Raw genomic sequence first — 70,335 nt, 5'->3', positions numbered from 1 at the left:
GATGGCATCCAGGTGTCGTCAGCTCCCCCCAAATGTCATTTTGTCGTAATCTGACAGTGCAAACAAACACAAGGCCGGCTGGCTCTGCGGACACGCAGGGCTGAGGGTGCTCGGTGTCGTGACGCCCAACATCTGCGGTTATCGCTGTTTTCGGCAAAAGTGAGGAACAGGCAGCACCTCACAGCGTCAGGCCTTGCTCAAAAGCAGTGTCTGGCTGATACGGTGCCTGGCCCGCGCTCTGTTGCCCTTGGCTGCCAGATAACTCGTGTTCAGGTGCTGTTCTGAGCTTAAAACGTAACTGGAAAAATGACAGCTTGTCCCAAAACCAGATACAGAAGTTGCAGTGTCTGATCAGTGGTAGTTTGTGCCTCAAACTCCAGCAGAGTTAAGTTTTTAGGGGGACTTGTGCAAGTGAAGGGTGTTCTTTGGTGTGAATTTGATAGAAGTATCTGTTGAAATGGCCTTCAATCCAAAACAAGACTAGTACTGACAACCCTCAGAATTAAAAACTTATTCCATTTTTAAAAACACAATATGCTTAAGCTACTTGTTTGCTTTATCACTTCTAGGCCCATGACATCCACAATTTCAGGCTTTTGCCAGTGATCACAAGGGGTTAATTTAAAAATGAACACAGAAACTAGCAAAATGGCAAACATCATAAAACTTGCAAAAATAAAAAATAAAAAGTAAAGCTACTTGGCAAGTGACGGACACAGGAATTTACCAGCTGTTTCAAAGCTGTCTTTAACACAGAACGTAACAGTTGCAAAAGCTTAAGGCAGGAAGTGAAGAAAATGTTTTGAAACTTCTTAGATAATTTCTAGGTAGGCAAAATCTTGTATCCCCCCCTCGCTGGAAAATAGCCAGGGTGCCAGGGCTAGCAAGCCTGCTCTTGCAACAACTGTGGTAAAATCTCTGGTGACCACAGGTGCTTCTGCCTTTGTTTTGCTATCACAGCAGAGACACAGAGTTCCAGCGCAGGGCAAAGGAGGAAGTTGATATGAATGCTGTTCAATTGTTCTGTACTGCGTGTGCTTATTTGTTATTTCACGTGCTGATGGCTGTGAAAAAAATGTGCACCCTAAATAGGTTTTGATTAAACCTGGGTTCTAAGGTAGCTTTTTGCATGCAGTTGCCTGCTTTGTGGGCAGCAAAGTCAGCCTCTTCTCCACTGACGTTTATTTTTCTTTTAAGCAAAGTGGATTTGTTTATAAGCAGGCCTGAAGGCTCAGTGTATAACTTTCTAGTGGAAAAAGTGAAACTTCAAAGCAGCACAAAAAATTTGAAGGTACTCAGCGATCGCTACAAGGATCAGGACCAAGTTGTACTGGATGCCCTGTGCACACCTGAGGCACTACACGATCTTTGTACTGACAGCTTAACATTTGTAGCAATTAAATGGCTCAAATGCGTCTTCCAAAAATAGGCTAGTGAAAAGATTTCATCAAATTTCCACAGAGATTTTAAAACTTCCCAAGGACAACTAATAAAATGTAATGCCACTTGACAGCAAATACAGTTCTGAGATGTTTGGAGTGCAGTCTGCAGACACATGGTATTAGCAAAACATTTGTTCATGATGGAACAAAGAAGTCTGAAAAGATTCTTAATTGGAATTGGTAGCCTTTTTTTTCTTTTTTTCCCTGTGGTTTGCTGATTAAATACTTATGCTCTATCAATTCCTCCCCGATGTCCAGAATTGTGAGAGATGGTATTCAGGCCAGCATCCAACACATGTAAATTCTGCTCTCCTCTCATAGTCTCCCACTTGTTAATGATGTAAGTACTACCACCAACAGTTATTCAACTGCTTCTCAGATGGAGGCATTCATCTTTGAGGGGACAGAATATATAGTTCAATTTACTAATGCATGGCTGGGGGAAAATCTGCTGTGATTTATGATGGATGGAGAACTGTACAAGCATACACCCAGCTGTGGGAAACCTTCGAATATTTTCTTGAAATTCTTTTGCAAGTTAGTGCAACTTCATACCTTTTTGTCATTCACATGTGAAGACAAGCAGTGAGATAACTGACATCCTGGTGATTCAAATGATACTCTTTTCCAATATGATGTTTTAATTAGCAGTCATAAATATGTCCATTTCTATCTACAGGAATCCAAGAGTGCCATCCTCACCTCAGTGCTGCAGAGGTACCATGTAATTATCCATGACACAATTCTATACTGTGGAATTGGCTAAAGCAACAGGATTATGAAGGAATTATGTAAGAACAAATAAACACAGAATAAAAATTTAGAACAAAGGGTAAAGATTTCCATCTAGGGATAATTGTTCTCATCATAGTCCAACCAAAGGAATAAATTACCTATATACCCAACCAGTGCAGCTCAAGGTGTGAATGAAGCTCATGTAGGTACAGCTACGCTATTTTAAAACCAGCTAACTCTTCTACCAGTAACCTGGAGCAGCATAGACTTTGTCCTGGACTGCAAATCCCACCTTAGAAGCTGGGTGGATTCTATGGAGGGCTAGCACACACCCAGCTTCTTGCTGCTGTGTGTACTTTGCTGTAGGTACCAGAGCTTACATGGAAGATGTATTCGTTAGACTGTTTCTTCTAGGACAAGTAACATTTTACACTTGCTGCTATATAGCAAAGACCTGCATTCACATCTCAGAGAACCTGTGCCAGATACATGACATGCTTCTCGATGCTTCTGCATGGGCCAGACGGCTGTCTTTCCCAAGATCCTAGTGTTTTTGCTTTTCTAGTTCAGTAACTCCATCCCAGTGTTCCCCACAGTGTCTGATGAGAGACCAGAAGCGTCACAGGAATAAACCACCATATCTGGAAGGTGTGGGGGAATCCTTGGCTGGATACGATCATAAAGAACAGGTTATTTAAATCACTGTATAACTCTGCTTTGAAATCAAAGTTCTGCGACACACAGAGGGAATTTCCAGGGCACTCCTCTGTAGTATTTTTTTTTTTTACAGCAACTGCCTCACAGAGATGATAAGGACCCAGGAAAACATATCCGTGTTTTTGGAGGAAGGGAAATGCCAAACTATCAGGCTTGGGCACATGAGCAAGATGTGACTGCACATAGACCAAGCCTGTTAATTGGCCACACATCTCCTCACATGAAATGAAAGCTTAAGCCTTAAGATGAGCTTTAGCACGAGCTGTGGTACAGTCATCGGTGGACACAGAGGTAGTGCTGCTGCTGGGTAATTCATTGAAAACTTTTCTTGGTATTTCATAGCCAAAAGAGATGGACAACATAGCACAAGAGGATTGATCAGGTATGGATTAGTTTCAGAGTTTTTCTGAATGAAAAGCAGACCCTATTTGTGTAAATTCAAATTTGAATTAAAATTTGGACACGTTAAAACCAGATACACATCTCCTTTCCACAAACTGCCTAATAGCTGAGCATAACCAGAAGTATCTGGACAGAGCCAACGCTAAGCTGAATGCTGGAATTTTTACCGGATTCATCAGGAAGGAGTAAAGGAGATGAATATCCAGTACTTGACTGGAAATCACTTTGGTGGAAGGAAAACACCTACGTACACCAATATCTGTAAATGGTAAAAGCAAATATTAGCTTAGCATTAATGGAATACAAGACAAGCTGCAGGACTGAATTAAAATTACATCTTTTATTCTCACTTCTTTCAGCTGTCTGTCAGTAGTTTAGATTCTGGCTCAGCTACAGGAAGGGTAAAGCACAGACCTCAGTGGAATTTTAGTGGGAAAAGATGTGTGCTTTGAACACAGCCATGTCGCGTTACCTTCCTGGAGAGGCTGAACGAGTAAATTTATCTGGCGTCCTGAAAACATATGTAAATTTACAGCAGTGGTGTAAGCTATGTTAAGAGTATTTGTTCATACCTCACACAGGATCTGCAGGAACAGCATTCCGACTGGTGAAGTACTCTTATCTGAGAGAGGGAACGATCCCCCCCTCACGGCGTCAGCTTTTGGTGATGGAAACTGAATTAAACGATGGAGTTCAGAAACCACTCCCCACTGCTCACAGCCAGCTGCTCCCCCCTCGCACACATAGCTGAATCAAAGACATTTAGGTGACATCTAAACATGGGCCAACACGGCTGGAAAGGCTGAATGTTTGAACTCAGCTGCAAGGAACTCAGAATATGGAGTGCACTCAGATGCCAGTTGCTCTAGCAGTATGGCACCTCGCGTCATATGCAGGAGAGGAAGAATCACTTTCCATGCACTTCCCCAGCCCTGTCATATTACATTCTGGATTTATTTACACTGTGGGCCCCTTTATTGATTAATGCTGTTGAGAGATTTAACCAGCCACTCAATTATCCTGGCAGGCCAGGTCTGAGATGTTTTATTACCCCCCTCCCCACACATAGACTCCAGCTCACTGAACAGATTTCATGAATTATTGAAGGCAGTGTTTTAATGTACTCAGCAAGGTGCTCTGGCAAGGGGCTTCATAGGTTCCCTTACATTTTAATATCAGATGCATTTCAGCTGCTGGCAGAGGGCTCTGGGGGCTGTACTCAGTGTTCAAATCTGTTAGTGCCCACATCAAGGACCATTACCTAACCTGCCTGTCAAACAACTGATTATATTAAATTGCGATTTGCCAATAAATAAGAGAGAGTCTGCAAATCTTCCACTCGGAGGAGTCTGTTTTCAGGCTAATTGGAAGCTATCGCTTGCCAAAACACACACTGCTTGTCCGTAAGTCAGCAGGTATCATCGTGCAGTTCCTTACAAGACGTGGGCTCCCTCCGGGGTATGAACAACTCAGTCCCCACCACCTTCATCCTCCTCACCCAGGTCCATGACATCCATGGGGCCCCTCAGGCCCCTCCTGGGGAAGCCAAGGGACATGGGCCTTGACTCAGCCTGCAGCCTGCTCCTCTGGGACCTGCTCCAAAACCCTCTCAAGTCAACAACATCCTCTCCAGCAGCCCCAATACGCTTCAGCACCACCCCTCGCTTTGGTGACCTCTGTGTTAAAAATAATCTCTCACCTCACGGTAGGAGGAGAAGGAGGAGGAGGATTGTCGTGTCCCTTATAGTTCAAATCTACAGAGTCGTACATTTCAGAGAATGTCTACTCAGCCTTTAGGCTTGGCTTCTCTCCAGATACAGCACGGCCAACATGGAGAGGCTGCCCGGGCAGCAGAGCACCGTCACTGTGGGGGCATTTTTGGAGCAGTTCGGGCAAACATCTGGCAGGAACAACACAGGCAGGGTCAAAGCGTGGCCTTGGACAAGCAGGCTGCATAATGCTCAGCTCTCTCCTGCTTTCTGTGATTTGTCTTCAGTGTACTAATTTGGGGCAGAAGCTGAGAACGTCTCTCCTAAATCCCCAAGATGAGCAGTTAGGAGTAACTCAGACCTTGGATGTTATCATCCTTTTCCAGCTCCTACAGACACAAAGAAAGAGCGCTTGGGAAAAAACCTTTTTCACCTGACTGCCTCACAGAAATATAAAATTAGGCGCAGATGAACATTGTAGTGAGTTTCGACACTGCTGTTTGCAATGGCAAGAAGCTGGGATCAGCACACCCATTGCAATCCTCCAAAGCAATGATCCCTTGTCCTTGCACGTTTCTAGGAAACCAGAGAGGGACAGTACTTCAACACTGACACCTGAAGCAACGAGGGGAGAAAAGGTTTTCAGCACAGCATCAGAAAAGTTTTAGTGCTGAATGCCTCTGGGATCATTTTATACATTAAAAAAAAAAAAAGAAAAAAAAAGGACAAGAACAAGAACAACAAAACCAAGCAAATGAAAAACACACACAAAAAACAAAACACAACAAAACAAACAATAAACCAACAACAAGAACAACAAAACTACACTAGATTTCCTAAGATGTCCCACCTGCCCGTATCTGTACCCCAGCACTTATGCCTCACAGCAGAGGAAGATTGAAGCACAGGAAGCAATAAAATAAGAGTGCTTTTTTCATTTTGTTTTAATTTATTTTCTTTTTTTTTTTTTTTTTTTTCAAATATCTGAGCTTTTTGCTCTAGGAAAACAGAAGGCAACTACCCAGAAATGCAGTTTTGCTGAAGCACTTGACTGGGCTTGAAGTTCTCTAGTTGCTGACTTCTTGCCTCACAAATGAGAGGTGCATTTCTGAAAGGTATTTAGTTACTTAACTCCTCTCGATGCCTGCCTTTTCCTCTCATCTGTGTAAATGGCAAGGTCTTTGAAGACTTAATTTTTCATAATTATTTCTGTACTACTTTGATTTCAGAAGCAACTATAATACAGTAATTGCTACATCCAATTAAAGATCAGAAATGTATGTGTCTCAGCAAGCAGCCCTGTTGTCATTTGCCCTTTGTCAGGTAAAACAGGGTACAGTCACTAGTAAAAAAAAATAATAAAAGCTGAATGAAAATAGGAGAAAAAAGGCTAACCATGATTTAGGAATTCTCTGTCCACAGTTAATGCTCCCCTTGGGTAGGTGCAAGCTGGGAGAGCTGTTCAGCTAATAAGCCAGGATAACCCTAATGTTTCCCAGCAGGGTATTTTGTTTTTATTGACACTATAAAGTGTTACAGGATGCAATCACGGCACATCCAGGCATTGGGAAGGCACTCGACCTGGCAGTACTGGACAAGATCATTCAAAGCTATGAAGACTACAGAGGTTTTCCATGACTCATGAAATTTAGTCAAATGTTCCATGACTCATGGATTAACCTAACAAAACCCAGAGGGAAGGAAAGCTATTGGGCTGTTGGTTGACAAGAGCACGTTTAAAATTAACATACCATAACAAGCAGGACACCAACATCATCTTTTCGGCTCTTGAGAAACTTTTAAGGAAGAGTTGTACCCACCCTCTTATTAATAGGGGACCTGAGCTGAAGTTGTGTCATTAGGATGGGACACTTTTTGCAGCTCCGAGGCTTGAATAGCAGCATTAATATAATCCAATTACAGAAAGCATAACCAAATGCAACAAACTATTAATACTAGCTTGTACTGAAAAACAGTTCCATTTTATTCTACTGCAAATAAACAACGTTAGGTGAAAAGACAGAAACCAGAAAGTAGCCTTAAATGAACCACTTGATAAAAATACTGTAACCACTATTAACTGGTCCCCCTTCTACGAAAAGGTTATACGCTTGCTTAACTCTAACAGGAACACTATGCTGTGTAGCTGACCCTGTGGACAGGGCAGTGAAGTCTGACTGCACCCAGGACTTTGGAAACGTGGCCTCAAGCTCCCCTGTTTTGCCATGAACTGCCTAGGAAGCTCTGCGCAGGGTGCTTCCAGCTCTGCAGCTACAAGAGTATGACATACTGGCTAACTAAATAGTGTAGATGAACCTCTCTATGCCCCTGTTCTCTCTGTAAAATGAGGAGGGTGGGATTGCAGAGCAGAGCCGATGAAATACGTTAAATACTGGGGGGCACTGCTTGACTGCAGTAGCAGAGGCCATAAAAGCACCTGGGATGCTTCTTCTTAAACAGGCATAAATCCAGAGGAGCACAAGGGGATTGGCAGAAGAGAGCTTGTCCACTGGGGGACTTGCAGGGGATGGAAAATGCTCCATTATTTTTAATTTGGTATTCAGTCTCAACCTGACACTTAACATATCTGACATCCCGGTGGCCTGTTTGAATTACCTTCTATAACCATAATAATACAGACCTAAGCCCAGGGAGCAATGCAATGCATTTTGCATGTAAAACATCACAGCCAGTCTGGTTTAATTTACATCATTTCAACAATTCTGGTTAGATGTTAATAGGGATTTTATTCTCCAGAATCGACATATGGATAAAGGGGAAAAACAGGCAAAAGAATGCAATTTAAGTGGCATCAAGGGGAAAGAGGGGAACACTTCAACTGTTTGTTTTAAAATAACTTATTTTCTTGATGATGAAATTATCTTCTGGTTTATAAGACTAAGATTTGTGTGGCATAACTTCCTCCAGATCTCATGGTTTATATTGAAAACCAGATTTTTCTGTCAACAGACAAACTTCTAAACTAACATGAAATGAATTCCAAGCACTTCACAGACTTCAGGTCACAAGTTTTAAGACCAGACTAACAGTCTGATCTCGCAGCCTACCCTCCTGAGAGCAAAAGCCAGAGAATTTAACATCTTGCTCATATCCAAACCTAGAGTCTCAGTCAGAAGCAGCAAACCTGACTTCATTGACCTGCACCAGCAGAGGATCAGGTTAATGCCAGCCAGCATACTTAGGAACAGAATCAACTTGAAAGATATGTAACCCCTGTGGCATCAGTTTAATGTGTCATGGGACACCAAATTAGGCCATGATAAAAAATCTGCTGCTAGATGTATGGGTGCAGATGTTGCATAAGGCCCAGAGCACTATCCCTATGATGCTGACACAAAACGAGCCATTATACCTGAGCAGGAAGGACAGCCATAGCAAGGTGCACGCTCATTTTCTCTCCTGTGTGCAAGTCTCATGCTGATCATTGCATATGAATGAGAGCTAGGGGGATTACTCACATCTTTGTAGATGTGAGGTTTAATTTTACTTACAGTGAGCTTCAGAGGAAGGGTCCCTCTATAGGCAAATAGGACACCCCAACAGCATTCAAAGAAATACAGAATATATATATACATACATATATACCAGAAACAACCAAAATACAGCCATTATCAGCCACTGAAAGTCAGCCCTGTCACGAAGAATGAGTTGCAGTCCGCAGACCCACTCATGTCAAACCAGCCTAATTTGATTAGAGAAATTCTTTGTGGTTGGATTCAGTTAGAAAGACCATAGACAAATAGGCCCTGAAGCAAACGGTACCATTTTAACAACGTAAGTATGTTCTTATCTGAGTCATAGAGATCTGCTGTTGCATAACGAATCAGATGCCCTCCCTATAATCAGTTAGCCACTTCTTTCATGATACAGAAGAGGCACATGCCCGTCTGCATCACGCAGGAAACATCCCAGCTCTCCCTCAAACAGCACAGCATCACCCGCATAAAGACAGCACTATGCATGGCAGCAGCAGTGAATTATTCAGCATCCCTGCCAATAGGTCCTGAATAGCACACCATATTCTGGATTTAGGCTAGCCGTTCATTGCTTTTCTTTAGCAAAGCTCTTGCCAGCCCTTCGGCTTTTAACAGACTTGCCAATATTAGACTATTTTGATGGTGGGAATGAAGACTACAAGGCTGCTGGAATACCTGCCCGATTACCTCTGGCAGGGGAGAAGAGGTGAAAAACTTCAGGAGAACATAAGTAATGAGGATGTTCCAGGTTCACGGAGTGCAATGATTAAAGACGGCATTAAACCTATTTTGTAACTGCACATAATGACCGGCTTATGCACTGCTGACTTACATAACGCCTGCTCTTTTTTTGGTTTTGTTGTCATTGCTGTTATCCGAGAAACCAAGGCCTCTTAATTGTTTACACGTTAACTTCATTAAAGTGTAATGCCTCTTATCAACCAGCTCGCTGTAACAGGTTGGCTGTGTACATGTGTTTTCCAGGAAGTTTCCAACAGTACTGCTTGTGCTGATTGCAGGAGCAGTTATCAATCAACTGGTTTTACCTAGACAATGATATATGCATAACCTGTGCAAAGGGATTGTTTTCAACCTAAGTTCTATACGTGCTGAGAAAGAAAAGCTGCTTGGCAAAGTTTTCTCCCTGCACCCTCGTGTCTTTGACCTTAACCCCCTGCCAGTGCTAGGGACCCAGGAAGGTAAAGGACTTAGCCCTCTGCTACCCAGCGCCTCAAATGTCAGCAAATGTCGGGGTCAGGCCATGCCGATAAACTGAATTTAAGCATTTCTAAGGTGGGCCACAAAGAGGCTACCCACCTTTTGCACTCTGCCTGGAACACCTACATTTTCATATTTACTTTTCTTACATCCCCGCTAGGCATGATTTTCAAGTGTCAGATGGAGCCTGGAAGGAGAGCACGACAGAGCACTTGGGGACACAGGCTACTGGGAGATTCCTCAGCTCTTACACGGCCTCAGAAGTGACCTCAGTAAGAAGCAGGGAGCTAGAGGTGCCTGCCAAAATTGATCCTTTTTGGAAATGCAGACAGCAGCTGAAGCAGACAAACAGTGCTTCTTGTCTCTGTTGCCTGTTATGAGTACGACAAAAAAGCAAGCCAGGAAAAGCTCGTCTCTGACACTATTTTTTTTTCCTGAAGTTCTTCAAAATTTTAATTTTTTTTTCAGTTAGCTCAGGTAGAGATGATTTAACTTTATGTTATAGCATAGAAATCAGGGGAATACTGCACACTGTGTAAAATGAAACACTAGAGATATCTTCCAAAGGACAGCACAAAGAGGAGGTAATTATAAAAGGTATTTAAGCCTGAAGACTCAGTCCTTTACATTTCAGGGCTAACGAATTCCTGATAAGAAATTTCTGAGCCAAAAAAAAAAAACACCTCACAGTGGGACTAATGGAAAAATCCCAAATTAACTTGAGAAAGCAATCAGAATTTGTTAAGCAAAAGAGATTACCCAGCCCAGGCTGATGCTAGGAAAGGCTGGCAGGACTGGGATGCTCTGGGCACGATCCAGAGCCAGCTGGGGTACCCATGGCAGAAATATCCACTGTCCATCCCTCTGCTACAGACTCCTGCTCCAGAAACAACCCAACCAGCTGTGTGGTGACAAGGAGAGCCCCCAGGACAAGGCAGAAAGCCCCCCCTGGGCTTGCTTGGGCCTCTTCAAACTCCTGGCCTGGCAGGCTGGCCTGTGAAATCCCACACAAGTGGATATGCCTTTCCCACCTTTATCCCCCAGCTTTCAAGAGGCCCAGTGACACCAGTGCAGCTCCATTTCTGAGTTCATACTTGAACATTTCACTGTCCCGTTCCTGGCTTTACCAAGTGCTGAAGCATAGCAGCTTCCCAGGGACCAAGAAGCAGAGATCTGCAGCTCACAAATTAATTACTTAGCAAGTCTCTTTGGCTCCTTCGTCAGCTCAGCCAAACAAAAATAAGAGCTCCAGTCCCAGAGAAACGGAGGCCTCCACGTGGCTTTGAGCTTGGGACTTTCCAACAAAAGGCTTTTTTTTTTTTTTTTCATGCACTCTGAAGTATTTGCATGCAGGCTGACAGCTTGCATCCCAGGCAGTGGGGCAGAAATCAGTAACAGAGCTCCGAAATTCATGGTGAAAATGCTCTTCTGCAGGAAACCATGCACAAAGAGCAGACACTTTCCATTTGACACAGGAAAAGTCTGAGGACTTTTTGCAAAGGCCGCATTTCAATCACACTCAGTAATTTCCCCCAACTTAGAACCCAATTGTTACTTGTAGGTGTTTCAGCTTGGTGAGACTGCAAAGCCAGAGCCAGCACGGTGGAAATCCTGCACCAGCAGGCTCTGCAGAAGCTTGTCATGTATTGCCTGAATGGAAAGAGTAACAACCGAACACAAATATTTGAGTTCCTCTTTGTTCCTGGCAGGGCTCTTGCAGCATACATGCGAGCAGATTGCATTTGTTTTTGCTGGGATGGGAGAAGCAATAGAGACAGCCGGGTACGAGCCGAATCCAGCCCGCAGCAGAGGCAAATGTAGCTCCCAGTGCCGTGCCCACAAGTGCAGGGCTGTGTACTGGCACAGTTACTTTTATCAAGCCAGGACGAGTTGCTTCCCGGAGCCTTATCGGGCTGAAGATCAAGGATGGTTGTTTATCGGGAAGAGCAGCACAGGGCAGAAGCTCCAGCGGGTAAATCCTCAGCCTGTGGGTGTGCGCAGAGCCGAACCAAAAGGCCCCAGCTCCAAGTAAACGTTCAGGAGGTCCAGACTTGGATGTACCTTAAAACTGCTCCAGCTTGGCCACGTGCCTCTTGACCACAGCAAAGCACTAGCCAAACAGTGGCACGCTCCAGAATAATGGCACATTCCTGTCCTTATTTCAGAGCAGGGACACCGGAGAGCTCAGTGACCCCAGCTGCGCGATCACACGTTTACCCCATTCATCTGCAAGTCCAAATACACAGCACTGCTGTTGCTTATACGGCTAATTTATCTGTAGGAGCAGTTACAGTGTGGTCACCTTGTACTTGGCACTGTGGAAACCTGTGCAAATGTTCGCCCATCCCAAGAAGCCCAGGAGCAGCAGCTGAGGCCCCTGCCATCTGCAGAACCCGAGGCCATGAGCAGGCTCGGTTTCGCTAATAGTCCTGGTGCAATTCAAACAGGCTGTGGAAAAACAAACCCAGCCCATCGGTCAATACGTCTGATTCCCTGGCTGGTGGCCCAAGGAGAGAAGCTGGAGAGCAGAGCAAAGTGTGCAGAGGAAAGCCCTCGAGGCAGACACTGCTGCAGAGCTTCAGCTCCCCAGCTGGCTGCTGCTCCCCTCATCCTCCCATCACAGGACAGCAGTGACCAGAAGGGGCTGCTCATCACCAGCTTAGAGTACAAGTCCTTAGCGACATAATTTGCAATAGATATAAGAGGCGAGATTAGAGTTAATTTCTTATATAAATATATATATATATATTTTTTCTATTGCTCACCTTGCCTGAATTGTGGTTGGCTAATGACTGCATAGGTTTTTGTTCTGCCATTTAAAAAAAACCTACACTCCTGACTGCAAGAGGAAACAAGCGGAGGAGGAAGCCCAGCAGCAGCACTGTCTTTGTTGCTCTGCCCATAAAGATGGGCCCAGCCAGACACAGCAGCTGCACCAGTTGGTCTTCTGCAGCAGCTGAGCTTTTTCAGCACTGGGAAGAGCAACCCAAAGTGTCCACCTCCAAAAGCTCAGTGTTATGACGGATATTCATTGCTACTGAATTATTATTCCGTAGCATTTGTCAGAGCGCTTCACACCCAGCTATACCTGCCTGCTTCAGAAGCTGGGTTCAGGTGAGGCCAGCGCCCTGACGCAGCTGCAGAACAATGCTGTGCTTTCTTCCTGCTATCTGCACCGCGGTCACACCCCCGGCAGCCCAGCTGCCCGCACCTGCCGAGTCCAGCCAAGCCCAAACAAAGCTGGAGATAGCGATACGCACGCCACAAGGACGGGCAGCCAGACAGTTCTGCCACTTGGAGCCCGTTTGCAGGTGTTTGCTCACGCTTCGCAATATGGAAAAGCAAGTAGGAAGCAGGCTTGAATTAAAACTGAAAGCCACAATTGTGTTTGCGTGGCTCAGGTGGAGCTGGAGAGCACTCCCAGGAGCACTGCGTGTGGCCCCTTTGGATATTTGTCATGCCCATTTCTCCTGGCGGCCTCCTGCCGGGACCCAAGGAGCCAGGAATTGCAAAGGGATCAACGTCTCCTGGTGAGCACTGGCCGAGCCAGCCCATATCAGTCATTCCCCAGCTACTTATGGAAGGAGGGACCGTACCCTTGAATGGCATTGCCCAAGGTCCGTGGAGGTGCCAGCAAGCACAGCTGCAGTCCCCACGTCCCACAACGAGGGGACAGGCAGGACAGGGCCGAGCGTGGAGCCCTGCACCTACAGAGGCACGGGAGGCGAGGAAACCTGACCTAGCTGCACACAACAATCAGATCACAACGTGCTGAAGAACGTTTCACTTTGCTAATGAGAAGCTGCTCATCCCCCAGGGGCACAGCAGCACTGGGGCCGTCACCCTTTGCTGCAGAGAGCCCAATGCAGGTCTGGATGCAGCTGATGGATGAGCTGCACTTCACAGCCCCAGTGACAGCACACGTGGGACTACGGTACCAAGCTTTTCCATTGCATCACTGCTACCCTGCTTGACCCAAGGGTTAAGAATAGCAGTCGGGCTCCACCACCCCACGCTGCCAGAACGAAGCTATTTCGGGGCAGCAGCGGGCTGGCTCCCCTGGCAGGGCTGTCCCGTGGTGGGGCCCAGCAGCACCCCAAGGAGCTGGAGGCCGATGGGGACATGACTTCATTCCTACAGCACGGGATGTGCCAAGTGGTTGGCACGTGCTTTGCAGGGGAGGGGTAGCAAAGACCTTGCAAAACTCCGCCTGCCTGAGCATGGCTTTTGCTTAGAAGGGTGCTGGTCTCACTTGTTTATCCTTGTTGTGCGTTTTCATGAAAGCCTTCCAGAGCCAGCAGAGATGAAGAAAGTGCGTTCCTGACAAGCTGCTCTCAGCCCCTTCTCTTTCAACTCAAGACTCAGCAGCATACACAAGGCATTGTGTTTCTCATGAGACCAGAATAGGATCCATGTGCAGTTTCTTCTTTGAAGCTATCCTGAGGGCCCAGACACGGTGCTTGCTACCGATAGAGCAGCTCTGAGCTGTTTCACAAGCTCTCGTTGTAACACCCGGCCCCCGCACAGGCTCGGCACTGCCCACATCCCATGCGGGCTGAGGTAACAGAGGAAGCCACAGAGCAGCGGTGAAGTCAGGCCCAGGACCCAGCAAGAAGCCTCATTCACCAACACAGTCAGCTCCTGCCTGCTGCAGGCCCAGGGCTGGGCCTCTCACTTGTGTTCGGTGTGGTGCTAGTCCCCCTGCCCGCCACACTCACGTGCTGAGGGAACCTCAACGTCCCCCTCACATCTTCCTCATCGGAAAAGGAAGGGAGATGGATGAGGGAGATAGACACTGTGGTGCTGTGCAAGCATTGCTGAGCACTAGAAATGCTCTGAGGAGAGACATCTGCACCCCTCTGAGGCCCAGGGTGAGGAAAAGCAGGAATTCCCCAGGTACGTGGGTACCTCAGGAGGAAGAGACAGCTAAGCAACCAATATCATTGCGAAGTTGCTCCACTCTGCTTGTTTCCTTACACCCACATTCACTGCAGCCTGGGAACACTGTTGTGGCCCAGTAGCACTCTGGTCCCGCTCACTCCTGGCCTCCTGTTCCCAAGCTGGGCCATCAGAGGGTTGCTACAAGTGATGTGGGACTTGAGATCCTCATGAGCCCGGGCTGAGAGCCTGCTGTCCTCTCCTGGGTGGTGCTCACCCATTACACAGAGGAACGGGGAGCTCTCTAACCACAGGTGTCTGCAGAGCTCTGGGATCTTTCCTAACAGGCCATCGACTCCAGCTTGAGCTGTGCACATTCGTGATGGGGGGCAGGACTTCATGGCAAACGAGGAAAAAAAGGGCATATGAACACAGCGGTGGAAAAAGGGACTGTTAAAGCAGGTAGTTGCTGCAAAACACCTTTACTTTTATGTGCTCAGAAAAATAGAGCAGTTACAAGCCTGGGCTGAGCATAATGATGACATTTCAGATAAGTTCAAGCACAGCGATGCAAATAAGTGGGACAAAGAGCTACCAGTGCTTCTGGGGAAATCCCTCCCCACGAGCTCTGTTTGAAGGCAGGGTTTCAAGGCACCAGCATAATTTCATGACCACAAGCCTTCATTGGCCACAGTTACCCCATTACTTGGCAACTTCAGAAACAAACAAACCCGTCCTATGGCTCTGCCTCCTCGCCGATGCACAGGAGCCGACGTGTGCAGCATGTAGCTGCCTCCCCACCTACCTGGAGCAGGAGGCTGGGTCCCCAGGAGCAGAGGAGCCGCAGGATGCAAGATGCTTTTACACAGCTGGTAATGAACAGGCTCCACATGAAGACCACCCAGCACCATAAATTCACATTCGCCAGACAAAAACAGCCCCAGATCCCCAATAGCCATCAGTTTCTCCAAACTGGCTGGAGATGGGAGGGAGCCATTGTCACCGAGTTGCCCTGTTATCACCAAGCTCCCTGTCCTGCTCCGCAGGTGAAGCATGTCACTGGTCAGAGAACACTGGTTTGTGCAGCACAGCTGAGTGGCAATAGGGCACTTCCACCCTCCGAAGCTCAAAGGAGGGGCTCTGCATACAGACAGGCTTCTGCAGGCATCACAGGTGCTCCCACCCTCAAATCACCTCTTGTTCTGAGGGACAGGAACACGCTGAATGTCTGAGCCCAAGTGAGACCCTCTCACTCCCGAGGTTTCCAGCTGCAAACACACTGGCTGGGTTTGGCTTTTCAGATGTGGGGTGGGAAGGCCTCTCCCCAGGAAGCGTGTTTCCTCATGTCAAGTCCAAAGAAGCCACCACAAGCCAAGCAGCAGAACCCATAAATCTTGACGCAGTTCCTTGCGGAGCCTATGAAGTCTGGTCCCCACTGCAACAGAGTGGCCTTGTTGTCGATGCAGAGGGCCAGCAATTCCTCTGCCAAGCTGTGCTTGCTGAAAGCTGCTTGGAGCAGACAGATCACTACTCCAGCGAAAGCCAGGACTGGGCTTCATTTTATTTATTTATTTATTTATTGACTGTTTTGGGTGTGCAGTCAAGCTCAAAGCTCCTTAAAACACACACACATAAACAAAAAATCCCACATCCCAGATCCCTTCTATATTATTGAAGAAGAAGTCCACCAGAGCTGGCAACCCAACATCAGGTTAGGGTTTCACTGCTGACAGGATAATAAATCTTGCCAGAGGTTTGGGATTTTGTTTTATTATTACTTTTTTTTTTTTTTTTCCCAAACCAAACCCCAGAAATTTGGGTGGAGGACAGGGAACTGCTCTGGCAGCTCTTGTAATAATCTTGTTGGTACCACGAGGCCAGTAATAACTTGTACTGCAGGAGGCTGCTTCCCAGTTTACAGCCCCAGCACATGCCTACAGAAATCCTCCACATACCATCCAGCTTTAATAGCCTCTCCTATTCTTAGCACAAACTTGCCTTCTTAGAGACTGTTGCAGTGCCATGTACTCCCTGCTTTGGCTGTCCTAAATCCCTTCCTGGCCTGTTACAGCCCCACGAGGGCCAGCCAACTCCCCCTGTCTAGAAATTTCAGGGAAAAGCAAGGAAGTGATCCACAGCACTGAGCTTACCAGGAACTGCTGGAACATGGAGAGCCAGGACGAGTCCTCTCGCCCTGACAAGGCATCCCCCGGGCTTGTTGTTCCAGCAGCTCTGGGTTCAGCCTGGCTCGTGCACCACATCCACCTGGCAGAGGAGATGGAAAAAGCAAGGTGGCTGGGCTCGAGGCAGCTCTGGGATTTGTCCTCTCCTAGCCTGCCATCTGAGAAGCAAAAGGCAGCTCCAGGGGCTGTGGCAAGGCAAGAAGAAGCTAGGAGCACCTGCCCGCCTCCTGGTAGAGAGCATCGGCTGGAGTAGCTCCACCTGAGCTAAGGGGCTGATCCCCAGGGCCTGCTCTCTTGGCCCACAGCTGTGCAGGGACATTGCTGATTAAACTTTGGGGTTGAGGAGAGAAATTTCTTTATTAATAAATCAGAAAGTTGCATTAGAGAAAAGCCCTCAGGGATAAGGGTTGAGTCTTCCCCTCAGCTATTCTGGGGCTGTGCGAGGCAGCGGCCTTCTGTTACACACAAGTTTGATGTATGATTTGAATCAGCAAGTAAAGAGGAGTCCCTTCTCAACAGCTTTATTGTGTTTCTCGAGCTGTTAAACAGCGGGGCTTGTCTGAGATAAATTATTCTTAACGTTATTCCCATTTTTCAAATCTAGGCATGGCCATGGCTTTAGCATTCAAAAACTGCTCCTGCCCAACTTAGTTTTTCATTTTCTTTCCTAAATCTTTCTCTTATTTTCTTTTTCTTTTCTTTCTCTCTTTCTCTTTCTTTTATTCTTTTTCTTCTCCTTTTTACTTTTTCTTTTCATTTTTTACTTTTCATTTTTCCTTTTCTCTTTTTACTTCTCTCTCTCTCTCTCTCTCTTTTTTTTTTTTTTTTAATTTATTTTCTCTTCATTTCCTTTCCCTCTTTTCTCTTCCTCCTCTATTTGTTTTTCCTTGCCCCCCGCTATCCCCCCCACCCTCCGTGGCGGCCGGGCCGCGGCCGGGGCTCTGCTGCCCTCCGGCGGCCGCGCCGGGGCCTCCCGCTGGCGGCGAGGCCGGGCCAGGCCGGCTTCAGGCCGCACCCGAGGCCGAGCTCTGGTTTGGGTTAAAACCTGCCGTGCCCAGTGGTCTTGGCCCGGTGGTTTTGACCTCTGGCACGCTGGGGGCCCTCAGCCCCACCGGGCGGGACCGCAGCAGCCCCATGGGGGTGCCGAACCCGCTGTTTTTAGGGGGCTCTGCCCAGCGCCACGGTGGCCCCATCCACGTCCACACCTCCACGGGTTTGGCCTGGGCACCTCCGCGTCCTCCTGGGGCTGGAGGAGCCATTCAGCCACCCTGCCCTCCACCCGCGCTGGAGGGAATGCTCCGGCACAGCCCAAACCCTCGGCTCCTTTTCTGCCCGCTGCCGAGGGCTCTCGATACAGTGGTGTCTTTGTGCCGGGGACATCTGCTCGCATCGCCCCAGCCCTCCGGCAGCGACCCGCGGGTGGCAGTGACCCCTGTGGCCCCACAGTGAACCAGTGACCTCCCGGGGAAACTCTCCAGCTGCCATTTCCGTCCTAGGATGCGATCAGCCATGGGGCGGCTTTGCCAGCGGCTGCTCGGGGCCTGCACTGGAGGCAGAGCCATGATGGCAGCACAGTGAACGTTCTCCTCAGCTTTCATCCCGTCACTTTGGGTACCGGCACCACTGCGAGCACGCTGGTGGGACAGCGGGTTTTACTGGCAGCACAGGAGGACATCCTCGATGCCAGCAGGAACAGAGAGGGGACAAGGGGGGCCTGGAGTGAACGTCACCTAGCACAGTTACACACTGCAGTTGGCAAAGTGACTGTGCACCACTTGGGGTGGATTTCAACTGCTTCACATGCTGAATTCACAGAGACATTCAACATGGCCTTTATCCTCTGCGCAGCACAGAGCTATCCAGGGGCCTGCCAGACCTCGGTGCAGGGGGAGGCTTTGTCCTTCAGCTCACGGCTGCTGAGTCCCCCGTCCATTCCAACAGACACGAGACACAACAGCAATATTTCGTACCTGTGTTCTTCAAGGAAGCATTGAAAGCCACTGAAATATTATTTATTTTCTGCAGGCGGAGTCAGGGGGCAATGGTGCGCTCCTCCTGCACTGACAGATGTCCAAAGGGGCCTCTGAAAGGGCCTGATCCAAAATTGCATCAGGCCTCAGAAGAGAAACAGGAGCCATGGTCTGAGCAGGCTGGGATGTGCCAGTGCAGCGAAGGCCTTGGGACAAGAGGCTGCCCCAGGGCTCACCATGGGCTCGCTGTAGGCCAAGTAAAGGTCCAGGACCATCCTAATGCACTTCTTGACCTTACTTCTGTTGCTCTGAACCCTTGGCTGAGGCACTGGGAAGAGCACGTCCCCCCTTCCCCACCTTGGCCCACCCTCTGTGGTGCAGCCAGGTGTGACAGCACCACAACTGAACTCCGTACATCTCAATCCCTCCCGAAATGTAAAACAACATGGTAACAGAAGCTCCAAGAGCAGAGGAGCTCCTGTGCAGGGATTAGGCTGGTGGGATGGCCGTAGTCGCATCTCATCTGTAAGGCTGCGCTCAGCAAGTTGCTGCTTGCGTGGTGGTAAGGCTGCGCCTGAGCCTGAACAGTCAGCACCTTACTGAAGGTGGCAGGCTTGATCTGGCAGAGGAGCGGGAGAGCTGTGTGTAGGCAGCCAAGGTTTATTAGATAAATCGTTAAATTCAAATGACCTGGACACAAAGATAAGTTGCACTGCCTTCTGAAAGGCAAAGGTGTTTTTGACCTGTAGAAACTGATACAGGTTACCAAGACATCAGTTACCACAGCGGATTTGACAGTAAAAAGATCACCTTGCAGTTAATCTTAGTGGAATCAAGGTTTCTCTCTACCTAGTACATCCAATGGGATGTGCATGTTATGTCAGCGCAGCTACCGCGCCGCTCCCACAGCCCTGCTGCCTTCCTGCCGGGGTGCTGCCGCCTCTGCTGTCCTCATCTGATCACAGCAGCTCTCCCCTCCCTTGTTTGTGGTGTTCGAACATCCAAAGCAACACATCTCTATGGGACATTTCTAAATTCAACGTTAGGCTGCTCTCATCTTTAGCTGGATGGGGGAATAAGAAGGTGCAGAACTCAAAATCTGTTATTAGACCTTTAAACTAAAATTAGGAAGAAAAGAAGAAGAAAAAAAAAACAACCACGGTTCACTTCTCATGGAGAATTCAAAACCTTCACTGGCGTGTTCCTAGGAATGTTTTTCTGCTTGCAACAGTTAGCGGCGTGGGACCGCATCCACCTCCAGTCCCTGGAGCACCATGGCGCTGTCTTCCCCGCGGGGTGAGATGTCATAGGGCTGCACGCACCAGTGCTGCTGTCCACACGCTCGCCAGCATGAGGCTGGCGGACAGTCTGAGCACGGGGCAGGCCCGCAGGGACTCGGAGGACGAGGTGCAGGAGCAGACCTCGTAGCCGTTCTCCGAGCGGCTCTCGTCGTGCTGCCCGGGCTTGGAGCGCGCCCCAGTCCTGCTGCTGCCGGCCGCTTCTGGGGAGTCAGCCTGCATGTCGCTGCACACCAGCCAGTCCCGGGCGATGGACTGCGGATAGCCAGCCTCGGCCTCCAGCTCACTGTCCAGCACCCGCCAGTACTCCTTGCCCCTGAAGAAGTAACTTGCACCTGGGAAGAGACCAAAGCCCAGAGGTGAGATGAGCAGGGACAGGCAGTGGCCCAAGAGGATGGCACAGAGCACCGGGAGCAGCAAAGGAGCGCTCCCACCCCATGGAGCCGTGAGCCGCCAGACTGGGGTGAGATGCTGCCTTCTGCATCAGGTCCTAGGGCAGGCGCATCCCCTGGTACTGCAGGAGTGCAGGGTTAAAAGCCCACAGCCATACACGCCACACACATCCCGGTCTTGTAACAGGGCGTGGTGAGGCTGCAGGTGATAAACAACCTGAGCCTGACTCATCCTCCCTGCATGGGTGGCCGGTTGTGCCCAACAGCATCCGAAATTTGGAAAGCCTCTGGAAACGTCCCTCCCGCGCCTGGTTTAGTGGCTGCAGTTACACTGCTAGGCCACCAGTAAATAAAACATGGAAGTGCCACTTTATTGTGAGCGAATGACTGCTTTTAAACACCTCCCATGACAATTTTTTTTGTGGTCTTTGCAGAGGGAAGGGGCCACTGAGAAATTTCATCCCTGGGAAACAAGTGCTAGGTCTGGGCAAAACACTTCCTTTAAAAATATTGTTGTCCACAATCTCGTGTATCTAGGTAAAAAATCCAACAACAAAAAATTCAGTGAAGAGCAAACCAGCAGGTATTAAGATAAAATCGCGACAAAACAGCATCAACTGTGCTCTTTTAGTAAAATCAAATTATTAGGCACCCAGGATATTTCTGTTACCTGCTTGAATTTACAATGCCTTTTAGTGAGCAGGGGGAGCTCTGGCTCAAAGCCTCCCTCCCTCTCTGCAGCTTTTAGACAGGGAAAGTGCCGGCAGATCTGGGGCTTAGCGGTGCAGGCTCCGCAGACGGGGCTGTATCTCAAGTGCAAATGAAGCATTGCTTTTTTTCTCTCTTTTTCGAACCAGCGTACAGACTCACCGTCTGACCACCTCATGGCATCATCTAAAGGGCTCGGAATTCCCTTCCACAGAACGGTCTCCGAGGGGTACCCGGGGTCCATCCTCCGCTCGTGGTCATCGTAGCGCCAGTAGAGGTTGTCCTTAAAGAAATAAGTCTTGTCGTTGTGGGCCCAGGAGAAGGCGGCGTCGATCCCTCCTGGCGGCAGCCCGAAGTCCGAGATGGGCCGCGGGTATCCTTCCTCCACATTGTTGTCCTTGAACACCCAGTACCTGTCTCCTGAGGAAAGAAGCACGGAGCACGAGTGCGTTAGTTTCACAGCCGAGGCCAGCCTTCCCCGCAGACGAACTGATGCTTCGTTATCTCTTGTGATGATCCTCAGGGTGAGCTCTTGGCATGGAAGGACGGGTCGGAGGGGAGCAGCCCATCGGGGAACCTCTGCCCTGGAACAGCTGCTGGGTTTGTGCCAGGCTGCTTGAGCTGAAGGTCCCCGTGGTCACACAGGGAGAACGAGCCCACATCTCTCATTTCCCACTTCATGCTCTGCCATGGGGGCGGGCTTTCTGCTCGCACGAGGTCTCCCTGGGGACCTGCTACCTGGCAGCCTCTCTGCAGCACCCTGTGGGTCTCACCCGACCTACTTTAAATGTCAGGCTTTTTCCTCGGTTTTCTAGAAAACGCGAAGAGGCGCTTAAACACATGCCCAAGCATCAGCAGCAGGAACTCAGAGGATGGGGTAATTTGTGTGCTTTGGTTTGTGTCCAGGGATCAATGAAACAGCACTGGAGAGCCAGAATGAGACAATATTTTATAGCTGGAAAGTAAACCTCTCATTTCATCTTAGCAGGCAGGCAGGGCTAAATAACACATCACCAGTGGCCGCAGAGGGCTGCGCAGGAGGGCAAGGCAGCTGCCAGCCCTGGATCTGGACAGGCTGGGCGATGAGAGCAGGGGAAGGCACGTCCTCATCGTGCTGCTTGCAGGGCGAGCCCATGGCCAGGCGCTGCTCTGTGCACACGTGGCTCTGGAGGACTCGGGGCCCCCATGTGCCTGGGCATCATCTGGGCTTGGAAACGCTTCCCCGAGCACACAGGCGGTGTGGGATCCGCTACTGAGACCCAGCCCGTGCCTGCAGCCTGCCTCTCATGATTCAGCACTTCTGAAATCAATAATTCACCCGCGTTTGCAGCCGAGTGGCAGACAAAAAGCAATTTCCAGCTGGGACGAGCTCAGTGTCACCGACTCCTCCTACACAGCTGCTGCCTGCCTGCGGGGCCCCGCGGCGGGCACGGGAGGGGACGGGGGCGACACGGGGACCTGGTGGGGGCAGCACAGGGACTTGGTGGGGCAACGGCACCAAGGGGGTTTAGCCAACGTCATGGCACACGTGGGATGCTCAGCGGACATTCGTTTAGGAACCAGGAGCTGATCTCTTTCTTCCAACTCTTGTGGAAGAAACTGGAGAGCTGCTTATTTAAATAAAGAGAGGATTATATCATGTATTTTAAGAAAAAAAATTAAAGTAGCAGCATTAGTAAAACCAAGCTCTTCAGGTTTTCATTCTTGTCCCCCCTGGCTTCTTTTCTAAAAAAAAAAAAAACAAAAGGCAGGAAGAAAACCCCAACTCTGTAAAGTACGTGAATGGCAGTTTCTGCTTTTATTTTGTTCTTGGAAAGCAGAGATTTCAATTAGGTTTGGCTGCAGTTTACCCTAAGTGAAACTTCCCCCATTTTCTGCAGAACGTGATCCCTACGTTCCGCTTGCCCTCCCCAAGGTGTCTCCTGGCCTGAGGTGTGGACAGCTCTCGGAGCTGCCCTGGGAGGAGGCGGGCACCGGCGTCCCCTCTGCAGGAGGGCTCAGAGCCCAGGGGGCTCGAGGCATGGGGCTGCACGCCGGGGCGCCCGCGCTGTTCTCACCTTTGAAGAACACGATCTTGTGGTCGCTGGTCCTCTCGTAGACTGCGTCCACGCTGTCCAGGTTCAGGGGCAAGCCCCGCCAGAACCGGTGGATCTGAGCCGGCTGGAGGGAGACCAAGTGCTTATTGCGGGTCAGTCTCCAGAAGTACTTGCCTGGAGGGACAGACCGGGCATTACTGACCCACCCCGCTGCCCGCCTGCGCCGCGGGAGAAGCCGGCGCCGCGGCACGCGTCGGCAGTGGGAAGCCAGGCAGAAGGTGAGAGCTACAGGCTTCCCAGCAGCAGCTGCTGGCGCTTGCTATTCCTGGCAGCCGTTGGAAGAAATCCCCTTTTTGGGAATCCAAACAATCCTCCAGCCACCTCACTGCCTGGGACTGCCAGCCGGACTTTTTCGTCCTCCCCGGGGAGATCCACAAGGCGAGATCCCGGTCAGAACAAGACGTCTGAGAGCGAACCCCCAACTTTGTCTCACGTTTGTAATTGCCCATTAGAAATCATTGCGTGTTATTTACATCTGCTCTCGCCTGAGTTCCCAAGGGAAACGAGCAACAGAAACCAAAGATGCGCCTTTGGATTTGCATTCAAGGCATTCAGCCCTTTCCCCAGAGCTGGCAGATTGTGACACCGTCTTTCAAAATTTTATGGAAATTGGATCTTAGCCTAATAATGCAGGAGGCAAAACTCTAACACTTAAACATCTGTAGAGAGGGGGTTTATTATAATTATAAGGATTTATATCATTCTTGTTCCTCTGCTCCAGTTTGCGTATTTGCTCTATCTGACTGAGACCTACAAATGAATAATGTATTCAGATGTGGTAGGAATTGCTATAATTACAGATTCTTTTTAAGAATGTTATAAAGAATAGAATTCAAATCTGGTGGCCATTGTATATCTATGGAAACACATGTAATTAAATAAAGATGATCTCTGCATCTCTAATTAGAGAGGCACTAGACAAAGACACATTTTCACTTTTTTTCACAAGAAATACATCCCAACATAATTCCTTTCCTAGTAGGTGTGTATCTGAGCTCCTGAGGGCTGGGTGCTCGTTGGCACAGCAGAGGAAACCCCAGCTGCTTTTGACTTTTTAGCTCTCTCCCAGCGATGGGCTTGGCGGGTGTGCAGCTGCAGCCGGCAAGCCTTACATCGACATCTAAAGGCAGGCATACTCCGGGTCATCAGTTAGCTTTGTTGAAAACTATCAGATAAAAAACACCCAAAAGGTAGCGACTGAGGTAGCAATGAATTGTTAACGTGATAGCCCCGCTCTGCCCGTGCTCGTGTCTTGTCACAGCTAAGCCTGCTTGCCCAAGTGCTGCGGCTGCTTGGACAGTAGCTGCCTGAGCCAGCCACGGGGGAACTGCTGCCATCAGCATGCAGAAATACAATAAAATAAAAACTCCCAAACCCCGTGTTTGTTTAAAGAGCTTGATTTAAAACCGTCTTCCAAGCTGGCAGATGGAGAAGGATGAAAGCCAAGTGTGAACTCCTGCCACCCCGAGCGTCTCATTTTACATGGATGATGGGCTGAGGCAATTGCTTTCCTTAATACCAGGTGATTTCGATTCCAGCTGTGCACCATGCCGTCAGTACTTCGGATGCCTCTGGCAAGATTGCTGTCTGCAAACACCCACACGGGCCAAAGTTGCTCCAAAACTTCAGAAGTCTGCAGCAAGGCACCCAAATCGAAGCAAGCAGGGTTTCAGAAGCGCAGGAAACTCACCACTGCCTTCAACAGGGCAAGTCCCTAGGGAGCTCGGGTGGCTGCATTGGGGGGCAGTGGGTGACACTTCTCTCCAGCTGGGCCAGCTCAGAACAAAACAAAATGTCCATCGACAGAGGGAGCTCAGCCCTGGAGCTCTGTAGATCCCTGCCCAGTGGTGATGTCCCCGCTCCCTGGCCTTGGCTGCCGGGCTCTGGAGGCAGCCGTGCAGCTGGCACGCGCTGACACTCTGCTCTCCGAATTTGCATTTTGGCCCACAATAAATATATCCAAAAATAGACACCGCGATGGATTTCTCTTTAGTTTTCATCATTTTCTTTTTTTTTTTTTTTATCCCCTCTGCAAGACAGACAGCCATTTATCCCGGACACCAGTTCTTGTCTCTCTTTTTCCCTTCTTCACTGAGGCTTTTTGGAGCCAGCATCTGTACAAATGCCACGGGGGAACAGCCGCCGTTTTGTGCTCCCTCGGGGGCACAGACAATACTGAGTTCTCTGGAGCTCTTGCGGGTTACACTTGCCTGGAGGCTGCTCCTCGCCCCTGCAGAGACGCTTTTGCTTCCCTGCTGGATGGCTTTGGGGTCACCAAGAGGTGGCCAGGGATGGAAAGCACTGCCCACTGGGCACTTTTCCATCAAGGGAAGATGGAAAAGAAAGCCTGGGGAGACCAGCATAGACGGTCTCTGTGCAGCTGAGGAGGCGCTGATGGGATCCTTGTCGGCAGCCGGGCACCCCAGGGACTCGCTGCCAGCAAGTGTTTGCTAACACGGAACCAGATGGCTCTGTAATTGTGTGCGTGTTGTCTTTGAGCGACGCACAGCAAGCGGCATTAAAGAAGATGAAGCGTGGGAGAAGAGTTGAAGGCATCCAGGAAAAAAGCAAGGGACAGCTCCTGTTGCTCCCTGGTTCAGCCCATACTTTGGGTCTGATGGTGCACATCGCAGGGAGGGGTCACCTGCCCCAGTGCAGCTGCAGGCGCCTCTGCTCTCTCCATCCCCAGCACCTGCCAGCCCCCCAGTCTGCTCTTGGTCACAGGCCCCAAAGGTCAAAGAAAATCCATTTGTTCTGGGTGAAAAAATATCCATTTTCATCATTTGAAAATAAATTGTTTCAGTTTCACTGAATTTCTCTTCTTTTTGGATTAAAAAAAATCACTCGGTTTACTGCTCAGCTTTTTGGGTAGCCCTACCACATCCCTCTCCTCCTCCTCCTCCTCCCTCGCAGTCCCCACTTAGCTGTGGTCTCTGCCCATCCCCTCACAGTGCCACTGTGTGTCCCCGGCCACCAGCCTCTTGTCACCCCTGTCACTGCGCTGTGCCTGGCAGGACGGAGCCGGGCTGTGGGATTTGCATAGACATTGATACATCCCCATCAGCCGTTCTCAGCCATGGTGGATTGATTAAAGGTCTCAGACCTTTTATTTGAGTCAGATAGAGCCAGCAGCACGTGGGCCACCTTCCTGGGTCTGCGGGTCCCGCAGGACCCACAGCGCTCTGCAGTCTGCAAACTCGGAGCCAATTTGTTCGTACTGTCCGATACTGCCTCTGCAGTGCTGTCACACGAACGTCACCGCAGGGCTGCGGGCACACTGGGGCTTACCTTTGAAGAAGAAAGCCTCTCCCCTGATCTGAGCCACGGCATCGAAGTGAGTGTTGCATCTGTTCGGCACGTCCCGCCGCAGCCTGCATAGAGACAGCTGGGTGAGAGGGGGCTGTGTCCCCAGGGTCCCCGTCCTGCAGCCCCCTCCCTGCCCCAAGCCGCGGGGTGAAGCACAGGGGAGCAGAAGACCACAAGCTGTGTCCGTCTGGCGTTCCTCCTGCCCGAGCCCAGCCACGTGTGTGTGGATTTCCAAGGTGGGCACGGGCAAACACCAGCCTGCAGGTGGCTCTGCGGAAGATGCGCTCCCTGGGCCACCGGTGACTGTCACTGGGAGTAGAGCAGGGACACGCTCTTTGTCCACCAGCTCTACACGGTGGGGGCAGAGGTGGCTCACCGCTCCCTGGTGGCACAGTGTGGTGTGGCCAGCTGTCCCCAGGCAGCAGGACGTGTGACGGGTGAGAGCCCCCAGCATGTCACTCCGGCACCTGGGGACGTTGGTGCTCCGAGGCCGAGCTCAGACAGCAGTTAGAGGTGCCAGAGCTGCGACGCAGAAAGCAGCCGAGACCAACCAGAGGGACGTAGAGGCGAGGTGATGCAGCATGGTGCATGGGCAAAGCCACCTGGCAAGCATCACGCTGAGCTGCTTTTAACAAGGTGGGTGGGAAAGGCGCAGGGTATGAAGGGCCTAAGAGCTACGAAGCCCATGTGAGAAATGATGATTGATAGAGAACAAGGAGAGGATGCTGGGAACCTGCAGAGAAAAGCTGCGGTGGGTGTCAGGGAAACATAAATCTAATTTGCTGATGGAAGATTCGCGCTGGGCTGCCAGCACCAGCTCAGGCACAAAGTGAGAGACGTGGCGGTGAACGCCCTTCACCCTCGCAGTCACATGTGGGGTGGGAAGAAGAGGCCACCACAAAGAAGTTTCCTGCTGCTGTCACCAGACCACGGCCTCCTGCACCACAGGAGAGCTGCCCTTCTCTCTCTGGGTCCCTGCCCAGCACCCAGAGGCTCCAGCCAAAATCTGGCCACGCAGAGCCACGTGGACAAGCTCCCGTAGAAGCTACACAGCAAGACAGGTCACAAGTGGCACTGCAAATTCACCCGGCTACTTAAACTGGACATGCACTAGACTGGGAGAGATGGAGGCTCCAGACTAAGGCGAAGTATCCCTGACCTCGAGGAGCCCAGCTTGGTGGCAGCACCCTCGTGTGGAGCAGTACACAGCAAGCACCACGTCATAACGCCACCAAAGTCCCACGTCTGGGACACGCTGCTGGCATTTGTCATTACTGAAAACCTCACATGCAGCACTTTCCTCTCTCTTTACTCGCAGTCCCTACAGACTTCAGGCACAATTTGGATCCAAGATTTCACTGTGCTTAAAGCAGTGCAGAGAGGACATTTATCTTTGTGTCATCTGCTAATTCCTTGGGGCACTCATTGCAGGAGCTCTGGCACCAAAGGCGTACAAATGTGGCACCTGCATTCAACAAAGGGTCCTCACTAGGTCCTCAGAGTGGCAAATTCAAAAGGAAAAGCCCTTCTGTGATCCCTGGCAGCTGGGACCCCCCCCGAGCGCAGGTGCTAAGCACCTCTGTACCGCGGGCACCACACCAAGCAGGGCAAAGTGGGGTGAAACAGGAGCTGAGATGGGCAGAACGGCAGTGCCTGGGGTACTTTTTCAAGATTAGATTCTCCTACAACTCCGTTGCTGTAGGAATATTCCACTGTCCGTGCTCTCACTGCTGCTATCCCCTCTTTGCAGGTGGGGAATCGAGGCACAGGGAGATGAAGTGCCTTCCTCCAGGTCACAGCTGGATGGGGCAGAGCAGGAGGGGAAGGTGACCGGCTCCATCTCTGCTGCTCTCACTTGGGGTGCTCCTGGTACCCAGCCAAAACGCGTGACCGTGACCCCCTGCCTTTTTGTTCAGTGTCCCTTCCCTTCTTAACTGCCTTGCTGCTCTGGTAGTAATACAATTTGGTAACTCCAACGCTTATTAATGAGCTAGATCCAGGTCCTCCCTTAATGAGGGCACGCTGGCTGCTTGATGACACTCGCAGTGTAAGCAGTCCGTTGCCAACTCAAACCTGCGTTGGAGTCAGGCTGCCGGTCCGCTTGTTCCAATATTCACCCCCGCAGGTACATTAGGGAGTTGCTCACCGTGGAAAGATTTAGGTAACTTATGCACGCACAAATCAGGATCCTGCAGAAGTTTGATTAAAATTTCAGCAAGGATGAGTTCACCTAAGGGTGATGGGGACAAATTGCCATTAACAGAAGTCAAATTTCAACTTTTAGGGAAAGGCAAAGTGTTCCAAGATAATGCAGAATTTCTGGACATGCCTTGAATGATAAGAACTAGCTAATGAATAAATAGCAACTGCCACTCTTTGCTGCTCTTAACCACTTCACTTGTGGTCTGGCTGGCCAGTGTCCACACACACTGCTTAAAAAAAGCAACAGTGTACACAGGAAATGCCTGGGAGATGCGGGAAAGAAGGGGCACTCTGTGTGTGCATTTATCAGATCACAAGAGGTCCAGAGGGAAATAGCAAAGACAAGACCCTGATGTGGAGCTTTACTGTTACATGTAAATAAAGAACATCACCGACAGCTGAAAAGGAAGGAACCAGACTTACGGGACAGTGGAGCGGTTCTCTGGCAGCTCTGGCAGGATAGGATGGTCATCAGTTTTGCTCCCTTCAGGCTTGGCCGTGGGGGACACAGACTCCCTGACTCCTGTGTGAAAAGACAAAGAAGCAGTAGAGGGGAACGCCGTCCTCCCCATGAGCCCACTCACCCCAGAAGACATCTGTTCCAGCGCGCCCTGGGGCAGAAACCTGCCGCAGCCGGGAGAGGGACACGAACTTACCATAGAGCTGCCAGATTCGGACTTTGTCCTCGTAAGGCAGGTCGTACTTCAGAGGATCCCCCACTGGACCTTGGTAGTAGGGTCTCATGATAGACTCTATGGCAGAGATGTGGGTCAGGCCGATGGCATGGCCAAACTCGTGGACGGCTACAGCAAACAGGTCCATCCCATGGGCATCTGGAAATAAAGACATAGCTGAAATAAAAGTCACTCTGTGCTGAATGTATCGGGCGTTTGGGCAGGACGTAAGAGAAGTAATAGACATATGTAGAAAATACTGGAAAACAAGGTTTTGGAATAGGTGAAATATGAAAAAGAATTTTTCTCCTGTTGGAAAAAGGAAACTGAAATGGGTCACAGAAAATGGAAAGTCTCAGCCCTTCGCAGGCTTGGGGATCACCCCTCTTGTTCTCACATCACTGATGGTGCCTGAGACTGGGCATCAGGGAGAGTTTATTCAGCATTGACACCTCCCCAGTGACTTTCTTCTCAGCCTGGGCTCTCTCTCTCCTCCCTTTTCCCCAAACTGATCCTGGTCGGTGCCTCCCTGCCGCCTGGCTCCAGGCTGGCTGGGCCAGGCACACGTGCAATTGCTGGTCCTCACCGCACAACGGGGCCCTGTGGAGCTGCACCCGAAGGTGGCAATGACTTTAAGTATGGCTCTGACCAAGTTCACCACTGCAAGCAGTGTAATAAAAGGGCTGGAAAAGGCTGGGAAGCCAACGCCTCTGCAAAGCTCGTGATCCTGAATCCTGTGCAGTGCTTTGCTCTCCCCACTGGGCCTAGGGCACTGGGGGATATTTTTGCTGAAATCTGGTTTTTCCTTGATGACTATTATTTACAGTGCCTGTAAACAGCCGGGGTGTTTATAACCTGTCCTGTTTTCCCCAGCACTAGGAGAGAACAAGACATATGCTTTCTGACATTTTAATGCCAAACTGACAACCTTGGGGGATATTTTTATATCACCTACCGAGCTGTTATTTTTGAATCACTGGGGAGAACAAAATAAATAAAAGATGAAGGTTGGATAGCTCCAAGACCTTCAAAACAGAGGGCAGCTTTCTCGCCGTCGGGCTCACCCCCTTGTCCCTTGGTGGTGCTGAGCCCGTTCCCCCACCCGAGCGTTTCCCAGGTGGGTGCACCCACCAGGCACAAAATGGGCACTGCTTCTTACTTAATCACCAATAACACGTCTGTTATGGCAAGCTCCTGGACCTCGGTGCTTATCCCTGCTCTATTTGTCTGCAAAGCAGAGCTGGTGCTTCCCCTGCCTGTTTTTTCCCTGTAGACTGCAGAGCCCTCACCAGGCAGTTCAGCATCAATGTTTAAAACCCAGAAAACTGAGGCGTGTGGCAGTGAGGCCACCCAAATGACAGAGAAGTGGGAGAATGCAGCCCCCATCTGAGAGCTCCCATAGTCACACACACGCCTGCAGCCTTCCAGGTCCCAGAAAAGCCAAGGACTGCAGGTGGGTGACGGGAACGTACCTGATGATCGGAAGGTCCAATATTCGTCATCATCAAAATGAGTGTCTCCTGCCGTGTGGTGGTCTCCAGGGAAGAAAGCATGTGCCACCGTGCCACCCGGCCCGTCGAAGGGATAGCCGTCGTTGTGATCTGCCTTGGAGAAGTCTATCTGGATGTCGGCATTGTTACCTGCCACTTCGTGGAAATTCAGCGGGGTGATGTCGCTCCAGACCTTCAGGGCATAGTACATCAGGGCTCGAACTGTGTCGTGGCCCAGGTGGGACTCTTTTGGGAAGGTGCGAACTCTGAAAGAAAGAAGGAAACGAAGAGGATAGGGCAGGAGCACAAGCAAACTTCTCTGAGGACCACCAGGAAAAGCTCTGCAGGTGCCTGGTGCATCATAGAGCCTCGGCGAGGTACCTCTTGAATGCCCCAACATGCTTCATAGACGTGTATTAGCAAGGCTCTGAATCACTTCTCTTCCAGGGCTATGAGGATTTCAGAGACTGAGTTTGGGTCCTCTGGAAATACCGACCCCGTCTGACACACCAGATCCTGCTGGTAGAGCCCTGTGGGTGCCAGGATTTGACTTCTGCAGCCTTTGCACAAACGCACAGGCCCCTGGGTTTTCTTGCAACAAAGCAGATCATTGCTTATATACGCACGTGGAAATCCAGCAGAGATTCGCTGCCTCCATCTATCTCCCAGTAGGTCTGCTGACAGTATAAAACGTACTCTGAAACCAGGACATTGCCAGCAATCTCTGAAGCTGCAATCCATAACAAGGAGGAAGAGGAAAAGATGCATTTTTATATCAATCTCATTCAAAACCCCTCCAACTTCTTGCCTGCAGGAGACAGACTGATGGCGCGCTGTAATTGAGAAGCTCTTGCCTTGCTTCTTGGTGGAAAAAGCATTGCTTAGCTGAGGCTTACCCCCCTAGCGCACTCACCGAGAGGCTGCATGGTTTCTCTGTATCAGCACAGCACCACTCGGTCCCCAGCTCTGCCTTGCCCTGGAAGAGAAGCCAGGTGGGACTAGCAGCGTGCTGGCGTCTGCCCTGCAGCAGAGCATTCAAACCTCCCTTTTGTTCTGCGCTGGCATGAAAAAAGCTAACGCTGCCTGTACGACCAAACCTTGAAAAAGAATTCCTAATAATGTTGATTTAACGCAGAGGGTGAAAAGACAAAGATGCAACGAGGCACCTTGGCTTCTAAAAGAGTATGTTTGGATAATCTTTCATTGACAGCTTTGACAAAAATAAACACTTTCCAGGGAAATATACTGTTAACTGAGTAATTATTGACAAAAGACAAATCTGCTGGAAAATTTCTGGCCAGCTCTACCCCAGTAATAACGGCGGCTTTATTTCTTGTGTACCAGCACACCAACCAAAGTGTTCATGAAATATTCATGGCCTGACAGATTTTAAAAGCGGAAGCAACAATTATGATCACCTCACTTGCCCTCTGCATAATATAGCTGGGAGAACATCACTCAGTGCTACACACCCCAGCATGGAGAAATGACCTGACTAAACCCCTAGAGGTAATTACAGGTGTCAGAAAGGGATGTCATGCCACTCAGCTCTTCCGACGAATAATGATTTGGGTATTGTTAGGCAGTATGGATCAGTGAAGGGGAATAGGATTGACTCACTGGCTGAAGTTGGAGGCTCGTGCTTTCGTGTGTTTGCTTCCTATCGCACGCCCTCAGAGATGCAGCCCCAGGTGGGTACCGCCTCCTGACCTGGCCACAGCTAGTGAGCGTGAAATTCAAGACAGAGCAAAAACGGACACGTGAGAACTGCCAAATTCTGCCTAATGGTTTCTTGGAAGAGCTTGGGAAGCCCAGCCTGGAGATGCTGGGGATGAAATGGGGAATCAGGCAATCAATCGTCACAGGCAGAAGAGCAAAAATTGGGCATAACTCTGCCTTTGCTGTCTGTAGGCAAAGAGGAGGCTTTACAGCTAAAGTAAGACAGTTTGTATACACATAGCACCGGATAATCACAGGACTTCAAATAAAACACATTGTAAGGCAGACAGCACGGTGACAGAAACAGCATGAGGACGGGATTAGACAAGACACTTGTCAGGAAAATTTTTATTTACAGAGGAGACTGCCTATAACTAGATGGAGAGCATGGTGCCCACTAACACCACAGCATATACGTGCTATTGCTGTAATTTAAAGTGCCGTTGTGAACCTCTGCAACACAAAAAAGGTTACCTGGTTTCCAGATATTCCTTAACTAAGTATCTTTGTCTTCCACAAGAGTACTCTGGACTTCGTTAAACCCTTTACTCCTCTTATGTTTACTGAACAAGTAATTACATGCATAACGCACACTCTGCTTATTCTAGGAATTAAGACCTCCTCTCCAAGACTGTGGTGCCCAGGGCAAGGACTCAGATGTGATGACATTATCTGCTCTTCCCTCCTCAAGCCTTGCTCGACCTTCTACGGCTGTAGAATTAGGACAATTAACCTGATCTCCATTGTAAAAGGACAGTGGATGAAAAGCCACGTCTAAATAGACAAACATGATTAATATTCATTCCAATCCCTGACACCAGAAATGTTAGATTAATGCATAAACAGGATCAACGCTTACTTTGCTTCTTATAAAAGGTCCTGCACCTCTGAGCTGACCCATTTTTATTAGCATGCTGCAGGTGTAAGTGAACCCCTGCCCCCACATCCTTTATTCATTACCAGCATTATTTTTCATGAGAATCCCTTCAGAGTTTGCAGCTCAGTATCTGATTTGATTGCAGGAGCTCTGCTAATTACTTTCAATGAGATTAAGAGAAGACTATTATATTGATAGGACATTTGTCGGCATTGCATTACCCAGTTCCACTGAAAAGGAGGCACATTTCCAGCACAACGCGAAAGCACACAGGGCTAAATAAGCATCCTCCCACCTTGATTATTATTATTTGCAGCAAATGGTGCTTAGGTACCCAGTGGAGAGCAGCGTTCCTTCTTCTCGGATGTTAATACCTCCTGAGACTCCCCTTACAGGGCTCCAATCTCGGGTAAAAGCCTGATTTGAGTAATCGGAGAGAAACCTCCCTCCTCCAGATGGTGTCTTGCTGGGCCACCGGGGAGGCACGAGGGCAGCAGGGCAGGCAAACATCCCTCCCCACATCCTCACCATCCTCTCTGCTCCGTGCCAGCTTTGCAAACCCCTTCCCTGTGGGAACTGCAGGCTCTGGATCGAGATTTCCAGCCGCTGCCTGTCCATCATGCATCTCCCTTCTCCTTCTCTTGTCCCATCCCAAAGTAACTTGGGGTCCAAGCTGGTTACGAGCAGAGCCCAGAGAGGGCTGGTCTGGCTGGCAGCTACGGAGGGCCAACCGTACCAATGGTTACTTTGATTTCCAGGTTCCCTTTTGGATTTTGTCTTCAAAAAGGCAAAAGTCAGAGTATTAGTAATGTATGAGAAATCAATTGCTGGTTAATGAAAGAGCTCCTTCATGTTTCGCAGCCCTAAAACTTCAGAGAGATAGAATAACTGCTGATAACTACCGAACACAGCGGGTCATGGATTGCCTGACAAACCCAAATTGATTTTTTCGAGGGCGAAGGAGGGGTAATTGACAGGGCAGACACTTGCAGGCTCAGCCCTGACCCGGCGCTACCCCAGCATGACAAGGGGCACATCACAGGTGTCACTGGGGCCCCTCTCCTATACCGCCTGGTCCCCTGCTGCCACGCTCGGTGAACACCTGAGCAGGAATGGAGGTTAAAGCTGGGAGCTCTCCTCTGCCAGAGGCACCTGGTGGCACTAGAGCAGGATTAGCGAAAGGAAAACCAGGCTGAAAACACAAGGGGAAGCTCCTGGGACGCTGGGGGTGCAGCTCCTGGTGCTGATACTGCAGTAGACGGCTCCCCGCCAAACCCCAAATTTAGCCCACTGCCACCTCAGCCTAGTCAGCTGAGTGCCTCGGTGCCTGTGTACCACACAACGAGAAATTCCATGCAAATAAGATGCATATGTCTTGGTATCCTGGAAACTTCCTGTGGAGATGAGGCACAGGAGGCAGCGTGTGCCTGGGGCTGTGCTGGGATGCTCGGAGGCTGCACTGCAGGCTGTGCAGGCTGCAGGCTCTCCTGGTTTGCTCCCTGAGCCTTCCAGTCCCACAGGCTGCCTGCGCTGGGGATAAAAAGAAGAAACCTGAGCAACCTGCATGCCTGTAAAATCTTGTTTGTGAGGGAGTGCCTCCTCCACCACTGCACGTGCCCATCCTGAGAGCATCCTTCGGTAGCGCTTTGCTTGCCCCTTTATCCCCGCCTCAGAATTGTTCAAGTTTTCACCTTTAAAACGCATGGCATAAGAGAGTTTGGCTTTGATTTTTTTTTTTTTTTAATCTTCAATCAATATGTAAAAGGTAAGTATGTAAAACTTTATGCCTCCATTGGCAGATTTTCATGGCAGTTTCTAAAAAGCTATTTTAATTTGAAGTGTTGGGTGTAAATACCATGCTGGAGTTTCTGTAATGCTATAGCCTTCTGTTGGCTTATACAGCTCCCAGTCATAAAATACAGCCCTTTCTTGAACAAAAGCCAAGATCTTGGAAAGGATGAAAGGAAAAGAAGAAGAAATGAGTTTGTCAGGAGATGGAATTTTTATATCAGACATATAAAATAGTCTCAGAGCTGAAAGCTTTTCTTTTTATGACAATCTTTGCAGCAGCATCACAGCAGGGCTGGGGTGTATCCTGGGGCTGTAATCACCAGAAAAACCCGACACATTTCCCTTCGGTGCCTTGCTCCAAGCACAACTGCCCGGCCCCATGGTGGGACAGAGCTCGGGTTTGTCCCCACCAGGCTCTGCTCAGAGCAGCCACCGGAGTCAGCAAACTGAGCAAATCCCACCGCTGTGCTGCCTTCAGAGGCTTACAGGGCACCAGGGCAGGTTTTTCTAATTCACTCAAAGGGAATTTTTCCTCTCTGAAACACAAAGTTATTCCTCTTACCTGTGAGGACAGGGCTGGTGGACAGACAGAGCGCTTATACCTGCTGGTGGCTGGGGCCATCCCTCAGGCTTCTCCCTGCCTCGGCACCCTTGCCCCAGCCATTACGAGAGGCCCTCCACAAGCCAAAATCATTTCTTTCTGAAGCTAATGGCTGAATTATATTTCTCTTTTCTGAAGACACTGTCTCAGGGGGATGTGCTGGCACGCAGACCAAATCCCTGTTAAGGCCAGGGATTCAACACTTGTCAACAGCGACAGCTGAGCCCCGATTTGTGACTGCAGCGAAAGTGGACTCGCTCTAGGGACTACGTCAGGATCAAAGAGAAGTTTATTAATAATAAGGACATCTATTGATGGGATTTTTTTCACAGGGGTTTTCAGGACAGCCTGAGCATCTCAGAGCACACCAGCAGCTCTTAGAACAATCGCTGCCTTGCATGGCCCTCGAGGGAGGAAACACAAGTCTCAGAGCACAGGTCTCGGTGGGACACGGATGAGGAGGATGCCCGTTTCCAGACCTCACCTGCAGCGTGGCTGCAGGGTGCTCTGGAAGTCAGACCTAAACCTCTGTGTTTTGCAGGGCCTGAGATCCACATGCATCGCTCACCAGCTTTAGGAGAAAAATATTCTCCCATTGCAAGGTCTAGAAGAAAAGGACCAAATGCCTCCACTACCAGAAAGCGCTCCTGGTCCTCGGTCTCATGTGAGGCGAGATAAAAAGACCCATTTGTGCTGAGCCAAAAATGTGGCAGCTGCTTGAGAGAGCGCAAAGTCCCAATGAACTCCAGAGAAATCATGCTGCAATGCAGCAAAAAGCGCCCAGCCAACCTGCTGGCCAAATCTATCCCTCTGCCGGCCTGCGGCCACGCGGGGCTGGGGTCCTACGGCTGAGGGTGGGAACCCACACTGGGATGGGCAGGAGAAGGCTTTAAACAACGAGTCCTCTGGGTCCCAGGAGCACAGAGGGACACGCTCTAACACACCACCCCGAAACTCTTCGTAAAGCCTTGTTTAGCTGAGTGTGTTTGTCCCTTTGTTGCTGCGCGGAACTCGCGGAGGATGAGCTCCTACCTCCAGGACAAGTTCCTCTTGTTCCACTTGGTCACAGCCTGCGTGTGCCGCCTCCTCCTGGCCACCGGGCCAGCCAGGTCTGGCAGGGAGCAGCGAGGGGTCTTCATCAGCTCCAGCGTGGCCTCGTCTGGTGGCAGAGAAAAGGGAAAAATGGGCACAACAAGGAAGGTGCAGCCCTGGGTTAAGAAATACCACGGCAGCCACATCCACCAGCCACTTCCACTGGCTGTGGCAGGGATTTGGGCTGAAAGCACTCTCTAAACACCCACCAGCTGGGACAAGGGGAGGTGATGCCCAGCTCCAGCACCCAGCCTGCTGCCACCTGGGCTAAGCGTTAGCTGTCCCCTTAGCGAAAAGCATTCTGTGGATTGGCCATTATTCCCCTGGCAAAGCCAAGAGACGATCGCATGTAGATAAAATATATCCCTGTTAAGCTAGGAGCTTATTTGGAAGCTGTTCACATCACTTATTTATTTTAAAAACTGAATGAAATCTTCAAGTCCCTGTTCTCACCTGTAGAGCAGGTGGTTGTGCGTTCACTGATTTTCATGCAGGTTTCACCTCTTTACCTTAAATCAGGAGCAAACCCACGTCGTCTTTGCAACCCCCCTTGCCAAGCAGCAAACTCAGAGGCAATAAAAAGTATGGCCTTGCTCCTAGGGCTCCTGCAGCTTGTGATAAGGTGGAGGAGAAATGATTGCACACGTTTAATTAAGAGTGGAGGGGAAAGTCCCAGCGTCAGTATGTTGGGGACACAGGCAGCGGCTGCTCAAGTGGCACTGGCTGCTCCAAGGGGCTGGCGAGGGCTGCGCAGAGATGAGCCTGCTAATTAGCATCTTCTCTCTAATCGTCTCCTTGAACAGAGGCAGGGACAGCTCTACGCAAGCACCACGGCAGCCCAAAGATCAGCTGGGGGTACAGAGGGGCGGAGAGGAGATAAACTGCCCAGGTTAAAACTTACTTTCTCCTGTCCTTAGCGAGGATGGGGACAGGATGGTCCCAGCCATACCGGGCTGTGAACCTGCCCCATCCCAGACGGTCATGGTCACCGCCACCAGCAGCAGGACTTCTCCTCCTCCTCCCCTGCCCTGTGCCCCACTGGCCAAGAAACCAGATTACTCCCTGTACAAACTGGGAGGTTTAATCAGAATTTTTGTTCAATGCAATTTGAGGCTGCAATTAAGGCTTTGAACAGAACAACCTATCAGCTTTAGTTTCTCTGTCTTTTTTCTTTTTGAACACATCAAGAGCTATTTTAAGCACGACAGGAACCCCAAGGGTGTGTGGGTCTGGTGAAATAATTGCTTGCCTCAGGTTGTTAAAAGCACAAGGCAACAAAGCACCTGAGCCATGTAATTACTCTTCCAGCTGCAAACCCGGCCGTCTGTCAGACATGGGCTGCTTTTCCTGGGGATGCAACCCAGCTGCACGGCAGCGCCAAGCTCCCCTCCTCTGCCACAGCAGGGACAGAAGGGCCCAGCACCCACTGACCTAGCACCCCCGTGGCTTCCAGTCCCCCGAACCGCTGCATGGCCGTGATGGCTTTTGTCAGCTCCTCCTGTGTCTGCAGCTGTCCTGTGACAGGGTCCGGTGGAGGCAGATAGCCAAATTTCATCAGCCAGTCCTGCGACACAGGTAAAGGGGGGTGAGAAAAGGAAAGGAGAGAAGCAGATGCATAAAAAGGGGAGTGCTGAAGGTCCTGCCCGTTCTGCTTGGAAATACCATCCCCATTTACACATTTACACACGGCTTCCCTATTGAACAGCATGGGCCCTGCTAACAAATGAAGGTGTCACAACAGATCTGTATACATTGCTTAAGTAGCAGGACCTGGTGACCTTCATGCATTCCAGTGCTGACATCTAATTTTCTCATCCATCTGCAAACCATCCCCGATAGTGGCAGCAGCGGGGCCCTGCCCGTGAGGGTCACAACATTGCCTTGCAGTGCTCAGGGGGAACCTGCTGCAGGGATGAGCACAGAGAGGGGAACGAGAGCATCCCTGTGGGGTGGGGACAGGGCTGCCACCCACTAGTGAACAGGCAGTGGGCTCTGAAGTTCCCTCAGTGCAGCCCGGTGGCTGAGGATGCAGAGCTTTGCCTTGAACTTCAGCAGAGTTTTGACTGGAAACAAACTCAACCATGAAGCCCCTAAAACTGGGGACAGCAAACTGGGTGGTGAGATTCACAGAGACCCAAGCTCATGGGAGGAAATGAACACCTGCCCTAACCCAGGGCTCCAGACAGATTCATGCTGAAACCCTGTGGAGAACATCCCCATATCCTGGTGGCCGATGGCACCCCCAGATTAACTCCGAGCGACGCGGTGACTGGGGAGCTGCCACCAAACTGGGCACACCAGAGCAAACACCACGGAGGTGTAGAAGCCACTTTTAGCAACTGATGGCTCTTCCCACGGGGAGGCCTAACACCCAGCCTAGCTCCACTCTGCCAGGTGCCTTAAGGCATTTAGGGCCAGGTGTGGGTGAAGCAAGGGGGGGCTGCGAAGCACCCACGCACCCCTCTTTGCCAAAGGGATGCCTGCGTGGTGAGCCGGCATGGCTGCGTGCCCACAGTCACGCTGACACGAGCGCCTCATTAAAACCAACACCGCTGTTCGATAGGAATTTGTCTGCCACGGCACCACGTGCTTTTACAAGGATCTCTCTCTTCCTCTTTTCAGCCTAAAACTGATGAAAATAACACCGTAAATCTCCTTCTTACAACTGCTTTTTAACTGTCTGGTGAATTATCTTCCTAAATCCTTCCTTGCCTTCTTGCTCGCTGATATCTCCTACCTCAGCAGAGGGATCAGCAGAGAATAATACCGCATGCAGACCACCGCGAACACCTACCCTCTATTTGCTTTATCTGTATCAAAGAAGCATCGATCCATTGAGCCTCTCGAAGACTGTTATTGATCCCGACTTTCACCGCGGTCAATACGCCACAAATTTACGGTAGTCAGATCAGTGTCAAGAGGCTGTATCTGCTTACCACTAAAATTCAAAAGACTCAGCGCTTGCAAGAGCCATCCCGAATGCCACAGCATCCCCAGATGTCCCCGGCACACCCCACTGAACCACACAAAGCTTTATGACAGATCTCCCCACACTTGCTGTGGCTGCAGCACCAGCCGTCGCCATCAGGAAGCATGGCTCCTGTGCTGAATTTCTCCCCGGCAGTTCTCCTCCTTCCCCACCCTCTTTCCTGGCTGCCTTGTTTCAGCAGGTTGTGTAGTACTGAAGGCAGCCTATCCTGCCTTTCCTTGCTGATTCATGGCACAACCGTGTTAGTGAGTGCCTGGTAGAAGCGCGTTTGCAGCATCTCGGCCTCCTGTCGCCCTCAGGCTGAGGGCCGGGCCTGGCGCTCGCTTCCCTTCTCATTGCTCTTATGTGCCCCGTTGCATCGCAAAAATGTTTGTGACGGAAATTAGAGACACAATTCGCTCCTGATTGCTCCTGAGGAATCGGCTGTGACACGGAGCTCAGCAGTCGGCCCACCAGTTGATGAGGATGGTGTGGTTTAATTTGGTTTCTCCCCCAGCCGTGGAGCCGGTGTCGTTTCTCCCCTAAGGACAGCAGAGCCCTGGGTACATGAGACCCGCAGAGCTCAGCTGTGCCCCTGCCTCCTGGAGAAGGAGGTGGCAGCAGGAGGCCGAGCTGGGAGCAAGGCAATGGCAGGGCCTGGCCGAGGGCCTGCTCTGACCGAGGGCAAGGCTTTGTCTCTTTCTTCATCCAAAGGAACAGAAGGAGCACCAACGCCACTGGCTGCTTCAGAGCAAAAGGAGGGCTCTCAAGAAAAGACACAAGGAACAGGAAAGTAGCATGTGCTTTTCACCTGATTTTCCTGCGCGTGGCTTTTCGTCTAGACCATGATCATCATGCCTCAGGTTTCCCCACAGTTTTACAGACCTCTGCTATAACACTCTCCTTCATCTCCTTACCAACGTAAGGATCTGGCCAGCTCGCTCTCTCCCAATAAACTAATTCATAACACTGAACTTTCACATCCTACCTTTGCTGGGGCAGACAATTTCATTAGGGAAAAAAGCAGCTGGACTCGGAGATGACAAATGCCAGAAGGAATTGTCTGCCTAATTAGGTGTGCCCTGTGAAAGCTTCTCAGATATTTTCTTGTCCTTAATTAGGACAAAAGTTAAACCGATGAACTTTCATAAGTGGAAAGTATGAGAACATCCTCCGCTGAGATAACTTCAATACATTCACTACTTATTTCAACCTTTTTTAAATTAAAAAAGAAAAAACTTTTTTTCCAACTCTCATTAAAATGTTTAAATGAAGCCGTGATTTCAGCTGAATGCTAAAATTCTTTAAATATATTTCTTGCCTGAGTTGACACGATAAAAACTTCTCCTTAAAAATGTGCTGAGTTAAACAAATTGACCCAATCCCATGAGGAGAGGCAGCTTCAGCAACTCTCCGTTTTCAAAAGGGGAAAAAATTGCTTCCCCAGAACGTTCAGATGGAGCCGATAACTGATGCTGCTCCCAGCTCCGACACGAGATGGGAAGGAGAAAAACGGAAAGCGCTGCCTCGATGGCAAGTGGGGCAGGGAAAGGCCCCCTTGGCCCTCAAACAGCCTGCTCTTACCTCTCCCCTCCCGCTGCAGGTGGTGCCCCGCAAAATATGTCCTACCTGCTGCAAAGTGACCTTCTTCCTTCGCAAAGCGGCCGCCGTGATGACGACACAACAGCGGCAACCTCCGCGGAGCTGCTCCGCGTGCATGTTTGCAGGCAGCTTGCTCGTGTCGTTGGCTAAAAATAAGCTGCATCCGTTTTTCTCGTCTGAGTTCCCCATACTGCTGAGCATAGCCTAATGGGGAAAAGTCTGCTTCATGCCTTAAAATTGGTAACAGAAGCCAAAACTGTAGTGTTTTTTTTTTTTTTTTTAAAAGACACAAAGTTAGGGAAAATGTTCATGAAGTTGTCCTCTGCCCTGCAAACAAGCCCAGTTTCAGCTTCTGAATTTTTTGCTCCTTAGGCAATTTGAACTGAAGGCCAGGGAGAGATGCTGCTGTGGAGACATCTGGGACTGGGGCTCTCCAGGGCCGGAGCAAAAGGCTGGCTCCAGCAGCAGCAGCAGCAAAGCCTTGGTATCACTTAGAGCCAATTTTCAGATTAAAATGGCAATTTCATTTCTTTCATAACTCCACTTCCTTTGTATCAATACCCTTTTGTCCTAGAACCTACTTACCTGCTTCATTTTGAAATAGATGTAGATATTGTCCCTCTTTTATGGAAGATTTATGAACTCTGTAAGTTTGCTTTTACGAATATTAATATTATATAAGCTGATGGGCTCGTTCAACTGCCACAGGCAAAAAGAAGTCTCAGTCAGCAAATTTTTCTTCTTGAAGGTTTCTTCTTAAGGGTCATAGGTTGGTGCTTACAAGAAGACAGCATAGTTCAGGATAATGAGGAGAGCATAAACAGGATAAACAGCAAAATCAGGACAAACAGAAAAACTCTGCTAGTTCCATTGTATTATTAAAATAGCCACGTTGCTAAAGCTTAGCCAAAAACATCAGGGTCTTGGTATTGCATAAACATCCAGGAAAAAAACAGCCTTAATCCCGCAGAGTTGACAGGACTCCCTTTGCTCAGAGATGCAGATCTTTATTCCCACTTCACCCGCCGCATCCCCCAAAGCACAGCAGAGCTCGTCCCCAGCCCCTCTGCAGACACCACTGCGCACCCTGAGCTTCGCACCAGCCTCTGCCACCGCGGGACCAGCTCCCTCGTGCATCAGCTCCCACGCTGATGCGTTAACCTGAGCCAGAGGTGCCGCCAGCAGGACACCCCCAGCACGAAAACACCAGCCCTGCCTCAGCGACAGCCACCACACAACACAGCAAGCTTCAGCAAAGTGGAAAAATATATATGCATTTCTCATTTTTATGCCTTCCGTATACTTAGGGAGAGGGGGACACAGCAGCCCCCTTCACCCTGCTCAACCTCTGCCAGGATGAGGGGCATGGGCACCACCGAATGCAAGGTAAGGGATGCTGCCAGCTTCATGCTGGGCAAGGAAGAAAAGGCAAACACACTGCTCACCAATGTTAATGGCCCAGATCACTAAAATAAAGCTACAGCTCAAACATCCGGAACTAATTTCCAAATTACAGTTCACTTTATCTCTGTTGCTACCATTAAACAGGGTGGAAGCTTTTTTTTTCTTTTTTCTTTTTTTTTTTTAAATTAAAATCATAATAAAAAAACCATCACCACCACTGAAGGCTAGATTAAAGGCAAATTGCTTTTGGCTGTTTGAGTTTTCCTTCCAAGTTTTCACTGGTTTACAGCATTCAAATTTTACAGTAATTTTCATGAGATCAAACAACCTGAGGAACAACGCCCATTAATTAGAGCGACGCATACGGTGCTGCGATACTCCACGGAGCGCACTCCTGTGATGTAACAGCCTCTGGGCCATGCAAAGCCAGTAACTTTCTTCCAAAGGTTGACACGCACCTCTCTAATGAGCTATCGCATGCACATAATCAGCTGATTAATTCATTAGGAGAAAAAGTGCCGTTTGGGTTACAAGCAGGACGCCTGTTGCTGCCACTGCTGAACTGCGGGAAGGGTTTCATTAGCTCATGCTGGAGGAGCCGGTTGAATCCAAACAGCTTTTTAATTCGCTGTGTGCAGAGTCCAGGGTAGAAGTTAATGCAGCTGCTAACGATGCCCTCTCCCTCCCCTTGCTTTAAATGCTCCCTCAGGTTAACAACAGAGGTGTTGCAAACGGCCACGACCTACAGCTCTCGCAGACAGCAGGTCCCTCAGCAAGGTCTGCGGCAGACAAATCGCATCGCTTGGTGACATCAGACGCGGGACATCTGGGTCGTCGGGGAACCTGCAGGAGAGCATCTCCGCTCCAGCATGGCTCGCCGTCAGCCAGCACCCAGCTGCCAGCTTGGCTGCCTGCAGGTCTTGTGGGACGTGCCCCAGTCTCCCCTGTATTCTCAAACGCTTGCTTGCAGGGTTGTGCATGTGCTGCTGCTCTCCTGGGCTTTGAGGAATGACACATCCTGCTGTGCAACACGTGCATGAAATCAGATTATTGGGATTTGGAAGGCAATGTCCCCCAGGCCCTCGCGGGTGCTACACAAGGTATCGGCATCTCTTTGGTTGGACGGATCCTGAGCACCTTCCCAGAAACACCGAGGTAATCAAGGGATGCTGCAGATGCAGGAAGAAATTCTCTGCGGACCAAAGAAACGGTGTTTTCAACCTCTTTGTACTGCAGATCAAAGAATCAATTCCCATACATACAAGACAGGCAGAATAGCATAGCACAGAGCAATGTTTACTACAGCTGGTTTATGTTTCTTTCCAGAGCAAGAAAAACTGACAAAACATAAAACAAGATACAGCTTCTCCTGTATTTTCAATATAAAAGTGTATTTTTCTTTGTGGAGATTTAATATGCCAGGGTTTTTGGAGGGGTTTCAGTCACTGGAGGTTTTTTCATCGTGTTCCAAAAACTTCCATGCAAAGGCAACGAACGATGCAAAAAATTTTGTGTAAGTGAAACTCCAGACAACCACCAAAAAAGGTTTCAGGGAATAGTTTGTGTATATATAACATATTTTATTTTTTCATCAAATAGTTTTGCATAATGCTGCCTGTCGTGGTGAAACATCCTTGTCACTAATTAGTTGTTTGAAAAGAAAAAAGTCCTGGCATGTAATAGTCAATCGAGCTGCAGTGGGATGCTAGGTAAGTGACTGAATTAGCATTCTTCTACCTTGGTAAAGCAATAGCTTGGAACCACGTAAGCTGTCACTGAATGCGACCCGTGAGAAGAGCCCTGCCCCTTCCGTGCGCCCGGGCATCCCCTTCAGCACTGCTCAGCACCTGGAGGGCTGCTCTGAGCTCCCCCCTATGGCCGGATCACTCCGAGCCTCAGACGTGGTGCGAAGGAGTTAAATGAAACGTCACCAGACGCAGCTCTTCCAGCAGTTGTGAAGCCAGGAGAAAAGTCTTCTCCCCACATGCCCTGCCGATGTCCACACGTAACCAAGGGAGAGCTCTCCCTGCTCAACACGGGGAAATAAATCCAGGCAGGAGGCTGTGTCCCTGAAATCACATCATCTCTGTATGAAGAAAAACCAAAGCCAGGACTTTGCAAAGCCAGGGTTTTCTGGGCACAGGACACAGGAACATCCGTGGTTTCCTGGACGATTTTGCACAAGACTCAGCAGAGTCTGGAGCAGCCAGGGGCTGCTGCAAGCAGGGCCAGCTGGAAAATGCTCCCGAGGAAACATCTGCTGGACAGGCACTGAGAGAGCAGGGAGGACTGAAGCCCTTCACCTCGTCTCCTCCCCAGACAGAAGGCTGGCAGGGAGGGCAGCTGCTGTCCCCCCCTTGGAAGCCCTCACAAGCCCTCTCCACCACGCCAGCCAGGACTGTGACCCTGCAAGGGCAGCTCTTCTTGGTTCGTCTCTGCACACAGATGTTCGGACGTTAATTAAAATCTCCAGGCCTCCCGAGTATTTGATGGTGGGCCGTTGACATCACCGTGGCAGACTGCACAGCGAACTCCCAAACACTTCCCATCCTCCAGCTGGATCGGGACCAAGACGAGCGAGGGGATGATGAATTCTTTGAAAAGAAGAACAAATCGCTCTTCAGCAAAGCGAGAACACGCAGCGAGGCTCTCCTACGGGGTGACCTTAGAGGTCCCGGTTTTGCTTAGCGAGCCTGCCCGTCTCATTGGACCCGAAGAGCACGTCTGCTCGCAGGACGTAGGGAAAGTCAATGGCGCATCGAGAACACAGCGGCGCTCATCTATATTCCCTCCCGGCCTCACCGAGATGAGCTCCTACTCTTTCGGTTTCAGTCATTAAACAAACCACGTCTGGTAGCTAACTGAGCAGTCTGTTATACAGCAAAACAAATCTCTCACTAACTCCATTTGTTGGCTCTTTTATTAGGACAGGGTACCCTCCAGGACGGGCTCCGGACCAGCACAACCACCAACACCAGCATTTGCCTCGGCCATCCACAGCCTCCCGCTCAGCCTCCACCCCAGGTTTTAGAGTGGCACCTCCAGCACGGCTTTACTGTCCTGTCCCCCCCTTCCAGGAGCCAACATTTTCCCTTGATAAATCCTCCCAGCTGCACGTCCCTGCTCCACGCACTAGTTGCAAGATCAGCGGCTTCCTTCCTGCCCCTTGTAGCATCGCGCTTCCCTCCAGCTCGGTACGCTTGGTTTTCGAGACAACCTCAGGACACAGACTGCCTGTTCAAATATGCTCACAGCACGGCTTGCTTTTCCTTTTGAGACGCCGCAGAAATTCCGTCACCCCCCGCAAACTGGGAATTCAAAGTCTGTGATCGCTGCGTGCTAGGGCTGGCGCCGGGGCTGCCGACGGCAGACGCTGCGCTCGCTTCAGCAGCCCTCGGGCTGGGTCTTCAATGCTCCTTCCCGTTTAGTTTCTAGCAATGAAAATATTGTGACATTAAGAAATCAATACATCTGAAGCTTTGCTGGAGTGTGAAATAGAGCATCCATCTGGGAGAGAATTTAGCCTGCTTACGTCCCTGGGTCTGTGTGACTGCAGGAAAAGCACCTTTGCTACCTGGCTGGCTCTGTGGCTTCCCACAAGCTCTTTAAAACAGAAGTATTACAATGAGCTTTTCTTGTTGACAGGCTCTTTCTATTAGCCGTACGAGTGTCTTCAACAATTATTGATGCTGTGGGCAACTGCTGAACAGAAAGAAAAAGGAAAAGAAAGAGCCTTCTGTTCAGGAGCGAGGCTATTAAATCAAAAGGAAGCAATAATAGCGCAGTCCTCGGGTGACCAGCCCTAAGGTGAAAACAGCAGGCAGGAGGAACTCTTCAGAAGTACTTCAGGAACAACCACAGGCTGTGGGAGCCAGGAGAAATTGCCCACTGAACAGAGGGAGATAAAAAAGACCCCCAAAACATGACAAAATGTTGGACAGTTTGCAAAACACGACAAAATTCTTTAGTGATTTAAACAACCACACTGAAATGAATAATTTAACTTGCTCTCACTAGTCCAGGGCATTTTCTCGTGGCTACCAGGAAGACTCTGGTTTCGGTGAGAACTTGTGTTAATCATGGCCTGGGACCAAAGCAGTTTTGCAGAAAACAACCAGAACAAAGCAGAAACAGAATGAAACCACAGCTCACACACCTCCCTAGAGTGATTACAATTATACAGAACCTGGCTTTGGCAAAGAGCCGAACCCTGCAACCCGGAGCTTGCTCTTACCAGCACTTCCACAAAACACCAATCCAAAACCACACATAAAAATAAATACAGAGGTACACACACTGTTATCTCTCAGGCGTTGCGAGCTGCACCAAATTATGCAGCACCACTTGCGTGCGGACGGGACCCCTGCAGCTGCTGATGGCCAGAGAAGTGGGTACGAGCTGCGGTTTGTGCACTCCTACCACGTCTGTTCGCCTCTCCTGCCCCCACCAGGGCTGCAGCTCCCCGGGGGACCCTCGGTGCCCCCCTGTGCTGCCAGGGCCACGCGGGATGCTGGTGTCAGCACACAGCCGTCCAGCTTTCCGAACCCTGCCTGTCCTCGGGGAAGCTCGGGGCTGCATTTATCGGAGGGAGATGGAAGTGCGCATGCTGGTGGTGCGCTGCAGAAACAGGTCAGGGCACAGAAGGGCGTTTAATTAAGCAGAGGTGTTTTGGGGCACTCGTCTCCATGCTCCTGTGTGCCACGCGCAGGGCTGAAGCCAGCACCTTATGTTAATTGCCTGGTGCAAAGCAGGGGTCCTCGTGCTCCCCAAAATCAAAGAGGACAGCCTGAGTCTGGGCTCAACTGAGCATCACGCATGAACAACGATGAGCATCATGCGTGAACAACGATGTCCCTCATGAGACATCCCTGTTCCCGGCTCCAAAGAGGAGCAGCAAGCAGCCTGCGAGGTGTCGCAGTGAGCAGTGGCATCGGCAAGGCAGCGCGTCAGTCATCCCGCAAGAGGCGATGCTTTATGCACAGCCTGACTCCGGCTGCGGACAATAAATAATATTTCAGTGGCTTTTAATGTTCCCTTGAAGAACACGGGTACAAAATATTGTTGTTGTGACTCATGTCTGTTTGAACGGGCAGGGAACTCGGTAGCCGTGAGCTGAAGGACTAAGCGTCCCGCCATGCCCACGTGCAGTTTGGGGTGCTGCTCCCCAGGGATCCCTGAGCTCCTCCCTTCAAAGTCTGCGGGATTTTTCACATCAGCTTTGCAGGGTGAGGGGTGGGGGTGATCTGAAGCCCTGACATGCAGATGATCCCTCTCCTGCCATGACAGCACTCCGTGCCATCCCAGCCCCGCGGGACGTCTTGGATCCACAGCTGATCTTAATTACAGCAGTGTCTCCACTCGCTGCCATCCTGCTCGCACCAACATGCAAATTAAAGCCTTGCCTGCGATTTTACACTCCAGGCTTGTGACAAATGAGCCTTCTTCCCCCCACCCTCCAGCCTGTGTGCGTGCATATCCCCTTCCCAGCACGGCTGGAAACAGGCACATTTACGCACAGAGATCATCTCTCCCCCGCCGCGCGGCAAATGATGAAATGAAAAGATTATAAAACTTATATATTTGAAAGGGCTGTAATGGGAAAATATCCCCAATCTTCTGCGGCCTCTCCGCGGTGTTGATACAGCCTGACACAGCTGGAGGCATCCTTCACCTTCCTAGGTGTAAGCAGCCAGACTTCACATACCCATTAGGTCTGTTTGCAGACAGATGTCAAGGTTGAAGGGCTTTTTAAGGGGTTTGGGCTTCCCAGCCAAGTACCCCGCACTGGGACGGAGCTAAGAAGACCCCATCTAATCGCTCCATCTATGGCTGCTCTCCTTAGCCCCCAGCCACATCTCCGGCACACCAGGCTTGGGTTTTATTGCACGAGCACTGCAGGGAGGTGGGCATTTGTCTCTTGTCAGATCACTGCTACGAGCAGGCTTCCGCTTGGTGATGGCAGGACAGAGGGACAGCCCCGAGCAGCTGACGCACTACCCAAGATTTATGGGGAAATTTACCCCCCAGCCCCGTTCTGGCAGGAACCACAGGGGTAATGCCTGACGCCAACCAAACTCATTACACAGAGAGGTCTTCTGCAGTCCTGCATGGATGTGAAACACCGAGAAACTCCTGGAACAGCCATCCTGCACGGCAGAGGAGAAAACCCATCTGCTAAATTGGATCCATTTAATCATACCAGCTTTGTTTTCTTCCCTTTCTTTTTTTTTTTTCTTCTTTAAGGCCCATATATTTTAACTGCCTCAGCCTCATGACACAAGCTCTGTCAACACGTTTGATTGAAAATGTCAGAGTGACCATCTGCAGCCCGCCAGCCACAGCCTTCCTCCCGCAGGAGCAGGAACGTGCCCCGCCACGCACTTCAGCCCTACGGATAGCATGCCATTTGTTAGCTACGTGGAAGCCAACTGGCCGGGCCTGCTGTCTCCTGCCCCACATACCACAAGGACGAGGTCCTCTCTTGCTGAAGCATGAGTGAGGAGGTGACCAGCATCGCCCTGCGGCCGCAGAGCGAGTCCGTAGGTCCCGCACCCTGCTGCGGCGTGGTGATGGACATTGCTATGGAAAGAGGCCAGCAAAACCCTCTGGAAAGGTTGAAAAAGGTGGAACAGGTACGTCCTCGGAGGGAATAAAGCAAAGCACCAGGTTCTGCTGGCTGCTGGGCTCGGGGTTTGCCTTGAGCGTGCAACAGACCTGCAGAGCAGGGTGGGCGATGGCCTCATCGTCCTCATTTTAATTCTTCCTGCTTTGCTCAGGAAAAGTACTGCTGTGCTCAAACTGCAGCAAGCACAGTAGAAAACAGCACCAGTAAATCAGCGTTATTTGCTCTTTAACACGGGAAACATGACAACTTGACCTTTCCAAATACCTGCAACCTTCCACAAACCTAAACCTGCCTCTTAGGAGGGGTTCTGGGCTACATCTAGCCTGCAGAAGCAGCATGGAGAGCACTCACACAGCTCTAAGCAGGTCAGCTACTGCGACCTGTCTAGCCACGATAACAAACCAGGTTTGTCTTGCGCAGATTTTTCCTGCAAGAAGCCGCAGCCACCAGCGCAGACATTATCCCTTGCTTTCTTCCATAGCAGGCTCAGTGCGAGCAGATCTGCTGCAGCGGTGCAACTAACCCACTTGGGCAGGGCTGTCCCCAGGCAAGCCACAGCAGCAGCAGGACACGGCCCCTTCCTCAAAGGGATGCAGCTTCCCGAGCGCAGGAAGACCAACTTCATCGACTGAGCTATTAATCCCAGTTAATTTTATTGGGCAAAATAACCAAGAAATCAAAATGTAAAACCAGAAGTTAATGCAAGTTTAATCTTTTGCATCGATTGCCCATCACATATTTATTTAATAGCCTAATCTAGAAGCACCCAAATCAACGCTCTTCCAGCAGCTCAGCACAACCCTCGGTAAACGGGACAGCACTGCAGCCGTGCTGTCAACCCGTGCACATTCGGGCCGTGATGGTTAACAAACCCACAGCAGCTTTGCTTTGGGAGCTTTGGCTTTTCTGTACTCAAGCCCCTTGGGAAAAGTGGCAGCTTTGCTTGCAGGAGGTCCTGCGGATTTTTGGAAAGAAACCAGGTTTGTGTGGGCAAGCTGAATGGGGACACACACGAGGCTTTTTTTTTTCCCCTCTTTCTTAGTTTCTTCTTCAATTAATACCTTTTGCATTCTCTCCCCTCTCCTTTCTGCCTCACAAGCCAGCCGCTAGCCTGGCTGCGTGGCCGTGGGCTGGCAGCGAGCTGCGGAGCTCCCAGCACACCCAGGAACCCCAAAGTAGCTCAGCCAGGCTGCAGGGCAGAGCCCTCACCCCGGGGCTTCCTCGTCCCCATTTTCCACCTGCATACAGAGCATCAAAACCGGGAGGCCTTGTTCCCAGCTCAGTAACCGAAAGGAAGGTGCGGAGTCCCCTCCTCACTCGGCTTTGCACAATCTTTCCCCCAGGCTGAGCTTTCCAAGCAATAAAAGATGTCCAGAGTCTGTCTTGTAGACAAGGGAAGAAATCCTGCAGGCAGAACTTGCTGCAAGTTAGGCTGGCATTGTCATGTATATATTCCGTGAATTAATGCCTTTTAGCTAAGCTAGCGAGACTTGAATCTTTTCCAGCCTGTAGGCTCATGGTTTCACTAAGTAGCAGGTATTGACTTTTAAAAAGGCCAAGATAATTTTATGATCATCAGGAATATTTCAAGCCACACAAAGCCAGGTAATGACTGGGGGGAAAATAGAAAGAAATCGAATCAATCCACATATATCAGGCCCTAATTACTGACTGACAACAGCCAGGAAGGATTTTTTCTGTCCTGAGGCAGCATCCCCTACGCTGCTGGACGCACAGCTGGCGAGAGCAGAGTATATTTGCCCTTCACAGGACGGGCAGAGGGACGGGGCAGCAAGAGCCGTGCTCCCAGGGGACACGCTGGAGCACTGGGACACCTGGGACCCCTCGCTGTCCCACCTGGCCTGTCCCCAAACACCGAGGGCACTTCCACCACTGCAGAGGTCCGATCCAACCCTGCTCTTCCCGAAATAACCCAACAGCGTCCGCTGCAGTGTGTGCGAAGGAGCCACCAGCAGCGCTTCCCTACCAGATCCCGGTGGGTGCAGCTACAGTGAGGGCAGCTCTCGTGGGACCCTGATGTAGCACGGCCAGCCCCAGGCACGTCAGATAGCGGGGGCGGCTCAGCGCCGGTCAGGATTGCTCATCCAGGCTGCTGCCGGCCGCTAGGACATCGTGTCTCTGACCGCCCACACATCCGATGGACACCGCTCGGGTGGCCGTGTAGATGCAGACAGCCCACGTGCCCGGCTGGAAGGGAGGCTCACAACTAGGCTAAAAGCGAGCAAAACACGGGTACAGTTAGAGAGGAAATGCTGGGATGGCGCATCCCAGTGCTCTCCTGTCCCGTCCACCTACGATGCACTGAGATGTGCTGATCTCAGCACCCTCAGGGCTCTCTGTGAAAGCCAAAAAAAGAAAAAAAAAAAAAACAAATTTTAAATCCATTCCAATTTGCCACTGTCTAGAATGGTAGATTTGGGATGAAACACAGCAGGGGAAGGACAAGTGAAGCCCCAGCTCCTCCAAAACCAGGGCAAAACCCCACGGCTCAGCAGGGGCTGGGATTTCTGCCCCGCACCAGGAGGTGGAGGAGCCGCAGTCCTGCAGCACCGTGGCCAGACCCAGCCCAAAGCTCGGAGGACGAGCACGGCAGCTAAGGGTGGCTGCTGATGGATGGCTGGAGAGGGAGGAACAGCAGAAAACACATTCGGAGTGCTCCGACAGCATTTAATCCGACTAAAAGCCGCGAGCAGGACAGCAGCAGCGAGCAGATGCTGATGGGAACAGCAGCCCACCAGCTCAGCAGGGCCCATTTTAATGGGCTCTTTGTCCACATCGTGTCCGAGTTCCTACACTTAAGCCCTCGTGCTGCACTACAAGGAGCATTAACGCAGCTCCCCGGCTCTCACGGCGTGAGTGACGGATAGGGCAGCTCCTGCACCCACTCGATGGGGTGGTACAGGGAAAGGCTTCTCCACGGCACCTCCCAAAAAACGGTGTGTAAAAAAGCAGCGGGGGGGGGGGCAGGTTATTAAACACACAGAGAGGGGGAGAAGAAAGCACTGCACATCCCGATAGGGAACCTCACAGACTGCTTGGTAAGATGACAAGCATCAGCAGAGAGCAGCAGCAAGAGAGCCCCTGGCGAATACCTGGCTAAATGGGAAACTGCGCTCGACCGTGGCAGCGAGGGCAGCCATCTCAGCACCCTGCTGCCGCCTCCCTTCGCTGCTGGGGGCTCTGCTGGCTCCCCCCATGCGCAGCCCCAGTGAGGAGCCGGTACGGGCAGGATCCGGGCATGTGCCAGCCACCCTGACACCAGGGATGTCCCAGGAAAAGCCCAAACCCCTGCTGCTTGGGCAGAGAAACTGGGGAGGGGGAGAGCAAAAGGCAGCAGAGCCTCCTCCGAGCCACCCCGAGTGCATTTTAACTTTACGTAAGGGTGGACTTTACAGCAAGGCTCCTTTTGAAACGAATCTGATAAGGAAAGGTTAAAGAAGCTTAAATTATTCTCTCTGAACTGGGAGGCTCGAGAGATGCCTTTCATGTTGTTAAGGTACTGGAGACGCAGCCTCATGCAGGCTCTGGCTGCTGCAGGGGCTTCAAGGAAAGACAAGAAGTTTGCAGAAGGTGAGATTTCTTTGCACTTTTGAACTTACCACAATGCAGGCTCCAGCTGGGACTAGACACAGAAGTGATGACACCCCCCATAATTTATTTTTTTTCCTCTAAATTAAGGAGCTGGCTGAATATGCCATTATTCAAGCTCTTTTTGCAGCATTTTTGAACAAAGCATCTCCAGGATACCTCAGGAAAACTGGGGCAGCATCCTCAGATGTTGTCCTTCCCCTTGCTTGGTCGGAGGGACAGAGCAGGTCCTACACGGCCATCACCTAGGGCTCCCCACCCAAGCAAGGTGCAAGTCCAGCACGATGCCCACAGCCCAGGCAGGGCATGCGCAGGTTGCTTGGCTCCCACCCCACGCCCTTTATGGGCGATATGCCCCATGGTAGCAGGACGCTGCACTGTCCATCAGGACAAAGGCTGCTGCAGGGTGGTGTTTTGGGATGCTCTGGTCCAGCTTTGCTCAGCAGCTACCTCCATCCCCGGCCATCAGCACGCTGCGTGTGTCCCGGGGGGTGGCTGCTCCCGGGGGAGGTGTTCCCGGTGTCACGCACTGCAGTGCTCTGCCTGCTCCCTACACCCTGCCAAGAAGCGGATTAGTTAATAGGCGAGCAGGAAATATTTACTGTTTCCCATAACGGGATGTATAAAACTCCCCCAGCGCCCTCTTCAAAGACTGTGAATGCCTTGAACCAAGAATATGCTAATGAAAGGATATGAAAAAAAAAAAAACGTTTTAAGACTTTGCCCTTCTGCCTTTCCGTACAGCAGCCCACTCTCCAAGCCCAGAAATCAAAGGAAGGTGGGTAGACAGGAGCACTGTCCTCGAGGGACCAGCCACTGCCCTGCTCCGGGCAGCTCTGCAGCATCTCCAGCAAGAGCAGGGGGCGAACCCGGCCTGGGGGCTGGTTACTCAGGCTAACGAGCTGGATGAGAGCTGAAGCAGCTACACGGAGAACACATGGTTATGCATCATTTTAATTACGCCCATAATGGCTTTATCTTTTTGTTACCTTATTTCATTATTGAAAACCTTTCTTTCACACGTACATCCTAACTCTTCAATCCAGCCACCAACAAAACCACCTGTGAATAATTTAACGCACCACGAGGCACCAATTCCTCCAAAAGCAGCAGTCTTGGAGCCCCTCTCGGTGCCTGACACTTTGATGGGGCACCAGGGTACCCAGAAGACAACACCATACATCTCTTCCACGCCACACGTGCTCGTTCAGAAGCCATAACGGAGGAGCTTGTGCAAGAAGAGCATCTCGTGGCGACCATCAATATCCAGGAGAGGTCCCTGGCAGGCACACAAGCAGGAGAGCCTGGCAGCGAGCCTGCAGCACCAGCACAGCCAGGAGGGGAAGCCTTCAGCTGCCCAGTCCCTGCTGCCCTGGAGACCCACAGCACAACCAGGGCTGGGCAAGGACATTCCCTTCAGCACCACGACACCAGGGTCAGACAGAGAAGAGCCACCACAGTGTGTCAGCACAGAGGAGGTCTCACACTACTGAGAAGTGCCAGTGCCCCCAGGGAGGTGCAGGCAGAGCCTCACCCCCAGGGGCAAGCAGCTTGTTGTAGCCCACAGCCAGCACCTGCTTAATGAACAGTTTTCTAACAAGCTTTGCCAGCTTTCCTAATTACACAGCAGCACAACACCCGAATTTTTCATGTGCCTGCCTCCCTTTTTCCTTCCCATAAAAATGGAGACAAACCCACCTGCACAACGTCTGTCCCAACGCAACTAACAGGACTTGGACCACAGGCATCTGTGCAGCCAGGCTTTTCCCTTCCCTTCCCTTCCTTCCTTGCAGTTATTATAATAAAGACATTACTCCAAGATAACGTCAGATTTTGCAGCGGCACTGATGAAAGCGCAGCTGGCGTTACGTGTTGGGTGCTGGCAGTTCTCTGAACTGATGCAACAACACAGCGGCAAAGCAGCGATTTGCAGCCGATGGCTTCAAGGTGAAGCGCAGGCAACACGAAGTTCCTCCACACCCCTCCCTCAAAACCCAGTGCGTGACCCCTCAAAACCCAGCGGGATGCTCTGGGTTGCCGCCAGCCCTGCGAAGGGCCCAATCCAGCCCCGTGCAGCTGAGCAAACAGCCTTTGCCATGGGGTTTTGTCGTGGCTGGCAGCAAGCTGAATATTCAGAAAGCAACGAGAAATTTGGGCTGTCGAAGTCCAAGCTGTGGTAGTTACAGAGGAGCTTAGGGAGTGAGGAGATGAGTTAGGAGCTTCGGGCTGAGCCCCATCCCCTTCACAACCCCAGGACCCACCCTGCTGCAACAAGCTCATCCTCACCCTCTGACCCAAAACTTAATTCTTCCTTTGTTCAAAACTGGGAGAATTGTCCAAAAAGAAATGGAAAAACAAACAAACAAAAAAAAACAACACAAAAAAAAAAAAAACACACCACACACCCCCAAAAAAGAACCCCAAACCCCAAGTTTCTAATTCATGTGGCCTGATGTCCAATTACCCAAAACAGAGGTGAATCAATGAAAAAGGCTCCTGGGTGCTGGGGAAGCAGCAGTTGGCCTTTCCCAGGGCTGTGCAAAGCCTGGATCGATGCAGCTTTCCGGCTGCCATCCGCATATTCCGTCTCTATCTCCCTATTTGTTCTGGTGATGGGTTGCCAAGGTGTCAAAGTCAAATCATTTGAATTTCTCTTGAAGTGAAAGGTACTCAAGGTTCAAAATTACACCTTGACCCAGGCAGGTCGGTTTGCAGGAATTACCACCAATTTCTCTGGTGGGAGATTGCAAGTGTTCAGAGGAGAAGGAAAATAAAAATGCTACTCCTTTCTTCACCTTGCATACAAATGTGATCTTCTTGCTCTTGACGTAACCACGCTTTAAAGAGCTTCACAAACACCTATTTCCTCATTTGAGCTCACACAGAAGACATATTATCTCTTTTAAATATGTCTTCTCCTTGGCAGTGCGCAGCCTAGCCCCTATCTTTAACATTTTAAGAAGCTGCCAAGTGGTTATTTGCAAAACCGATGTTAGGAGATGGATATAATCTATTTTAAACCTCAGCAAAATTGGCCAATTTCGGGAGGTTTTAACAGACAGCTGAATTACTCACGTCGCACAGATGATGAGATGTGAAACGCAGACCCCATCCCTCCATCCACGCGGGAGCTATTTGGAAAAGGCCCAAACACCTCCCTGCAGAGCAGTGCAACAGGACCCAAGTGGTGCTGGGGACAGCAGCGCCGTCCTTCCAGACCTGGGTCTCAGTTCCCACTCTCCTGAAGGCTTGGCATTGCCATGCTCTGCTCCTTTGGCAGCAAAGCCCAGGGAAAGCACAAGCAATGCCCTGGGGCTCTGCACCCATCCTGCGCCCTCTGCATAGTGCCCTCCCCATGGCACAGATAACCCAGCATCGACCCCAACATGAAAATTCAAGACTCTTCCATCTCACTCGGACTTGTTTTCAAGGTCTGGCTATGTGGTTGCTTAGAGATTTCTGTTTATGTGCTTGTTTTTCCTTTAAACGGCTGAAGTTAGCATTTCATTTAGCGTTACGGAGTGAGGCCAAAAGTATTGGTTCCCGGACAAAACTTCCCGGAGCTCACAGCGGTTTCAATCTTTCGCTAAGGACAGGTCCTGTTGGCCGTGGCGCTGTGCACCCACCAGCACTGGCAGGCCAGCAGCAGAACCGAGCGCCTTGCAGCGCGGGGATGCTCGCTGGGCCTGGAGCTTGCTTCTCTGCCAATTTCCCCGCTGTCACCTCCGATCAGGCTCCCTGCCTTGGCAAATCGGTAGCGACGCGCTCGCCAGCGCTGTTCCAAAAGATTTTTCTCCATCTACGTGCCACCATAATTTTAAACGCGGGGTGTGAATGGGGCTGGATTCAATGCTCCTCGCCCCTGGGGCTGTGGGACAGGCGGTGCCCGGGATCAGCAGCACGGCTCAGGAACCGGGTGCCGTGCTGCCCTGTTCCTCACCGCCGCTGAGTGCGAGCGCAGCGGGGAAGGGAAGACAAATTGCTCTGGGGGAAATCCAATGACCTCCCCGGCAGTGTCAGGGAACATTTGTCAAGTGGCAGAAGCCATTAGCTGTGTCACTGCTCACCTACGGGGAACGGCGCGTCTCTGGTGCCTGGTTAACGCAGACCTGGATGGAGCGGTCCCAGCGATGCCACCTGTGCCAGGAGGAGCTTCTGGTCATAAACCAGATGGGATTTACAGGTCAAAACATCCCCTCACCCCTGTGGGCAGCCAATACAACATGGGCAGTGCATGGGACGAGCGTGCCTGTGTCCGGAGGCCCGGCTCATTAGCAGGTCATTAGTAACGAGCCCAGCGATCATTTCCCAGCACTGCCAGGAGATGGGCAGCTGGGGGGTGTTCCAAAAAGAGCCAGAGAAATGCAGCAGCGTAAATAATAGCAGCGGTAACGTGGCTGCTCTGTTGGGATGCTGTTACAATGGATGAGCTTTCAGGGAGGGCTGAAAAAACGCTGGTTAATATAGGGGAGCCAGAGGCTTGCAGAAGGTGGGATGAGCCGCGCTTCCCATTTGTCACCACCAAAGGACTTCACCAGAGAAAGGAAGCGATGATTCCCCAGCCGTAAAACACGTGGGGCAGAGACAGACTGCAAAAGGTCGCAGCAGGACACGGCAGCCCAGCGTGCAGCGATGCTTCCAGCACCGGCACGGAGTGGGGAGCGAGCGGGAGGCAGAAGCTCCCTGCTCACAGCCCGCTGGGGAGAGGTTCCTCACTGCCCAGCGGCCCAAGGGGATGGGGCAAAGGAGACAAAACTCACAAAAGCCCTGGGAGATTTCTGCAATGAAAACAAGCTTCTCCTTCTTGCAGTTTTGTGCCCAACGACCAGACAAATTCTCAGCTTTAAAAACTAAAATCCGTATCATTCTCACCATGCCTGCCTGCGGCTACACAGAATGCAAGGAAAATGAATGGTCACGGAGCTTGAATATTTGCCGTTTCCCCCCGTCTCTCCCTGCTCTTGCCAGCACTGGCTGCATGCTCGCAGGTCCCCGAACAGCGGGACATGCCCCTTAGCATGACAGCGGGGCGCAGAGTGTGCACAGCGTGCTGCTGGTCAGCAGGCACAGGCAGGATGGAGGCTCCAGCACCTCCGCACACTGCCCCAACGATGTCATGCAAATGCCATGAGCCCACCATGAGGAGCAAGGCAAATGTTTCCCCGAGAGACCCAGTGAGCATTAGGGACCAGACGATGGCCCACATGTGCACATCAGGCCTTGGGTGCTCGCACCGTGGTCTCCACCACCCGTGCCAGCTGCCTGTACCCTGAAGCCAGAGGTGCCTCCAGGGAGGTCTGCAGCCAAAAAAAGCTTTTTACTTGTTGGGCACTAATTCTGCGCTGTTTGGGATAGGATTTACATCACTGAGTACTCTAGGAGGATTTACGTGACCTCATCTTAACTCTCAGTGCATTTCCCTGCAGAAAGTATGATTACTACTTGTGGGAACACAGGCACTGTTCCCAGGTCACAGCTGCAAAGCTGAGCACAGAAACCCAGCGCCCTCCCCTCGCCTTCACCCTGCACATCCACTGCCTTTTCTTTCTGCTTGTCCTCGTAGGAAAACCATCGTCACTCGTAAATCTGTGTTCAAGTACTTTCTCCCCGCACTGTTTAGCGCTCTGCCACGTTTCCTAATCCTGTTTTGCACAGTCCCAAGCAGCTCTCCGCCTTCCCCTGGCTCCCAGGGCTGGTAAGCAGGTTGCTATTGAAGCTCTTCCAGGTTACTGAACTGCGATGGTAATGCAGCTTGTTTCCCATCAGCTGAGGGCAGCGTGCCGGGGACATCATTTATTTTCCATGTTTATTTATGTCAGGAGAGTCCTTAAAGGATTTGTTTGCAGCTGCTCCAGCGGCTGCTCATCCCGAGGTCAGCTCCTGCGCCCGCCAGCCTGGCCTGGGGAGAGCGCAGTGCTGGCTCTGCTTCGTCCTTCGGCTGGGAGGATGCCGTGGAAACAACTCAGTCCTTTGTGATCCTTAATGAAGAGCAGGAGCTCCCTTTTTCCATCTAATAGGCACTTATGGCCCTCGAAGGTAAAGAAACGTGGGCACGCAGCCTCTGCTGTGTTTCTACCCCAGCACCCACGGATGATGCCCAGACCCTGCACCCTCTCCAGGTGGTCCAGGAGGGCACTTCGCCTCCCCCAGCTGCCGCCCAGCCCCTCTCGGCTCCTTGGAGCACCTCGAGGTGATGTGCTGGGAGGAGCTGGCTGTCAGTTTGTTTTCTCTCTAGGGTTCAAGGCTACCCTGGAGAAGGAGAGCGTGCCATATCAATCGCCTCCGTTGTCCTCGCAACCATCCGGGCAAAGAAACATTTGTTATTTTGTGACAGTTCCCTGCGGAGGCTGGTCAGGCATCCTATCTGCTCGCATGGTGGAGCTGGCAGTCTTGCCAGAAACTCTGCTTTAAAGGGTTTTGCAGCATTAATTAAATTTCTACAGTTGCGTCTATTGGCTCTGAATATGATCTGGGCTTTCTGAGCACGTGTAGATGGGCTCAGCTCCTTGCCCCCATTCAGACCTGGCTCTGCACAAGCCTGGCTCCCAGCACTGAATTCCTTGTATGCAATGTTGGGAATACAACTGAAGGGAAATCTGCTCAGGACCGTCAGGGTTCAGACACCATGTGGGTCTTGATAATGTAGAGGCTGAGAAATGATCCCAGAGCCACAAGAAAGCAGATGTCCTTGCCCTGAGAAACAATTCCTCTAAGCAGACAAGCAAAAACGATTATCTGTGATTGCACAGACAGGCGTGATGTGGCTGGGACAGCAAGCGAGTCACCCCAAGGACTCCAGATGAATTTGACACAAAGCTGCCACAGCTCAGGCTCCCTTTCCACTCCTACGACGCACGGCCCGTGCCCTGGGCTGGCACCGATGACCTCCACCAGTATCACCGGAATTTACAGACGCTTCCTTCCAGGAAACCATGGGTGGAAGAGAACGGAGCTGCCAAGCGCCCAGGAGACGCAGGAGACAGGTTGCCTTTAACGGCTGCAGGTATTTGCTAAGAGGCAGAGGGGAAAGTGCAGAATTAGAGCATGGAGGTGCGTAAGACATTTTGCAGATTTTACCTACTTAAAGCACGGCTGCTGTCACCGTGCAGCGATTTAGTGACCAAAAGCCAGCACCAAGGGGCAGGCACCTGCCTGCATACCACGGGCAGGTTCCCAACGCCTGCACCCAGCGCAGCACACACGTTATTTCCTCGGATATTTCCCCAGTTTCCACAAGAGGGCACCGGCACGACACCGCCGGGGACACAGCGGTGTCCCCAGGCAGCGCCCGCTGATCCCCACCGCAGAACAGGGCTTCCAGAAAGCCCCCAGGTGCAGGAGGGTGCTCTTCTGGAGAGGCTCTGCTAGTGCTGAAGGTCTCCGGAGAGGGGCCTGGCATGGGAAGAGTGACCCACCGCCATCACCACCACGACCGCCGCCACCCATCTCCGCTGACCCCCTCCATCCCGCAGGCGCGCAGCACCAGGCCGCGAGGCCCGCCGTGTTACTTGAGGTAGGGTCTGCAGGGAGCAGAGGAGCTGCTCCTCTGGCAAACGGCTGTGTCTGCAGGGTGCTGGCGTGCCCCAGACACACACCAATGTGGGGACAGACCTGGCTGGAAAGAGAGAGACCGGGGAAAGTAAACCCCCAGGTGACAGGAGGCTGCCTGAGAAGGGCTGGCCCGGCTCAGCCCTTGGAATCACAGAGCAGACCCTAGGGGTGCACCTACCCCGACCCGGGTGTCAGCCACCTCATCTCCCGGTGTCCGGGAGGCAGAAGCCACTTCAGGGCATCACCTGGGAGAGCTGCGAGCAAGGACTTAGACTGTTTTACCTCACACACCAGCAAATTTATAGCACCCACTCAGAGGAGAGATAAAAGGAAGCAGTGCCGACCTGTGCCCACACCAAGCGACACAGCGCCAGGCCTCCCATGAAACCAGCAATGAGACGAGGAGGTGCAAATGCAGCATCATTACGTATTCACTCACCCCCTTGTTCAGAGCCCAGGTTTCACAAAAACACATGAGAAGGGCTCTTGGGCTGCTCAGCCCCAGCTAGCACCTCCTCCCCTTCTTGCTGTGAGCAAGCCAGGCACAAACACCCTTCCCCTCCGGCTCCCCACGGCAACATCGCGAGCGGGGCCAAGACTCACCGCGGGCCGACGACTCGCCACGACACGACTCTACACACTGCTGCGGTTTGAGTAGAGGAAGGGACCCTGTGAAAGCCATCCAGCGCCAGACAGGACTGGACACCTTCATGAGGAGAAGCCTTTGAATATTAGAGCACCTGGTGCTTGGAGCCCAGGCTGCCTTTCATAGAACCACACGGTTTAGTCAGCAACCACATCTAGTCTCTCAGGTACCTGGTGTTCATGGCTCTGAGCACAGAAAAATAAATGTGAGGTCTTCTTGGGGGAGTTTTTGAATCCAGGTGAGCTTGCAGAAGACTACTGAAATCTCCCCGCTCACTGCCTGTCTGGGCCCTGGAGCACAGCAGCTGCTTTCCTCTACATTATCTTGATCTTGCTGGACACTGAGTGAGTGCATACCAAAGCACGAGGTGTATTAGAAATGCCAAAACAGCAGCAGATTGTCTGACAGGGCTGTCATTCTATCATGAAATATGACATGCATCCAGCCCGGGAGGAAGAACGGGATTGCTGTACACTTTAGTGCCGGCTGAGGCCAAGCAAGATTATTCCTCGTTTCAGAGTCTCATTGATCAGGCCTGGAGGATACATTTCTGCAGCGTAAACAAAACGTGGTGAAAGTCCCAAACCACCTAACTCTCCTCAGCTGTGCTTTCCTATCAAACACATTGCCATTTCATGTGTGTCTGTGAGGGGGTTCCCTTTCCCATTCCCTTTTGCTCTTGCACAGAAAAGCATCTCTGACGTGAAGGGTGCAGAGGTAGAGACAGCAACATACTCTGGTTTGGTACAGAGCAACGGGGAATTTGCCAAGTGACAACAAAACGGAGAACGAACAAGACAAATAAAAGCCAACTGAATGCAGAGAAGACACCAAAGAAGCAAAGACACTTCTCGAGCAGCGTGGCTGGCCACCCTTCTGGTAGCAGACGTGCCAGAAGGACAGCGACAATTAACCAAACACACGGAATGAGGTGGAACAGGCCCGGGGACCTCACCACGGTCCCCACCATGCACCAAGCCTGGGCCAAGCTCCAGCTGGGATACAGGGACTGCTGGGTGGCTGTAATGCCTCTGGAGAAGATCCCTCACGGTGGGCTCAGGAAAACCAGGAGAGACTGCTTTATTTCTCTCTCACTCAGCAAGATCTTAAAGGCAAGAAGCAGTGTCCTGAGGTGCAATTCAGTCAGGACACCAGCCCTAGTACTTCTGTGTGTGACATCTCGCTGAGAAACACAAGTTGTTATGAAGGGTTGAGCAATACGCCGACCATCCAAGTCTGAGGACAAGCAGTATTGCCGAGAGGTGTGGTGGTTTGGACAGCCTGTAGCTGCCAACCACGTGAACCCTTCTTCAGATGAGTGTGTCCAGCTTGCCTCTCGGTAGGGATCCCATGTGACTGCCTTCCTTGCACACCCATCTTTTCCGTCTTTTATCCCATTCAGGCCCCTCCAAAGTCAGTTGGTCCCAACAGCGCTCCCAGATCTGCTCCCTCAACCTCAAAAAACCCTCAGATGGCGAGGTTCCCAAACGCTGACAACCCATGAAGTTTTCTTTTGCTCTGGTAACAATCTGCCATCTCCAGCAAGGGTCACTTGGTGGGAAGAAAGGTGGAAAAAGTCCTGAGCTGGATGGTTTGGGATGGGGGCCTTTGGGAAACTGTACAAGGGTTAGGTGCCTCCACCGCAGTGCAGGACGGGCAACCTACACAACCCGGGACAGCAGCTGCAAAGGGTATTTCAGACCTCTGTTGAAACAGTCCAGACATCTCATCTCCCTCTTGTATTTTGGATGGTGGAAGCTTTTGTGTGGCGCCTGAAAGAAGGATGTGCATAGGGAGGTTTCAAAAGATGAACTCGAATTGCAGAGTAAACTGAGGATGTAACGGCAGAGCCTGGCTGTCGGGTGATCTTCAGCAGCTGGGAGCTGAGCCGCAGGGGATGCCGTTTGGGGTTTGTTAAATAACAAGACAATATAATCCAAACATGTCCATCACCTTCCAGCAAGGACCCTGTGACACAGGTAAAATTGCTTTTTTCACCCAAAAGATCAATATTGTCAGGATGAAATAATATGTCAGATGATGTGAACAACTCCACCTGACCACTGACAGTCAACAGGCATAAAATCCCTCTGGAAAAAATAGAAAGAAAAAAAAAGAAACCCCACACCCACGAATATTCTGCCACTCTCCAAATCACCTTATTGGGATTGTTCTTGCTGGGCACTGTAGATCATCTCCAGATTTCTTGGAAGAACGATTTGCTGTGCCCATGGTTTGCTCTGATGCAGGAAATTCCTCAGATTTAATCGGGTTCTCTTCTATTAAATCACCATGGCTAATCAAACCGTCAGTCTCACCTGAAGACCACACTCCTCGGTGAACTCTGGTATTTACTCCATGTCAGTCACTGCAGGACTTCTCTCTGAAGAAACCTGTTGTCAGAGGCAGTTTCTCATGACGCTCGTCTAAAACTCTCCAGTTCTGCTCGACTTCAGCAGCTTCTTCCTTCGCCCCCGCACGCCTGCTTTGTTTTTTGCACTGGATTTAACTTCGCATATGTGGTTTGGTTTGTTTTTTTAATGTAACATCAAATCTCTTAATTCTCTGACCCAGAAATCAGAGACAATCCTCATAAAAATCTGGGACAAAGAAGACACATGCAGATGCACGAGCGCATCGGGAAGAGCTTCTGAAACTCCCAAATCTACCCATTTAAAGTGATTTTGATTAAAGAAAGCATTTTGAAAACTACTGCTTTCAGAGCTCAGGTTATTTTGAAAGCAAACCCTTGCTTTTCAAGAGCAGCTCTCCCCTAACTGAGAGGCTTTCAGGAGTGACAAGGAGGTGGCCCAGGCTTCCCACCTGCTGTTGGGCTGCATGGGGTGCACTGCATTTAGAAGCAGGGCTCCTCCCTCGGGCATTGTCCCCCCCATGAGGCCGGATGAGCCCCGAGGTCCCGGCTGGGCATGTGCCCGCTCTCGCGGCACTCCAGAAATAAAGGTTTCTTCTGTTGCAGTGTGACCTTTCCGAGCCGCACAGTCCATTCCTGCAGCGGTTTTGCCAATGAGTAAATAATGAGAAATTAGCACGCGGCCCCAGCGATGACTCACGGCGAGCTGCTAGCGCTAATGAACTCGCGGGGACAAAGCAGGGTGTCGGGGACATCCGAGAGCCTGCTTTCGTGACAGCGTCACCCGTGTCACACCCGTGTCCGTGGCGGGCAGCTCCTGGAGCTCGCTGTCACCGCAGGCGCCAGGCTGGGAGAGCCCCGGCTGGCCACAGCAGGGATGGGAACGTGCTGCGCTTCACATCACCTCTTTGCAAGTTAATTTAACGAGGGAGAATAATCAAATCCTGCAGGAGCGAGGTGGCTGAGTCAGGTGCAGACAGCGACCTCCATTGCATGAACACCACGATGATTTTAGGGGAAATAGAAGGGCACAGGGGCATAGCTCCTTCCCATCCTCCACCAAGCCGGGTCAGGGCTCGGGGAGGGGAGTTTTGGTCCCAGGACGCCCGAATACATCCTGGCCCACCCCAAGGACACCAGGCACGGTTTGGACAGCAGCACCCAGTGAGGCGAGGGCTCGCCTGCTCCATTGCCAGCACTGCTCCCCCAGGCATGGGAAAGCCCCCAGTGACACTAAAGCGGGTAATTTAGCTTAACTACCCCGGGTAGTTCACACGGCTGGGCCCACAATAGCAGCCAAGCATGGGACAAAATTGCATTACTGTATCTCGAGGTCTGGGGAACTCATATCTGAAAAGGAAATAGCAGTTCAGACCAGCCAGGGCTTTAATACCAGATTAAATGCTTTCACAGGAGCCTGTCTATTTGGAAGCTTCCAGCCAGCCTTTTGTCAAGCCAATTTAGTTTGCATTGTACTTTGGCTTCAAGAGGTACCTTAAAATGTAACCAGCAGTGCTTTTTCTTTTTTTTTCTTTTTTTTTCCCATGGTAGCGTAAGCTTTCTTGGAGGGAATTCATGAACCTGGGATGGGCGCAGCTCTGTGCTGGAAGGGAACGCAGCGCTTTCATGGCAGAGGGGCCAAGCAAAGCTCCTCGCCCCTACGCAGTTGGCCTGAATGCATCGTTGTTTGGGGAACCTACTATTTCGTCCTGCAACACTTGCCATTTCAGAAGGCTGAAGGAAGCTCCAACTGGGATCATCAATTTTTAATTTCCCCATTAGCAGAAACAGAACGCTACACGTCTGGTAGTTTCTCGCTGTAGAAGGAACAGCTTAACTCCACACAAGGGTTTTGCTGCTAAGGGCTAATTGTCCCAGACCCCGAGACAGACCACCCGCCGTGCCTCGCAGAGGCCGTGCCCTGCCCCGGATGCTGCCGTGGGGCAATTCGGGAAAGCTCCCAGCCGAGTGGGAGGGAGGTGATCACACGTGGGCACAGCTGAGGGATGGGGTAAATGGATGCTCTGGTTCCTCAGCTGCTCCAGGGGCAGGCCGAGCACCACTGAAACACCAACCCGGGGCCCATCTCCCCAGCAGGGATGGGATTTGCTTTGAAATCCAGCACCTGGGAGGTGCAGGGCACAGGCTGTTCCGCAGCCCTCACCCTCTTGCCCGCTCCCCGAGGTGGGGACAGAGGAACCTCTGTGTGTCCCCAGCCCACCGGGGGGGCTCAGTGCCGCCCTGCTCTCCCCCAGCACATCCTTGTCATTCAAATGAGAAGCAGGCACAAAGGCGAGGGCCCTGCCCCGAACAAAGAGCCGCTTGGGACCGCGAGGGGGACGCGGTCCATGGCCTCCACCGATGAATGCAAATGCCTCCATCCCCTGGGAGCAACTCCTCCAGTAACAACACAGACCGGCATTGTGAGCAGGAGGCATCGCTCATACGCAAGCCCCCAGGAATGCCCAGCGAGCCCCAGCTGGGGAAACGCCTGGGGAGCACAGGCAAACCTTCCCTGTCACCCTCAACCATGCAGTCGAGAAGAAGAGGCTCACACTCAGCTTCCCTGCACCCACGCTCTCACACCCAAACTAAAACTTCTCTGGCGCTCCCACGTCCCTTGTCACCCGCAGGGCCCGCATCCGTGCGGGCTGATCTCGTGATGCCACCACCACCACCACCACGGCCCCAGCACCAGGGCAAAGCCTCTCCCTCGGGGCAAAGCTTGCTCGGCTTCGACCCGCACCCCGTTCCCCACCAGGACCCGCAGCAGGGGTAAGGCAGCCCAGCCGCAGGAGCTGCTGGTTCAGCATTAGGCTCGTTTTCAAGCCGGCGGGTCTCCAGGTCAACATTGATCGCACCGCGCCGGCTCTTACAAAAAATGAAAGCTAAAGGCAGCCCTCCCTCCGGACCTGGTTCAAAGCCCAGAGGAGGCAGAGCCCTCATTACTCGCTTACTGCTAACGTGTGTGAAGTTCTCACTGCCCAGGCCCCTGAGACGCTCGAGTCAAACAGCCATAAAAAGATGCAATTTGGGACGGTTGCAGGTACCCGCTGGTTTTCAGTGTGCCGGTGAGGGAGGTGGGGGGGTTCGTTGTAGAAAAGGCAGCAGTGCAAATGGCAAAGTAGTAAATCTCAGACCCAACGGGCTAAAATTCAAGGAAAAGACTCAAATCGAGCTCCATTCCACCTGCTATTTTATGCTCTCTTTGTTAAAGCAGCTAATGGAGAACAATAAAAACATTAATAATCAAGCTAGATTTATAAACTGGGCAGGATATTCCACTGGTAATGAAATCTGTAGAATCGGTCAGGATTATATTGCTTTGGGCAGCACTCTAACAAGAGCTGCCGTTGAATTATAGCCCTCGTTCCTTTTGCTGAACTTTAATTTGGCCCAGCATCGCTGCTTCATCCAACCCAAAGCCATGCAGGACTGGAGCAGGGCACGCAGCTCGGAGGCGCAGCCCTGCTCGGCGCAGAAGGCGTCGCAGCTGCTGGGGGGGTATTTTGAACGCGGGAGCTCTGTTGACATTGTGCTCTATTTGCTGCAGAGAACCGCTGGATATGATTTTCAAAGGTTAGCGGAGCTTTCGATTGCCATGGTTTCATGCTTCCTAGCTTTCAAATATTTGGTTGAAATGCATCACAGATCTTTAATTTCTTAGTTGCTTCATAAGGTGGATGTCAAATAATTATTCTGAAAGTGCTCGCTTCCCCCACACTGGTATTTTCCTGACAAACACCTCCAAAAACACCTGGCATTTTCTGCTCCCTGCTGCTCACGAGCACAAACCTGCTTTACAGTCAATCCAGTCCTATTCCCACCCGTGCCGTCACAAGCCAAAGAGATGGATTTGCCCCAGAAGCACACCCATGGGAGGGGAGAAATCACCGAGACGCGCATCGAGCATCATCCAGTCCCTACTCCCCAGCCAAAACAGGGCTGGGTCTTACAGCCCTCGGTACCTCCCCTCACCCACATTCACCTCCGCACAGCTCTCACCGTCCCCGGCACCGTTCCTCCCCGAGACAGCCCCAGCTCTCCGGCACGGGTTTGAACTGCTCAGATCCAGCCCAGGACAAAAAGTACCTTGATGCCCAAGGGCTGTCAGCGGGAACTAATAAGTCCCCTCGAGTGTTAACACTTAACCTGTTAAAGCTGCGTGCAGCACACAGGGTAGCAAGGGTAAAAGCAGGTCAAAGATGAAGTTTGAGTCAAATTGATTGGGGCAGAATACACCAATTTATGTGCTGTTTGCATTAAATATTAATCCCAGCTTTAACATTTGGTTACAGAGGGAAGCAAATGCACCGTAATAATGCAGATGTGCCTCATTTTCCCCACATTTCCTATTCTGCCAGGAACCGAGGGGGAAGGACATCCTTTGTCCTCCCCAGAGCCCAGGCAGGGGCTGGGGAAGCAGCCTGGGAGCAGGAGCAGCGCTTGGCGGTGGCAGCGGCAGCGTCCTGGCGCACTGCTCCGTGCGAGCCCCCCCTGTTAGGTAACCCTGCCGCGCCGCAAAAGCCTCCCTCCCTCCTTCGCAGCGGCATGCAGGCAGCGGTTTGAAATTTGCTGAATTTCGGGGAATTTCTCCGAAGTGGCAGGTCCAGCCCCAGAACCGCTCGGCCATGCCCAGCGGCGGCCGGCTTCCCGGCAGCTGGGTGTGCTGGGGTCGTGGGGCTTCTCCTCCCTGCGCCGAGGTCTCCTCTCGCTGCGGCTGGCTTCAGCTGCAAGAAACTTTTCCTCCTCCAAGAGAAAAGCCTCGGGCTCTGCCCGTGAAGCTGCACGGACCTGCTGGCACCGTGATGTGCCAGGGACACGAGGTAAACCTTGCTGCCCGGTAGAAACCTGCCTGCAAACGGAGCGGGCACCCGCGTGCGGAGAAGGGGGACCACGAGCACACCCGGGTGGGAAAAGCACCGCAGCCTGCACGGAGCATCCCCCACCTCGTCCCTGAGCTGGACCCCAGCCCAGGGCTGGCTCTCCCACCAAACGTGCCATTTCAGCTCTCCTGCTGCCAATTCCTGTGCCACCACCGCGGGCGGAGAGCCTTTGGGAGCGGGCAGCCCTTTCCTAGAGCCCGAAAAAATTGCCATCCGGGTGGGAGCGCCGCTGGGGCCGTCGTCCTGTGGGCACAGGGCTGGGGGAAACTTGGGGGGCGGGGGGGCGATGGCTGCAAGGGGACACACAGGGCACAAGGGGGGGGGCACGACACAGCGGGCGCAAGGCGGGGGGACACCGGCGACACCGGCTTCCGTGGGTGCCTGGGGGACGCATCCTCCGAGGGGTGCTGGCCTTGGAGGGGGGGGGGGACACTGGGTGCTAAGGGGGGCAGCGTGCAGGGGGTGCCGGGGCGCTCGGGGGGTGCCAGCTGGAGGGCACCGGAGCATCTCCAGCCGCCGGAGCCGGCCGGGGAGGGGGAAGAGGAAAAAAAGGGGGGGGGGGGGGGGGTCGAGAGGCGGGGGGGTGGGGGGTCGGAGAGGAGCGGGGGTCCGCGGGTAACTCACAACTCCCCGGCTGATGTCGTCCGCCGCGGGGGTGGGCGCCGCGGGCGCCTCCCGGCACGCCAGCCAGAGGGCGACGACGAGGAGCATCCCCCGGCGGGGGGCGCGGGGCCGGCCGGCGGGGCTCAGCATCCCCCCGCGCCCCGCACCTCCCGCCGCCGCCTCCGCCGCCCCCCCCGGCAGGGCCCGGCCCCGGCCCCTGCCCCGCTCCGGGCTCCGCCGGGCCGCGGGGCTCCGCGCAACATCCGCGCTGCCGCCGCCGGGCGCGGGGGGCTCGGCTCCGCTCCGCTCCGAGCCGGGGGCGCGGCTCCGGGGGCGCGCTCACATCGCCCCCCCGGCCGGAGCGGGGAGCGCAGCGGAGCGCGGCTGGGCTGCTGCTGCCATGCACCCCTCTGCGGCCGGCCGCCGGCTGGGGGGGAGGAGGAGGAGGAGGAGGAGGAGGAAGGATGCTAATGAGGGAGGCGGTGCCGCGCTCCGGCGGGGAGGGGGCGGTGCGGAGCGCCGGGAGCGGGGTGCTGTGCGGCGCCGAGCTCGGCACGGCTCGGCTCGGCCCTGCTCGGCTGCTCCCAGGAGAGCTCCCAGCCCCTAAGGGCACCTTGCGCCACCTCTCAGCTTCCGGACGGCGCCGCTTCTGCTCGTTTCTGGCCGCTTCCCAGCGCGGGGGTGCCGGGGAGGGGGCCGTGCATCCCCTGACCTAGGTGCATCCCCCACCTAGGGGGGCACCCCAGTGGTGGGGGGCACCCAGACACCCCCAGCGCCCCCGGGCTGAGGGTGAAAAACGTGCTTCGTGAGCGGCATCCGCACTCCCCACGTCCCGTTAGCACACTGATGTACTCAACAGCTTTGGGAAGTATCTCTGAAGTTGTTTTAAAAAAGAGACTGCAAACGTGAAGGGAAAGGGAAAGGGGGAAAAAGGGGAAAGGGGGGAAACAGGTGGGAAAGGGGGAAACAGGTGGGAAAGGGAAAAGTGATAAAAGAAAAGAGAAGAGAAAAGAAAAGAGAAAAGAAGAGGAGAGAAGAGGAGAGAAAAGAAGAGGAGAGAAAAGGAGAGGAGA

The 70,335-nt window shown here is 51.6% G+C and overlaps 1 protein-coding gene across 7 annotated transcripts; it reads right to left on the bottom strand.

Annotated features, from left to right (window-relative positions):
* Nucleotides 1-15,064: 15,064 nt before the first annotated feature.
* On the bottom strand, nucleotides 15,065-69,479 carry MMP17 (matrix metallopeptidase 17). Of its 7 annotated transcripts, none has more exons than XM_080559055.1 (11): nucleotides 69,284-69,465; nucleotides 38,429-38,561; nucleotides 36,938-37,064; nucleotides 31,831-31,893; nucleotides 30,900-31,183; nucleotides 29,410-29,586; nucleotides 29,177-29,276; nucleotides 26,534-26,616; nucleotides 23,207-23,359; nucleotides 21,312-21,569; nucleotides 15,065-20,384 (listed from the first exon to the last, which is right to left on the bottom strand). In XM_080559055.1, exons 1-11 carry the CDS (start codon nucleotides 69,410-69,412, stop codon nucleotides 20,056-20,058), a joined length of 1,836 nt encoding a protein of 611 aa, XP_080415181.1. In that variant the 5' UTR covers nucleotides 69,413-69,465; the 3' UTR covers nucleotides 15,065-20,055. The 7 variants fall into 7 exon arrangements, with proteins under 7 accessions (XP_080415181.1, XP_080415176.1, XP_080415179.1 ...); XM_080559050.1 differs by lacking the exons at nucleotides 31,831-31,893; nucleotides 69,284-69,465 and adding exons at nucleotides 46,105-46,402; nucleotides 54,904-55,003 and having other exon boundaries at nucleotides 38,429-45,565; XM_080559053.1 differs by lacking the exon at nucleotides 69,284-69,465 and adding an exon at nucleotides 54,904-54,997.
* Between the last annotated feature and the right edge of the window lie 856 nt (nucleotides 69,480-70,335).

This window comes from Anser brachyrhynchus (assembly GCF_964034855.1).
Source record: "Anser brachyrhynchus genome assembly, chromosome: 17".
Taxonomy (NCBI): Eukaryota; Metazoa; Chordata; class Aves; order Anseriformes; family Anatidae; genus Anser; species Anser brachyrhynchus.
The sequence above is the reverse complement of the archived record's forward strand: the minus strand, read 5'-3'. Positions and strand labels throughout refer to the sequence as shown.

What these genes read in the sequence shown, in the direction of transcription:
- MMP17 (XM_080559055.1), bottom strand. Translation starts at nt 69,412, where the DNA reads ATGCTGAGCCCCGCCGGCCGGCCCCGCGCCCCCCGCCGGGGGATGCTC. An exon ending in AGAAACCATGCAGCCTCTCG is followed by an intron (nt 31,184 to 31,830) that starts GTGAGTGCGCTA and finishes TCTTTCTTTCAG; the next exon opens with AGTTCGCACCTTCCCAAAAG. An exon ending in GAGAACCGCTCCACTGTCCC is followed by an intron (nt 26,617 to 29,176) that starts GTAAGTCTGGTT and finishes GTCTCTATGCAG; the next exon opens with GCTGCGGCGGGACGTGCCGA.